Source organism: Populus alba, chromosome 17, assembly GCF_005239225.2.
Source record: "Populus alba chromosome 17, ASM523922v2, whole genome shotgun sequence".
In the NCBI taxonomy this organism is placed as follows: domain Eukaryota; kingdom Viridiplantae; phylum Streptophyta; class Magnoliopsida; order Malpighiales; family Salicaceae; genus Populus; species Populus alba.
In genome coordinates this window covers 15,949,722-16,021,810 of record NC_133300.1, presented here as the reverse complement: position 1 = coordinate 16,021,810, position 72,089 = coordinate 15,949,722, and the positions used below count along the sequence as shown (strand labels likewise).

Below are 72,089 nucleotides of genomic sequence, written 5' to 3'. Positions count from 1 at the left end.
TTGTTGAAATCGGGTCAGAAAATGGGTGAACCGGTCAAAAAATCACTTCTGTACGGCGGGCGGTTCGCTGGGTTGAACCGGGAATATTCTGTGGAATATTCTGGGAATATTCCTTCGGCTCGGCTGAGGCTTTAAAGCGGCTCGGCTCGGCGCGGAGTGCGGCGCGGCTTGTAGCTCGGCTGGACTCGGCGTATACGGCTCGGCTGGACTCGGCGTATACGGCTCGGCTAGGACTCGGCGTATACGGCTCGGCGCGACTCAAATATGGCGCGCGTGTGGCTCAGTCGTCTTCAACCTCGGGGCGCGTGGGATGCGCGTGGGCGATCTGGCTGAATATTCAGGCGGCGCGTGTGGGCTACCCCGAACTCCGATTTGGCTGATTTTTGCGGCAGTGAGTTCGTCTTGATGAGCTCTACACTTTGGAATGATCAAAACTTGTTTTTGACAATTTTGAAAATTCGGATATACCCCAAAACTCTTCTGTTTTCCGATGAACGGGGCTCTGATACCAATTGTTGGTGGGAGAAACCACTGGTGGTGGCTTTGAGACACTCAGAGGGGATAAAACACACTGTTTTATTACAAAATCCGAAGCTTACAATTAACACAAAACAAAAGCTTAATACACGCCCTCTCTCTCTCTTTCTCTTTCAAGTGTTTCTCTCTATTCTCTCCACACATATAACATAAGCTGGGCATTCTATTTATACACAAAATCAGAATACGAAAATTCAACCTTCAAGTGTGAAGGCGGCTGGCGGCTGTGGCAGCTGTGGGGGCGGCTGGCGGCTGCGGCTGGTGGCTGGCGGCTGGTCGGTTGGTGGCTGGTCGGTGGCAGCTGGTGGTTGCCTTCCTTGACCATCTAGAGGTTGAGTTTAATTCAACAAATTGCTCAATGCTACTGTTAGCCATGTGAAGTTCAACTAGCTCATCCACCTGTAAACCAGCTGGCAATGATTTTGAAGGGTAAGAATGCCATTCTAGAAATCGTAACTTCTTGGAAAGATCTTCAGGTCCTTCAGAAAGCTGCACGTTGTTGATTTTGAGCAATCTCAATTTGCTCATTTTAGAGAAGGCTTCCATGTTCCATCGTGCCTCTCTTATTCCAGGCATGTTCACGAAAATGGCTTCTATTTTTTCTTTTCCCTGTCAACCAAAACGGAATACAAGTAAAAAACAAATACAAAGTAAAGATAGAGCATAAATTAAAATAAACTTTATGAAATCTTTTGGATAATGTTCACTATCAGCTACTCACTGTGTTGTCCATCAATGCAAGGCTGACATCCTCGTATGTCCACAATCTACTGCGCCTTCCAGGCTCTTCAGGGGATTCACAACGAACAATTTCCTTACCCAATATTTGTAATATATTATGCATCCAGACTTGATCCTGAGAGACACTTATGAGAGATCTCTCTATAAGAACTGGTATTCCAATACCTGCATGGAATCCACGATTGTCAAGTATCCTTGTTATTCGATCAATTTTAAACCCCTTCAAGAAACATGCAATGTCTAAAAATATTTTCTTTTCTGATTCATGGAGACCATCAAAACTAATGCGAAGCACATTAATAATTTTTCCTTCAGGAATCTCATTCATTCTATTAATTGAACTTCTCCATTCATGGATACTTCTTTCATACAAAAACGAACCGATAACTTCAAGAGCCAGTGGAAGGCCATTAGCATAACCCACAACTTGCTTGGATAGTTCCACGAAATCTTCAGCAGGCTGGTCATTTTTGAAAGCTTTCTGACTAAACAACATAAGAGAATCATCATCATTCAATTTTTCAGCCTCATAAATTTTATTATTAATATTTCCAGTAACCACTTTTTTATCTCTGCTAGTTATGATAATTCTGCTCCCTAGACCAAACCATCCAGGCTCCTCAGCCAAGAATTCTAGCTGTTCTTTGTCATCTACATCATCAAGGATAAGAAGAATCTTTTTAAGTCGTAACCTCCGCTTTATCATCTCAATCCCTCTAGAAGAATCCCATATAAAAGCACGTTCCATTAAGATTTCAGAAAGAAGTTGTTCCTGCAAATGACGTGGTCCATCTTTCTCAGCAAAAACTTCTCTGACATTTGCTAAGAAGCAGCTGCCTTCAAATTGCCAACGAATCCTGTCATATAGTACCCTTGCAAGAGTCGTCTTACCTATGCCACCCATTCCACAGATCCCTATGGAGATTGCTTTGCCTACTTCTTCACCTATATAGCCATTTAATACCTCTACACGAGAATCTATTCCAACTAATTTTTTGCTAATTGTTGGCAGAGTGACGCTTAGTTTGTACGATATGTATTCAGCAATTATTTTAATTGATTCCGATTCATTCCTGCATAGGAGGGTGCAAAACATTAATCATGCAGTGTGCAGAAATCAAATCAGATAGTGATAATGGGAAAATAAACATTAGCATATTGTAGCTCAAAAATGTATGGCTGTTAGCCGGAAATTAATACACCAACCTTTGAGAAAAATAGGGCATTGATAATAGATAGCTTTAAGAACAGAGAGGAAAAGGAAATAATAAACCGAAAGAGGAACTAGGATTGTGCTGATGCTAAGAATGATCCGTACAATAGCTATCTTATTGCCTATAGAATCACACAGATACTACAGAAGCATGCATACAAGAACATAAGCTAGGAAATAAAATATCCATTAAGTTTGGTTCTATCAATTATCTTGCATAATTAACTTTAAAGAAACAACTTTAAATTTATATTAGCATCGGCCAAAGAAAATTTCCCAAGCTAAAATAGTTTAAGTGGTTGCGCAAATCCAATCCACACACCTTAAAATGCATTGAGATGACATATGTGTCTCACAACTCAAATTTTCACAACCCATTTCTTCGTCTTTCTTCTCTATTTAAGCTTTTATTTGGTCTTTCAATTTTTATACAATCTTAATATTATTTTCAATATAATGATCATTTCGTTAATATAAACTTATTTTTTATTTAAGTTGGGCAAAAAATAACAATATTTTAGGCAAAAATAACTCGTTTTAAGCAAGCACATTTGAAATAAATATGAACTTAATTCATATATTTTGTGTGTGGAAAATAACAGATGAAATGACCATAATAATGGAACTAAAGTTAACTAAATATAAAAACCGAGGGACCAATCCAACAAAAAGAAGAAGAAGAGTTTTTTGACATGTGAGACCTCCATGTGTGAAGTTGCGTAAGTGATGCCTATGCAATTGATGAAACTGTGCTAGTTTGAAAAGTTTTTTACCACCTATACTATTTTGAGAAATAATTTTTTTCATGGGGAAAAAAAAATCATGTAGCTTATATATATATATATATATATATATATATATATATATATATATATATATATATATATATATATATATCATACCTTGAAAACTGAACTATACTAATAACCCTTCAATAATTATATAATGATAAGTTGCCACTTGTTGAAAACTTCACTTCAATGTGTAGTTCTTTAACTAGATTTTTGGCTTTGCAGCGCCGTGTTATAGGTTAGATTATTATTTTTTTTAATTTTTAAAAAATATAATTTTATTGTTCTTTGAAAAGTGAATTTTAAAAAAAGCTTCTAAACTAATTTTTTTTCTTTTAAAGGCAACTATTACACCGTATAAAAAATTTTAAAAAAATACTAAATTACTCCCTAGTAATTCTATAATGACCATAAAAGACCTTGTTATCCCTAATAATTATTTTTTTTAGAGTGAAAAAATAGTAAATTCATTTTTCCGATTCATGGTAAATCAAGATATTTTTACTGTATTTTTCCCATGAGCTTTAAGTTTTTGTTAATACAATTGATATAATTGTCTTATTCTAAAATAGATTCAGAAAATAGTATTCTAATCATACTAAAAATGTCTTTGTAATATGGATATTTTTATAAAGATGCCACAATAAACTCAATTAAATAATAGAAAATCCTCTGTCCGAACAAGCTAATTTTACATTAATTTTATATTTTAAAAAACAAAAAGACACCTATCAAATTTTAATTCCAAATTAAAAAGAAAAAAAATAAAAATAAAAATTTTCACAAAAGATAAAAACAAAATTATAAATAAAATTCTCTTTTATTTATAAATAGTTGGAATTTTTTAATTCATAATGGAAAATATTTTTATTTTATTTTTGAAAAGCGAAAACCAATATATCAAAAACTTTAGTCAATGTTTTATTTCTTATGATGAATATGTTGTCATTTCTTCACAATTTTTATTTTTTTAAGCTAACTTTTTATTTGTTCATGCTAGATTTGTTTTTCAAGTTTTTTTTTTTACATTTTCATTTTTCTATCTAATATTTTTTTTATTTTCAAAATATAAAGAAAAACCTAAGAAAAGAAAGAAATTTTATGTAAAATTAGAATGCTTGATCACATAAGATCAATACTTCATAAAAGTTGAATTAAAAAAAATCATGCATATGAAAAAAATATACACATTTACTACCAAGTGTTTCGTCAACAAATCCACAATTTTTTTCATTCATTGAATATTATTTACCATCTTTTGATTAACAAAACTCAAAGAACACTAAAGCATTTGCTAATTGATTTGCTAGAAAAAAATATAATAAATTGAAAAATAATTTTTCTAGTGTGAACAAAACATTCAAAAAAGAAGTAGATAGATGATTACCTATCTCGCACGTCCCAGCCTGATAGATTAGCCACCGTAGAGAGACAATCTTTCCAGTTCCGGACCTTCTCCAAGTTTTCCTTGAAATTTTGTTCATGCTCACCGAAGGCTTTCTCATATTGCCCTTTCTGCTTGGCTACCTCTGAGGGATCCACATCATAAAAAACTGGCAGAACAGTTTGGCCCATCTCTTTCATGCACTGAACAATCTTGACAAGTTCATCCAAGCACCATGGTGAAGATGCGTAATCTCTTGAAAATATAATGACAGAAAACCTTGATTCTTCAATGGCCTTCCAGAGAGTAGGTTCGATGGTCTTTCCTCTCTCGAGCTTCTTATCATCCTTGTATACATCGATGCCTCTTTGTTCCAGACTAGAACCTAGATGACTAGTAAAGTTGTTCCTGGTGTCTTTGCCTCTAAAACTAAGGAACACATCATGCATATATAATGGAGGAGGAGAAAATGAAGATGAGGTTATTCCTTGCACGCTGGTGGAAGCCATGAAAATCAGTACCGATCCCTTCTAGCTTGGTTCAGCAATTGCTTTCCACGCTATTTTGTATAACGCCTGCTCCTGTGGTCAAACATGAAACAAAAGGTAAGATCAAGAAATTCGCCAATTACATCTACCAATTAGCAATTTCAAGCTGGAACAAATACAATTCTACTTAGAAATCAGAAAACACAAAATTTCTACGAGTATTTCACGAATCTAGACGAAACAAACCGTGTGGTAAGTGTTGGCTAAAGAGGCACAAGATCCAGCCAGGCTCAATATTTTTTCTTCTTCTGGTATCTTAGTAACCAACTTCCAAAGCCCTTTACTTTCTTTTTATTCCAATGACTTCGAATTTCTTCCGGTTTCTTTAGATCAAGAACTCGTACTGGTAAGTTTCCTGGATTTTCTTACGGATCTTTTTCTTACACTGTAAAGAAGATCAGTTTCGGTGGAGAAAAAGCAAAAAGAGAAATGAAAGGGATATCGAAATTTGAGTTGCACTGGGCGGCAGAGGCACCTTCCTGTCAAGAGCAGGGGTTGGGCCACACATCACAATTGAGTTGATTCATATATTTAAAATAAATATTTTTGGACTTCTTTTGTCTCTTTCCCTTTGTTGCCTTCCTCTCCCTTATAATTCTGCACAAGAGCAACTCCAATAAAACATGTTATTTTTAAAAGTTAAAAATTGAATTGATAAAATGGTTTTTAAAATAATATAAGTATAGTTTTATTTATTTTTTGTGCATTTCAATAATAAAAAGCTATTTAGAAGAGCTAATTATATTTTAATATATTTTATATTAAACTAGTTTTAATATAAGTATATAACTTATTTTTTATATAATATAATCATGTTATTTATTATACAATAATATGAGTAACTTATAAAATTAATGAAGTAATATGAAAGTTTAAAGATATAATTTAAAGTTTAAATTTCAAACTTTTAAATTCAAAATTTATTTATATTAATATTTTTAATTTTCAAATTTATATAATAATGTTAAAATTTTTAGGTTTTGAGGTTCGCAAGCTTCTTTTCTTCTTCTTGTTCTGTTTCTAAATTGAGAAACAAAAGCCAACCATAGATAAAGAGATGTTGGCTAAAGGGTATATATACTTTCTCCTTGTTTTTGGCTTTTATATGTAAATATTTAAAAATAGTATTTTAGTAGAAGAAAATATATTTTAGCTATTCAAATAAATCACTAGAGTTGTTAAAATTGAAAATAATAGCTAAAATAATAGTTTTTTGGTTTTCTCTTTCCAATGACCTCTTGCATTGTAGTTGCTCTACTGCTTTTGATGCTCGACAACTTTCCGAACAATTGACTTCAAATTATAAATTGGATGACAAAATTTAACAATTTAAGGCATAATAAAATATAATTCATAATAAATATCATATTGATAGCTTTGTTTTAAATATTTATATAATTTTGTTGGTCTAGTAGGATTGAAAAAGACCCTTTAATGTATAAATTATTGTTGTTGTTTAAAACAAAATATTTAGTCTAAAAGTTAGAAAATAGCATTGTTTTAAATATTTATATTATTTTTTTCACATAAATATATTAATAAACAAAAAGCTAAAACTAGTAAAACACTGTAGGTTTTGTCTTTTGTTTGTTGGAAAGTAAGGTTATTTTTTAGGGCTGTTTTGGTCTTCTTAAGAGGGATAAAAAAGAGAGGTGATGATGATTTTTGACCCAAGAAAAAGATGGAGAGAAGAAAAAAGGAGCTTCGATTCGATTCAATAGGTTGTGAAGACGCATAGAAAAGAAATTAAAGTTTTATGCATAGTGGAGGAGGCAAGTGAGGATAAAAGAGCCCCCTTAATTTTTGTTTAATATTTTTTTATATTAGGATATTAATATAATAGTTTTGGTGAGGGTAAGTGAAAAGTTATTGTTGACTTTTATATATATATATATATATATTATTTACCCAAATTTATTTTTATAAATAAAGAGTCATATTTTTTTTGGAGCCTCGGTTATCTGCCTCTTTCTCTTATATAAATTTCTCTTCAAGTCCAGATAAGCAAGTAATTTCTTTTGCATTATATTTTAGGTAAATTTCTTTCGTCTTTTTTATTTATTTTATTGTTTAATTTTACTTTTATTCTTTTATAATTAGTTATTAAAAATATTAGGTTTATGATAATTTAGGGGTTTTGATATGAATGTATTAAAATATGGTCAAAATAAATGTTTGAATTTACTAATTTAATCAATTAAATATTTCTTTTATTATTATAAATTAATTAATTAATGTTCATGCAAAACTACTATTTTTTACATTTCTTGTACTGACAGAGTAGATTATTGAAATTATTTAACTGAGATCTCTTAATTTACTATAATCATGGAAAACTTATTTTAATATAATTATATAACTAGTTTAATTATTTTTTATATAATACAATCATGCTATTAATTATACAATTAATTAATATGAGTAATTTATAAAATTAATGAAGTAATATCAAAGTTAAAAGATATAATTTGAATTTTAAATTTTAAACTTTTAAAATCAAAATTTATTTATATGAATATTTTTATTTTTTAGTTTTATATAATACTATTAAATTTTTTTAGGCTTCGAGATTTCTAGTCTTCTATTTTTTTTCTTGTTCTGTTTTTAAAGAGAAAAAATGCTAATTATAGATAAAAATATGTTGGCTAACGAGTATATAATTTTTTTTTGTTTTGGCTTTTCTACGTAGATATGTAAAAATAGAATTTTAGTAAAAGAAAATGTATTTTAGCTATTCAAATAAATATGCTCCAATGACTTCAAATTATAAACTGGTGACAAAATTTAACAATGAAAGGCATAATAAAATATAATCCATAATAAAATATCATATTAATAGCTTTGTTTTAAATATTTATATAATTTTGTTGGTCTAGTAGGATCGAAAAGACCCTTTAATGTATAAATTGTTGTTGTTTAAAACAATATATTTAGTGTAAAAGTTGGAAAATAGCTTTGTTTTAAATATTTATATTATTTTTTCACATAAAATATATTAATTAACAAAAAAGCTAAAACCTGCAGTGAAATCACTATACCTAGTAACAACTGTAGGTTTCCTCTTTAGTTTGTAGGAAAGTTATTTGTTTTTTAAGGCTGTTTTGGTCTTTTTAACATGGATAAAAAAGAGATGAGATGGGAGGATAGACTGGGAAGAGAAGTGTAGAATTGTGGTTCCTAAAAAGAGACAGGGAGAAAAAGAAAAGAAAAGAAAAAAGAAAGATGGGGTGATGATGATATGATGGTTCCAGCAGTGCTTGCACTATAAGTTTTTCTTGTTTGGTTTTTGTTGACCGTCTCCAGTTTCATGTTTTTCACGGTTTGATTTATTTGTTCAGTTTAGCTATTGCGTGTTGTTCCTAGTTTCTTATTGGTCAAGCTTGTGCACTTTGATTTACAGTTGGTTGGAAAAAAATAAATTGTTCATCTCTATATATGGTATGAACACACTATGTGTATATTGATTGTGTTTCTCTTGCTATTGTAGTTAATGAAAGCAAATACAGCCCCTTGATAATTTGCTTTGCTGAGTCGGCTCTTTTTTTTTTTTTAGCTATGAACATGGACATGTTTTTGATGAAATCTGATATTTAAATAAATATTTTTTTAATATATATATATATATATATATATATAATATTATAGAAAAAGATATTATAAAATTATATATGCAGTAGAAAATAAAGATTGTGAATCTCTATTTTAAATGTTTTATGTATATTTATAGCCTATGAATCTTGTTCTTTTATGAAAGACTTTGATGGCATTTAATAAATGATAAATATTTCTTACATCTATATTAATATTTGATGAAAATATGGTGAGTTTTTGGAGGACTTTTATACACCTAAAAAATATAAAAAAATTAGAGTTTAGAACATTAAATGTAACTAATGCTCATAAAAACTGAGCTATTCTCATAAGTTAGATCCAAGGAAAGATGGTCGTTTTCTTGGGTGTGCTCAAGAAAGGAAAGTCATTCCACGCTGCCAGACCCATAATGTCCGGGACTTGACACAGATTTGGCTAGCGCTAGATTTGACATGTTTATATTCCTAAAAATTTTAACTTATAGATCTTTCTTGAATTTTTATAAAAATATACAAATAAAATCTTAATTCATCACTTTCAAACTCCTTTCGGATGTTCATTGTTCTCCTTGGATCCACACATTCTGTGATTGATGTATGAATATAGCATCCTCTCTTTTTTTTTTTTTCTTTTTTTTTTCTCTGTCGTGCATAGTGACATGGAAATAGTTGCACACAAGATGCCTTTTAGATGTTCAAAATTTGACTACAGCATTCAGTTTTTTTTTTTTTTATCTTTTTATATTTTTACCTCTCCATCTCAATTTACACATCATTTTTAATTTTTTTTAACCATCAACATTATTCATGAATTATTTGCTTTAATGAGATCTAAGTACTACTCTCCATGTAACAAACATATAAAGATTTGATATTTGAGCGTGCTCAAGAGAGGAAGGTTTTTCCACATTGTCGGATCTAGCATGTTTGGGCCAACTGGTCTGACTAGCACCAAACCTAACATGTTTTCATTGTAATGTGTTTATATTCTAAAAATTTTATATTTATAATTTTTTCTAAAATCTAATTTTTTTAAAAAAATATATACAAATAAAATCTTAATTCATCAATTTCAAACTCCACCTTTGGATGTTCATTGTTCTCCTTTGATCCACACATTCTTTGATTGATGTATGAATATAGCATCCTCTCTTTTTTCTGTCGTGCATAGTGACATGGAAATAGTTGCACACAAGATGCCTTTTAGATGTTTAAAATTTGACTACAGCATTTTTTTTTTGTCTTTTTATATATTTACCATCTCAATTTACACATCATTTTTAATTTTTTTACCATCAACATTAATATTCATGGTTTACTTGCATACTTTGTTTTGAGTTTTGATTATCATTGATGAATTATTTGCTTTAATGAGATCTAACTGCTCTCCATGTAACAAAAAAAGGAAAAGAAATCCATGACCTATATTGCTTTTCCCCCCCTTTTTAAATAAAGGAAAAAAACTTGAAAATTAATTGTTGCCTTTTCTTCTTTTTAGATATTCAAACATATAAGATATTTGAGGGTTTTGTTCTTTTAGATATTCTTTTTTATTCACACAAAAGAATAAAAAGCCATATTGTCGCACAGAAACATGGTCTCATATCATACCACAGGTCCAGCTAACTGAATCCGCCAACGCCAAACTGCAAGTTTTCAACAGGTTGCACGGTCTCGGAGAAAAAATTCACCAAACCAGGAACAATAATTTTTTGAAAAAAAGATCTAGAAAAAACCAAAAACAATTCAAAATAAACTGGTCGAGTTTGGTCAAAATCAGGAAACCAAATACCTTGATAAAGTCTGCAAAAGAGCAAAGGGATGATTTGATATTATCAGTAAGGATAATCAAAGGAAAAAAAGATTAAAGCATGCAGAACAAAATAGCCAAGAAAAAACTATCTAACTAAAGGAGGTTTACTTTCCAAAAATAAAATAAAAATAAAAATAAAAATGAGATGAATCAATTATAAGCATCTAATCTAATTTCAATTCACATAAAAGATCATAAGAGATCATCTCAGTGGGACATCATAAAAAAGCAAAAGAAAAATTTAGTCAAAAGTGCATGAATGATTTGATCTTCACTTTACATCAATATTATATTCTAACATATATTTTTGTATATAATTTTTGAAGATGGAGTTTCGGTGGAGAAAAAGTGAAAAGAGAAATGAAAGGGATATCGAACGCGCACTGGGCGGCAGAGGCACCTTCCTGTCAAGAGCAGGGGTTGGGCCACACATCACAATTAAAAAGTATTTTTTAATGAATTTTCAAACTATTAACTATAAAACTTAAAAAAATTTCTTCAACTTTAAAAAAGTTGACAGTGCTCACACTTTTCTTTTTCTTTTTTCCATTGAAAAGTAACTTTTAATCCGATATCCACAACAAGAAGTAGAAAAGGAAACGTTATTTATTGGAAGAACATGTGGTGCTATGTTTTCTCGACAATGCTTCGATAGTCAGAAAATCAAGGGCCACCACCCATGTGCATCCTAACACCTTTTTTCTTCATTTCCAGTAAAAACAAATCCTCAAGAGATATCAAACGCGCATTGGGCAGCAGAGGCACCTTCCTGTCAAGAGCAGGGGTTGGCCCCACACATCACAATTGAAAAGTATTTTTTAATGCATTTTCAAACTATTAACTATAAGACTCTTATATTAAATATTATAAATTCCAATTGATTTTTTTTTAAAATAAACTTAGCCACCACCCTGGAACTAATTAACGAAACACACACAAAAAAAAATCATGTTGAATTGTGTTTAGAATCTCAAACTTTAATATTTTTTTCCTTAAACCTTTTAAAAAACTAAATATATAACCCGGATCATGAATTCAACGAGATTCAATAATTGTTTTTTTTTTAAATTTATATTCAACTTAAAAAATTAAAAATACACAACACCATAAAAAAAAAATCAATCTTTATAAAAAACCCTCAAGTTAACCGGATTATGCACTTAAATTTATACTCAACTTTTAAAACCTTCTAAAAAAAACTCAATTTCTTTAAAAACTTATGCCCTTGTAAGCTTAGTAATTTGGATCTTTAGAGTCTATTCGATATTTAGTGCATGCTTAGCTAGTATATCATGGTGCAAAGTTATTTTTAAAATATATTAAAATATTTTTTAATTTAATGCTTTTATAAGGCAAACACACATTAATCGGTCTTAAATTGAAATCAATTTTTTGAAACAAAAATATATCTAGGCTTCGATCTATCTATCAATTTGGTCTTTTATTTCTTTATTAATTTTAATCTTAATAAATAATAATAATAATAATAATAATAATAATAATGTTGTTTGTTATTAATTTATAATTTCTAACATACTAGCTAGTGCTTGTATAACAAAACTGAATCCAACCTCTTGGATAATGTAGCCACCATAGCTTGAACATTAAGTGCAACCTCATAAACATGGTTCTCCGTCTGTCCATTGACACAGTCTTTATTGTTAAAATAATTCAATTAACATAAAAATAAATACAACTATAAAAAAGAAAAAAGTTAAAATTTTCATAGTCTTCCCGTACTAGCTTTAACCTAAATATAAAGAACTACAAGATCGATAAATATAATATTTAATATTTAAGATTTAGATAGTTACTCACCCAAATCAATCTAAACGAATGAATATATTAAAAAAATTCAAATAGTAAATAAAAAAATTCAAAACAACATAAAAAATAGATTCTTTTTAATTATCCAAAAACAAGAGAATTTGGGTTAGTGAGTTGTGAGGGGTTAGTGAGTTTGAGGGATCGTATACTATTGATTTTGGTTTGATGAGTTCCCTTGTCTTTGAAAGTTTTTTAGTCCAATCATTATACTATTATTTTGTCCACACCTTTGATCTCTCCGTGGCTAACAATGTTATGTGCTCAATAACTTTAAAATATTCTTTGGAATATACTTTTATACTTAAAAAAATAATAAAAAATAAAGAATTGATTAAGAGTTAAGAAAGGCTTTAAACAACAAATAAAAAAGATAAAACCAAAAAAATAAAATTCCAACCGACAAGTCCAACCAATTTTTTCTTTCCTTCATTTATAATTACATGTTTATTAATTAAAAACTATGCAACAAAAATTTAATTATGAGATTGAGTAAAATAAAAATAAAAAACACAGTATACATAATTATACGGGTGTTCAAAAAAACCAATCAACTAATTAAACCGAAAAAATCAAGAAAAAATTAACCGCAAAAACCAAACCGATAGAAAAAACCGAATAAACCGATTAAAAAATAAAAAAACCACCAAGTCCGGTTCAGTTCCAGTTTAAAAAAGCTTAAACCGATTGAACCGTACCAAATCAAACCGGTTAAAAAAAGTATAAAAAAAATCATTTCTAACCCTAAATCACTTTTTCCCTTTCCAGCTGCTAACCCCTCCAACCTCCCCCTTTTTCCTTTCCCAGAACCCTAAATTACTTTTTCCCTTTCCAGCCGCCATCCCTCCCCCCTCAAGCCTTCCCTTCCTTTCCCTTTCTCCTTTCCCAGCCTTTCCCTTCCAGTTTCACAATCTAGATGCGAGGGAACCATTATTCAAGAAATCCTGCCTTTGATAATTATACAGTATAACTTATACTAGTTCCATCCTTATACTTATACTAGTTCCATCCTTGTGCTAAGTGGAGTCAAGCTTTGAGATTCTTTACATACCCCAAAACAAAAGGCTTTACTAAAGCCAATACAACATTCACAGTTGGTGAAAGAGCAAAAAACCCAAGAAAATTTATGGTTAATCAGCTCTTTAGGGGACCTCCCTTCCCTTTTCCCCCTTCCCCGCCTTCCCCTTCCCCTTCCCCTTCCCACCCCCTACGTGGAAGACTTTGATTGTTGGTTGTATTTTTTTTGTTGCTTTTCTTGAATTTTTAAGTGGTTGCTGTGATTAATAGCTTAAATAGATATTTGATGTCAAATTTTTCTTCGATTTAGCTCAGTAATGAATATTAATCAGGTTTTTCTGGTTTTTATGCTAAAAAATTGACCCAAACCGAACAAAACCAGTTTGGTTTGAACCGGTTCTCGGTTCGGTTCGGGTTATATTAATAAGGAATACTATTTTCCGGTTCGGTTGAATTTTTTGGTTAAAACTGGACCATGAACACCCCTACATAATTTATATATACATAAAAGTCCTCGGCATTGCAACTACTACATCAGCGGCATCACCCTCTTTGGGACCTTGATTTTCATCGGATTAGCTCACAACGCATCAAGTTGGCTGGAAAGGACTGCCAAGGTACTGTGATTCTAAATAATTATTTTGCTATGCATCAAATAATTGTGGCTGCAGCTGATAATCCACCTGGTTTGACATCAAATGATAATTCACATCGTTTTTTGATGAATTGTGCTGCAAGTGGTAGCCGACTTGGTTAACCGAATAGGATGTGGACCAAGGAGATCAATTTCCAGGAAATCCATTTCATTTGATTTGGGTGCCTGCAGGCCAAGGATATATGCTGTGGACCAAGGAGATCATTTTCCAAGAAATCCATTTCATTTAATTGGGGTTCCTGTTCATAGTCAGGGATTGAAAGCGAATGCAACGATGAATGCAACCATGTGCCTGATGTGATTGTAATTTTGTTTTTATTATTAACGTGAGTATTGGAGCAGTTTGCGTGTAATATAATTTCAATTCACAAAAGAAAAAAAAAGGGTCATCTCAGTGGAACAACATAAAGAAGCAAAAGAAAGTTTTTTCAAAAGTGAATGAATGATCAATGTTAATTTTTCTTTTCAAAAGCTTCAATGTAGAAAAATCTATAGAATAATAAATAACAATGGGAATATAATAAAAAATACTACTCTATATATAACTTGATCTGGTTCCATCGGTTTTAGAATTTTAAAACTAAAATTAAACCGGACCAAAGTTTTTTTATTTTCTAATTAGTTTTTTATTTTCATACAAAAGAACAAAAAAAGGTCTGCTCAGTGGGACAGCATAAAAAAGCAAAAGAAAAATTCGGTCAAAAATGCATAAATGAATTGACACAAACATGGGTAAATTCAGGGGTTTTGCGTTGTGTCGGTGGTGGAAACAGTTTTTGGTGCTTGTAAATCTGCTCAAGACTTGTATAGAGCATCACTTTTGAGTTGTGTACGGTGATCTATGTGATATCCATCCATTAATATATGGTCTTTAATTTTACACATGAATATGTGGTGCAGCAGTTATTTGTTTGATCATTTTCTGAGACTAATTCATGCCTCATCAACTGTTACAGGTGCTAGATGTGTGGCTACTTTTCTGCATGAGATGAAGCAACGTGGCAGGGACTGTCGCTTCGGGGTGGTGTCAATGTGCATAGGTATTCTTCTTCTCCCTCACTCTCTGGCTAACTGCTGTCACTAATTAAATGATGGCTGTGATGAGCTATGCAGCGGCGGTCGGAAAGTCGAAAGCAACAATCTCTTATCACGTTTAGTATTTAAATTAAATATAGTCGTATTTGATGGGCACATCGCAGAAGCTGCCAATAAATGCAGTTTGATGAGCATATGATGTGCAGCGTTATATTTAACTCCAACTCTTATCACGTTTAGTATTTAAATTAAATATAAATATATAAGTTCTTATAATTGATGCTGCTATCCACTGAGAGATTACTATGAAAAGAAAAGAAATTAAACCTCGTCGTATTAAAGAAATATTGTGGCACAGCATCTGTTACCCATAAATTATTATACAAGCTCGACTCACCATTAACTCATATTCATCCATGTAGGTCATGGTGAGCTGGACTCATCTAAAATAGTAATATTAACATAAAATCTTACCAAGTTAAAATTTGCAATGGTATTTAAAAAAGAAAATCTACAATTTTTTTTTTTATCTTTCAACATTTCCCTTCATAAAAATTGAGTTTTTATAATTTATTGATGTATTTTTTATAATATTATTTTAGTTTTATAACCTGTATTGCAATTTTAGCCGGTACTGTTGCGAGTTTCGTAGGTTGACCTAGAGTTTTTTTATTTATATATTTTTTTTAATTTCATCTTTTAATATTGGATTGATTATGAATTAAGCTTCATGATTTAATTCAATTTATTTTCTATTTTTTTCAAAAAATTATAGTTTATAATAAACACTTTATATCCTCACTAATACATGTAAAAAAAGTCCTACAAAAATATCTAATTATTTACAAAATTATTATATTATTATTAAACTAATGACTATAAATCTCTTATTTTAAATATTATAAATTTTCCATTGAATAAAAAAAAACCCTAGCCACCACCCTCTTAACCAAACCGAAAAAACAAGAGAAATCCATAAATCAAGTTTAGAATTCAAACTTCAATATTCCTATCACAAACAACCAACTTTAATGTTCCGATCACAAACACTAATTCCTCTGCCATCGCAAATATTCCATCTCAAACCTTTGACCAGGGAGTGTTTATGATGTTAGATTTAATTATCTCTTAAATCTAGATAGCACCAGACTCAACATGTATCGGCCTGACATACTACCAAACTCAATCATGATTGGGTCTGACTAGCGCTAGACCTAACAAGATTTGAGTCTGGCGGTAGCCAGACCTAATCATTTCTTGGGTCTAGCTAGTGCTAGATCCACCGTGCCTACTTCTGGCTAACACCAGACTCAATATGTTTGGGCTAGGCGCATTGCCATTTATAAACGAAGCAAGTTCAATTTTGGTGTAAATATTGATTTTGATTATATATATTAATGTTTATGTATTTATGTGTTTATATAGTTGTTAATATAAATAATAAAGATTGTTGGCGCATCTAGAAGCAATAGTGGTGTTAAGAGTTGCTACAACTACATGGGAACCAGAATCCAACCACAAACTCATTAAACTCCAGATTAAAGTAGCATATGTAAGGAACATGTATGAAGAATTTGTATCTTCCAAATTTGTATACAAGGATCTAAAATTAATTTTAGTGGGGACTATGCTAATGTGCCTCCTGCAACTTGCATTATGATTGCGTGAAAAAGCCAAGACCCACTATAAACTTTTTCATAACTGCAAAGGGCATTGAGGTTATCCGCATAACACTTTTTCTTTCTCTAAATTTTATCTCTAACTGCCAATCATTCTTTTCCGTGAAGTATACCTTTCTCTTTAACATCAAAAACATTATAATAAAGAATTCTCTAAATGTTATCCGCATAACACTTTTTCTTTCTCTAAATGTTCATGTCATAAAGAAGAATAAAATATGACAGGGTTACTCACAGTTTTCTCTAGGCCTTTGAGGACTAATGGGTCACATTGAATAACACCATATTTTTTTGCGCCCTTCCTGTTTAAGAAAAGGCCATTGTGCATCAGTTAGAAGCAATTACAAGGAAGAAAAGATAAATTGAGGTCATCGAGTCAATTAAAGAATGACTCCATACTTATTTTCATATGACACGGTTCTGAATGTATGTACAAATGCAGGTCGAGGTTCAGATGGACTATCAGCTAACTGATCACAGGGAGGCTGTATATAAGCTGTTTGTAACAGCAATTCAATTAGACGGCTTCCAACCTTCAAAGTGCAAGGACAGAAATCAAATTTGTACAGGATACATTTGTTCAAGAAAATTAGCTTTTATCAATGATTACAAGCACACAAACCTTAGCCCTCGCATCTGCATTTCATGGTTTTGAATCATCCTTCCCCTTCACAATCTTCCTCACAGCTGGCAGCTTTTATTTTTTAATTAAATCAGTAACCTTTTTTCTTAGGTTTTCTTGTTCCTTCATGACAGCAGGGGATTCACCTTCTACACCATTCTTGCTGTCATTAGCCTTTTCCTTTTTCTTTCTTGTTTTCTCCAAGATATTGTGTATTCTAATCTGTTTCATCACAGAAACTGTTACAGATTCAGTCCTCAGTTCAAAGAAAGAGAACAAAACTGAAGAGTTAGGAGGTCCAAAACATGGATTAAGAATGGTACACCTAAATATCTCTGCATTCTAAAGTCCGTTTTTCAAAAAAAAAAAAGAGGAAGCAACTCCCATAGTCAGAACAGACAGTAGAGCAAAGTGTCACGCGTGCCTTTAAAGTCTAAACTAAGTAGAAAACTTAAACAAAGGCACAAACAATGTTGTTACTTATTTTTAGAGTCATACGTGCCAATGGAGATGGTGTATATCCCCTTTAAATTGAAGGCAGGAGTTTAGTTCAAGGTTGCTGGGAGATTGGCAAAAACAAAGGAGAAGTAAATGTTTTTCGGACCATGTTTTAGCTGGCATTTGCTCTCTTTATCTTTCCCCTTTGCTGTCGAAATTGTCAGGATTCTTAGGCTAATTAGGAGTCTTTAAAATGATAAATTCGTTCCTTTGCTATCTGATTTCCAAGGTTGGATAAATCCCTCAGAAGCTCCACTAAAAAACTGGCTCTGCCGTTGTCGCAATTTTTTGTTCCAACTTAGGCTTTGATTCTAATCTAGTTCCATGCAATATCCAACCATCCCGACTATATTTTGTTACTCATGACATGTTGAAAAATTGACCTGCACTTTTATTGCTCTTAAGCACATTGAATCTCCTTAGATTTCTATCTTAGTTGTCTCTAAATTTATAAATTCTGAATTTATTTCAAATCAAGCATAGACTTCAAGAGATCTGCACAATTTCTCTTTGACACTCTATAGACATACCTAAAGGTATGATCCATATTGGCCAAGGGTTCTTTCCCTAAACATTGAACCCAAGTTCGTACATCATAGTAGACGTATCCTAGGAAACTGATGAGAACACCAATACCATAGCAATTATAGGCAAACCAAACACCAAGCAGCTTACCTTAGGTAGGGCGTACTAGGGGTGCTAAAACCTTCTCTTTACGCAACCAGTCCCTTGCCTTAGAATCTCTAAAAGACCAATTAGATTTTCTAGTGACCATAATACTAGGTGGCGACTCCGTTTTCACAAAACAAAGACCCCAACATCAATGCCTATAACTAGGAAGGGTCACCTCGACGTCGAGCTCTCAAGAGGGTATGACAAACAAGAACATACATAATTGAAATGATAAAGTTAATTGCTATCCCCAACAGGGAAATGCAAAAGTATAAATCCATAGTGAAACAATGTCCAAACATTAGATGAGCTCTGACAAAGGAAAGTTGAAATGTCACTCTTATGAGTCCACCATGCCCATGCTTTGAAGAAATTGTAGCTCAAAAAAGAAAGGTGTAATAGAATATTCACCTTAATAAGGCCCGTGATATGAAAAGTTTGATACATAATGACAAAATTGTAAAAACTTAGTATCTAAAGGATCTTACACTACATTGTTTTTCCTACCTGCATTTAGTGTCCTCCCTGGAACTATGAACAACAAAAGAACTTGGACTGAAAGTAAAAACTAATAATATATAAAAAAGAAATCCAGAAAAACCACTTTCAACATTCGACAAAACTTTACGGAACGTAACTTCAAAATCTAATTTTCCAGGCACTACTAGCTCCATAGCTGATTTTTACCTCATAATTGTACATAGTAACTTTCATCTTTCTTCCTAAGTTCAATCATCTCAGATGAAGGTTGTGTACATTAATATACTTTTATACTTAAAAAAATAATAAAAAATAAAGAATTGATTAAGAGTTTAAGAAAGGCTTTAAACAACAATAAAAAAGATAAAACCAAAAAAATAAAATTCCAACCGACAAGTCCAACCAATTTTTTCTTTCCTTCATTTATAATTACATGTTTATTAATTAAAAAACTATGCAACAAAAATTTAATTATGAGATTGAGTAAAATAAAAATAAAAAACACAGTATACATAATTATACGGGTGTTCAAAAAAACCAATCAACTAATTAAATGGAAAAAATCGAGAAAAAATTAAACCCGGCAAAAACCGAACCGATAGAAAAAACCGAATAAACCGATTAAAAAATAAAAAAAAAACCACCAAGTCCGGTTCAGTTCCAGTTTAAAAAAGCTTAAACCGATTGAATCATACCAAATCAAACCGATTAAAAAAAGTTTTAAAAAAATCATTTCTAACCCTAAATCACTTTTTCCCTTTTCAGCTGCCAACCCCTCCAACCTCCCCCTTTTTCCTTTCCCAGAACCCTAAATTACTTTTTCCCTTTACAGCCGCCATCCCTTCCTTTCCCTTTCTCCTTTCCCAGCCTTTCCCTTTCCAGTTTCCACAATCTAGATGCCAGGGAACCATTATTTAAGAAATCCTGCCTTTGATAATTATATAGTATAACTTATACTAGTTCCATCCTTATACTTATAGGCGAGGAGTATTAATTGAAACATAAATTTAAAAAATATTTTTTTAAAAAATATATAGAAAGGAAGAATTAATTATTACCTTTTCGATACAGATGAAATCTCAACTTTATTGAGAATATCCATCCATCTTTGTACCTTCTCCTCGTTTTTCCTAAAATTTTCTTCATTCCTATCAAAGACAATTGTGTAACTCTCTGTTTGATCATCTATCTTTGATTCTTCGACATCATAAGAAACTGGAAACATAGTATCCAATCTCATCTCATCAATGAATCCAAAAATCTTGACAAGTTCGTTAAAACACCAAGGTAAAGAAGCACAATCTCTTGCAAATATAATAATTGATAGCCCTGATTCTTCAATGGCCTCAAAGAGTCTTGATCTAATTGCCATTACTTTCTCTGGTTCCTTCCCGACTGAGATAATGACTCTCCGAGCTAGATTTGACTTTAAATAGGTGATAGCATTACTCGTGTCTGCGGCTCTGATGCCAAGGAAAACACTAGCCATCTAATGATGGTAAGATGAAGAAAAAGCTAAAGAAGCTTTATATGAAGAAGTTGTTTCAAAACTTGTAACAATAAAATGGGCAGATGGTTGGGATGTACTATACAAAGAAGATAACAAACAAACACCACAATTCTTCACCTTTACTCGTCGCTCGTCGGAATGAAATGACAACTCAATGTTGCTAAAGGATTCATGCTTCCATTCTTTAAGCTCTTTAAGGTAATCAAAAGATAGATAGAATAGCCAAACATGATCTGACAGAACTTGGATAGAATTACAACTAATACTTATCGGCGAACGATAATTCTCTCTTCCATTGGCTTTGAAATGACAAGAAAGAGAAGGACTTTCACCATTTGCACTGAATGCAACACAAGCAACAAACCCCATGCTCCAACTAGGCACTTGCGCACTAATTGAAGATCCCTTACATTGATGGTTAAACCAGCCTGGAATTTCATTTCCTGAAACAGCGATACCAAATCCAGGTCTTGGATTAGACAAACCCTGTACCATGAAGAACCAAAATGTTAGATAGATAGAGGGAGAGGGAGAGAGATACAAAGAGGTTGAGGTATGATTAAGAGAAGAACTTGAGGTATCTTTTAAGCATGGTCAACCCCATGTTGTCTTGGCCATTATGCTCGTACAATTCCCCGCAGTTAAGACATATGAACTCTGATCTTTTGGAACTGCTTAGCTTTATCGGATCTGGAATTTCTTTTAGGCGTATAACCATTTAAATTTAATGTTTGAACTTTTGATGGAACCTCAGGCAATGATTCAAGCATCCTACAATCCTCCAAGACAAGCATTTCAAGTCTAGAAAGCTGATTTATGCTTTCAGGTAGGCTAATAAAGTTATTCTGGCTCATATCTAAAGACTTCAATGAAGATAAGCAGCCAATATCTTCAGGAAGTGCCCCTTCTTTTAGATTGCAAGCGCATAAATCCAATACTTCTAAAGAACACAGACCCAACAAAGAAGGCAACCTGTGATCCGTGGGATTCACAACTATTCTTTTGCATCCATCAAAAGATAATACTTTAAGATTCTTTAAAAGAAAAATGGATGCTGGCGGTTATCTTATTGAAGTTCCACTTCCATCAAATTCCTCCAAACTTTCAACTTTCCCCAAATTCTCTGGTATATATTTAAGTTTAGAGCAACCAGACAGATCAAGTTCTTTAAGGGATTTCAAACAACCTATGCTACTTGGAATGCTTTCAAGGTTCTTGCAGCTGTTCATGCTTAATAGACCTAAGCCAATCAAATGATGCATCGATGAAGATAGTTTTGTAATACCAGTCCCATCCAATCGAAGCACCATCAAACAATTCATGTTTCCTACTATATCTGGAAACTTCTCAAGTTTTGAGCAGCCATCAAGAATACAAACTTTAAGTGATCTCATTTCTAGATTGTTCGGGAGAATCCTAATGCTTTTGCAGTCCATAAGACTCACATATTAAAGCTTCTTGTGATGTGCAAGTGATGGATGGCCCTCAGACAAACTTGTACAACCTTCAAGAATAAGACTTTCGAGATTCGGAATTCCAGTAAAATCTGGAGTCTTGATCAGGTTTAGTGAGTTGCTGAGATTGATGATTTTCAAATTAACTGCACTCTGCAATCAGTCAGGGGAGAAGAAATATGGACACTACTATCATACATATATAGGAAAACGATAAAAAAAAAAATACAAAGGCTCTTAAATTAGTTGATCTCACCTTATACCCATACCATAATTGCTCAAAACTAATGTTAGCCATGTGAAGTTCAACTAGCTGATCCACCTACAAACCAACTGGCAATGATTTTGAAGGGTAAGAATGCCATTCAAGAAATCGTAGCTTATTGGAAAGATCTTGAGGTCCTTCAGAAAGCTGCACGTTGTTGATTTTGAGCAATCTTAGTCTGCTCATTTTAGAGAAGGCTTCCATGTTCCATTGTGATTCTTTTATTTCAGGCATGTCTAGGAAAATGGCTTCTATTTTTTCTTTTCCCTGTCAACCAAAAGGGGAATACAAGTAAAAAACAAATACAAAGTAGAGATGAAGCGTAAATTAAAATAAACTTCATGAAATCTTATCAGCTCCTCACTGTGTTGTCCATCAGTGCAAGGCAGACATCCTCGTATGTCCACAATCTACTGCGCCTTCCAGGCTCTTCAGGGGATTCACAACGAACAATTTCCTTACCCATTATCTGTAATAAATTATGCATCCAGATTTGATCCTGAGAGACACTTATGAGTGATTTCTCAATAAGAACTTGTGTTCCAATATGTGCATGGAATCCACAGCTGTCAAGTATCCTTATTATTCGATCTCTTTTAAATCCCTTAAGGAAACAAGCAATGTCTAAAAATATTTTCTTCTCTAATTCATAGAGGCCATCAAAACTAATGCGAAGCACATCAATAATTTCACGATCAGGAATATCATTTAGTCTATTAATTGCACTTCCCCATTCAAGGATACTTCTTCCATGCATAAACGAACCTATAACTTCAAGAGCCAGTGGAAGGCCATTAGCATAGCCCACAACTTGCTTGGATAGTTCCACGAAATCTTCAGCAGGTTGGTCATTTTTGAAAGCTTTTTGGCTAAACAACGTAAGAGCATCATCATCATTCAATTTCTCAGCCTCATAAATTCTAGCAACACCATTTCTAGTCAACACTTGTTTATCTCTGCTTGTTATGATAATTCTGCTCCCTGGACCAAACCATTTACTCTCCGCAGCCAGGGATTCTAGTTGTTTATGGTCATCTACATCATCAAAAACAACAAGAATCTTTCTACATTGTAACCTCCACTTTATCATTTCAATTCCTCTAGAAGAATCACATATATTAGCACGTTCCATTAAGATTTCAGAAAGAAGTTGTTCCTGCAAACGACGTGGTCCATCTTTCTTAGAAAAAACTTCTCTGACATTTGCTAAGAAGCAGCTGCCTTTAAATTGCCAACGAAAGCTATCATATACTACCCTTGCAACAGTCGTCTTACCTATGCCACCCATCCCACAAATCCCTATGAAGATTGCTTTGCTAACTTCTTCACCTATAAAACCATTTAATATCTCTAGACGAGAATCTATTCCCACTAATGTTTTGCTGACTGGCATAATGACGCTTAGTTTGTAGGATATGTATTCAACAATTATATTAATTGATTCCGATTTTTTCTTGCATAGGAGGGTGCAAAACATTAATCATGCTGTGTGCAAATCAAATCAGATAGTGATAATGGGAAAATAAAGATGTAGCTCGAAAATGTATGGCTGTTAGCCAGAAATTAATACATCAATCTTTGAGAAAGATAGGGCTTTGACAATAGATAGCTTCAATAACAAAGAGAAAAGGAAAGAATAAACTAAAGAAGGAATTAAGATTGTATTAATGCTAAGAATGGTCCGTACAATATCTATGTTATTGCCTATAGAATCACACAGTTACTAAAGAAGCATGCATATAAGAACAAAAACTCTTCATTAAGTTTGGCTTTGACATACCAAAAGGAAAATGGAGTTCTATCATATTTTTTAGCAACCACTAAGTTATTTTTATAATTATTTTTTAACAAAAATTTCAATTATCTTGCATAGTAAACTTTTAAAAAACAACTTTAAATTTATTAATTTTCGAGTTTTTTCCTATATGCTACCTAAAAAACATTTCTTAGACTAACATAGTTTAAGTGGATGCCCAAATCCAATCCACGCACCTTGAGATGCATAAATATCACACATGTTAATATTATTCTTTTTTTTTTTTTGCAAATTAATGGATGAAATAATCATAATAATAAAACTAAAGTTAACTAAATATACAAATTGAGAAACCAGATGAATAAATGGGCCAATAAATAAAGAAAAGGTAGATTTTTTTGACATGTAAGACTTGCATGTCTCAAGTTGCATAAGTGAGAACTTTACGGGTCTGTTTGCGATCATGATAGGAATTATGATTCAAAGTGTTTTTTGTTTAGAAATACATCAAAATAATATTTTTTTTATTATTTTTAAAAAATTATTTTTGATATCAGCATATCAAAACGATATGAAAATATATATAAAAAATAATTTTAAAAAAATTCAAAATTTAAAAAAAACACGGCAAACCACATTCCCAAACGGACTCTACAACTCGTGAAACAATGCTAGTTTGGAAAGTTTTTTTTACCCGCCTATACTAGTTTGAAATTGTTTTTACATTAATTTTATGTTTTTTAACAAAAAGGCACCTATCAAAATTTAATTCCAAATTAAAAAGAAAAACATAAAAATAAAAATATTCACAATATATATATATATATATATATATATATTTCTCTTTTATTTATAAATAGTTGGAATTTTTTAATTAATTCATGATGGAAAATATTTTTATTTTATTTTGAAAAGTTAAAACCAATATATTCAAAAAATTTAGTCAATTTTTTATTTCTTATGATGAATATGTTGTCATTTCTTCACAAATTTTAGTCATTTCTTAGCCCATCAACTCCTTAAGTTAAAACCAGTATTTCACGAATCTAGAAGAAACAAACCGTGTGGTAAGTGTTGGCTAAAGAGGCACAAGATCTAGCCAAGCCCAATGACGTCGAATTTTTTTCCGGTTCCTTGAGGTCAAGAACTCGTACTGGTAAGTTTACACTTTACACTGTAAAGAAGATGGAGTTTCGGTGGAGAAAAAGCAAAAAGAGAAATGAAAGGGATATCGAATGCGCATTGGGTAGCAGAGGCACCTTCCAGTCAAGAGCCACACACATCACAATTGAAAAGTATTTTTTAATGAATTTTTAAACTAATAACTATAAAACTCTTATATTAAATTTAAAAATTCCCATTGATTTTTTTTTTTAAAAATAAACTTAGCCACCACCATATGAACTGGAACTAATTAACGAAAAACAAAAAAAAAAATCATATTAAATTGAGTTTAGAATCTCCAACTTCAATATTTTTATCACAAACAGCCCAACTTTAATTCCTCCCCGATCCAAACACCAATTCTTCTCCTATTACCAATATCTCATCTCAAACCTTTTACTAAGGGCTAGGGTGCTTAAAAATATAATAGTTGTTATTTTTTAAAAGTAATTTTTTAATGTATTAAAATAATTTTATTATTATTATTTTTAAATAATTTTGATATAAATATATCAAAATCATTTAAAAATATAAAAAAATTAAATTTCCAAACGGGTCTGAAACCGCTTTCCCAAATCATCATACACATCACATATCATAAATAAAGCGAAGCATTATTTATGTTTGATAAACTTTGAAATAAATAAAAAAAATAATAAAGAATGATTATTACATATTTATTTTAATTGTGCTCATCGTTCTTTCATAAAATAGAAATTATTGATTATCATATCAATTCTTCTTATTTTGTTTATGGTTCAACGTAAAATCAAAACATATATCATAAGAAAAAATTGATAATTTTAGTGGCTCTGCTAAAAACAACATAAAACAATCCAAACATAATCAAAACAAACAAATAAAATATATCTAATTAATTAGAAAAAATCATTATAACAAGAATTCAAAAAACAATTGATAGAATTAGCAAATCTGAGAAAAAAAGGACAAAAAATAGTAGAATTATAAAAAAATTCTCATCAAATTATTAACAAACATCTCAAAACAAAAAAAAAATAGATTTTAAATTTAAGTTATCTTATTTTGTTTGATAAAAGATAAATTAATTGGTGGCTCTGCTTCAATCTTTTTTGTAGAAAAATTTTTGCTCATAATTTGTGTTTTTATTTTTATTTTTGATCGGCTGCAAGATTTATATTAGGGTAAATGAGTAGTTCTGTTTTTTATTTTACAAAATAATATTTTTATATATATTTTCTTTCCATGGAGGTCAAGAATAAATTCAAAGAAAATGAAAAGTAAAATCACACTTAATTTAAGGCCCACCTCTTTTAAATAAAAGATATAACCCTTTCTCCTACTTGATTACCCAGTAAAAAAAATATATGAATTGCAGGGGCCCGCCCCCCGTGAAACAGAAGGGATTATTCTTGAGGTGCCTACACTACTTTTATAGAAAGACCTTATTGAAATAATCAAATTCTTTAAAACTTATATCCTTATGCACCTTTCAATTTTCCATAGATTTATAAGTTTCCGGTTAAAAACTGGTAAGGAATTTGATACACAAGATCATGCAATTTAGTATTGCCGCCGCCATAGCTTTCAATAACACTTCTCTTCCTACTAGTGATGTCATTTTTTGCTTTCAAGATTGGAGTTTTTTTGCATTTCTATCAATACAAAAACCTTAATTCTTGATCGCCCTCACCTTGTCAGAAACCTTAACCAATGAACTAGCCCCTCTGTCATCGTTGCAACAACTCCGCTCCTTCACACCAACCCAAATAGCCATATCAAACCACCACAACATCCACAACTCATACCAGCAGCCCCAACAACCACTCTACAATGACCTCTTTCCCTCTCGTCAACAACTCAATAATTATAGGTTTGTTGTTGGTAGGCTTTTTCTTTTTATTGCTCCCCCAAAAATTGCATATTGGTTTTTTTTTTGTTTTTTGTATTTTTATTTTGGTCCTTCTTCTTTTGATTTTTTATTTTCATCATTAAACCTTCAATACAAGTTTTATTTCTTTTTTAATTTAGTCTTTCAATTCTAATTTATAATATATTATACTTTTTAATTTGGTCTTTATTTTTTTTATTTCTAGTTTTTTTTAGTTGACCCTTTTAGGAAGAGTTTTTTTTTCAATTTCACCCTTCAATCCAAGTTTATTTTATTTTATTGTTTTTATTGGTCCTCAATTTATATTTTTGTTTCCTTTTGCCCTTTTGTATAAGTGTTATTTCTTTTCAATTTAGTCCTTCGATTTTGAATTTTCACATATTCCTTTTTTTATTTGGTCTATATTCTTTGGATTTTTTTTCCCTTTAACTCTTTTATAAAAGTTTTATTGGCTTTTAATCTCACCATTCAATCCAAGTTTATGATATGTTATTTTTTTAAATTTTATTCTTATTATTTTTTTTTATTTTTGTTTTTTATTCAAATTATTTTTCTTTTCAGTTAAACCCTTCAATTGAAAAAAATTTAGTTACACTTTAATTTATTTTTTATTTTAATTTTTATTCTTATTTTTTTTATTACTATTTTTTAATTTTAAATATATTAGTGCTTGTATAACAAAACTGAATTCAACCTCTAGGATAATGTAGCCACCATAGCTTGAACACCAAATGCAAACTCATAAAAATGGTTCTCCGTCCAATAATGAAAATTCTTAACGCCGCTATCCATTAATGAATCCCAGCCACTCATCTCCCGACACTTTCTACCCATAATTAAGATAGCATAGACGAAGACTCCAAGAGAAAATCCAATATTTCTTCTACCGAATGTTCCTCACAATTGCAGTACCATCAATTACCTGCCTCAACTTTAATTTCCGAGGCCGAACGTGTCCACAAAAACTCACAAGGAGGAAGAGAACCAACCATCAGCAGCATCACCCTCTTCGCGACCTTTATCACAAGGAGGAATAAATTTTGATTTTTGTCTTTCTGCACAACCTTTTTATTACTGCATGATTACATAAAAAATATACATTCATGGCATAATTATAAAACCATTAATTATTTTTTTAAATAATTTTTTTTATGACTCTCATAACTTTTTTTTCTTCAAAAAATAAACATTCTGATAAATAAATAAATAAATAAATTTTTAAAAATCACAATAATAGGATAAAGAAGATTTAATTGAGAATATGTTTTTTTTTTTATGGTTATTTCAAATCTTTGGGGTCTATTGGATATTTAGTATGCTTTTAATATTGTGGACCTGTGGTACAGAGTTCTTTTTTATAGTGATTTTTTTTTAAATGCATAAAAATTATCTTTTTAGATTTTTTTATAAAACATGTCAAAAAACACTCAAAAAAATATTAATTTGATATTTTTATAAAACAAACATATTTTTAAAATGTATTCAAACATAAGGTGGAAACACAGTATCAAACAAAAACATATTTTTGGTTGACAATTAATTAAAAAAAAAGGACACTAGGAAATTATTTTATGTTGATAGAACTTAAATTGTTAATTTTTTTTTGGCTACATGAAATCATATATTTTGAACCATATTTAACACTTAGTTTCTAGATTTATTCTTTGATTTGCATTTTCACATTTTTTTGTTGTATATAATTCTGATTGCTTTGATTAAAAACATGCGTCAACTTAAAAAAAAGTTGACAGTGCTCACACTTTTTTTTTCCATTGAAAAGTAACTTTTAATCCGATATCTACAACAAGAAGTAGAAAAGGAACACGTTATTTATTGGAAGAACATGTGGTGCTATGTTTTCTCGAGAATGCTTCGATAGTCAGAAAATCAAGTAACTTTTAATAGCTTTGTTTTAAATATTTATATAATTTTGTTGGTCTAGTAGGATCGAAAAGACTCTTTAATGTATAAATTATTGTTGTTTAAAACAAAATATTTAGTGTAAAAGTTGGAAAATAGCTTTGTTTTAAATATTTATATTATTTTTCCACATAAAATATATTAATTAACAAAAAGGTAAAACATGAGTGAAATCACTATACCAAGTAACAATTCTAGGTTTCGTCTTTAGTTTGTAGGAAAGTTATTAATTTGTTTTTTAAGGCTGTTTTGGTTTTTTTAACAGGAATAAAAAAGAGATGAGATGGAAGGATAGACTAGGAAGAGAAGTGTAGAATTGTGGTTCCTAAAAGAAGACAAAGAAAAAAAAGAAAGAAAAAAAAAAGATGGAGTGATGATGATATGATGGTTCCAGCAGTGCTTGCACTATAAGTTTCTATTGTTTGGTTTTCGTTTCTCCAAAGCCCTGGATTTTCTTACGGATCTTTTTCTTACACTGTAAAGAAGATGGAGTTTCGGTGGAGAAAAAGCAAAAAGAGAAACGAAAGGGAGCAGAGGCACCTTCCTGTCAAGAGCAGGGGTTGGCCCCACACATCACAATTGAGGTTTGCAGGCTTCTTTCTTCTTCTTGTTCTGTTTTTAAAGAGAAAAACAAATGCCAACTGTATATATACTTTCTCCTTGCATTTGGTTTTTTTCTACATAGAGATGTAAAAATAGTATTTTAGTAGAAAGCTATTCAAATAGCTATGCTCCAATGACTTTAAAATTATAATTTGGATGACAAAATTTAACAATGAAAGGCATAATAAAATATAATCTATAATAAATATCATATTAATAGCTCAGTTTTAAATATTTTATATAATTTTGTTGGTCTAGTAGGATCGAAAAGACCCTTCAATGTATAAATTATAATTGTTTAAAACAATACATTTAGTCTAAAAGTTAGAAAATAGCTTTGTTTTAAATATTTATATTATTTTTTTTCACATAAAATATATTAATTAACAAAAAGCTAAAATATATAGCGAAATCACTGTAACTGCTAAAACACTGGAGGTTTTGTTTTTGGTTTGTTGGAAAGTAAGGTTGTTTTTTAGGGCTGTTTTGGTCTTTTTAACAGGGATAAAGGAGAGGTGATGATGATTTTTGACTCAAGAAAAAGAAGGAGATGAGGAAAGACGAGCTTGGATTCAATATTGCGTGTTGTTCCCAGTTTCTGATTGGTCAGGGTTGCGCACTTTGATTTACAGTTGGTTAGAAAAAAAAAAAAAAAAGGTTCATCTCCATGGCATGCAGGGCGTTGTTTGTATTTTGTAATGCTTCCTATTTTTTTTTAATTTTATTTTATCAATTTCCAACTGATTTGGATGAACACGCTATGTATATATGGATTGTGTTTCTCTTGCTATTTTAGTTAATGAAAGCAAATACAGACCCTTGATAATTTGCTTTGCTGAATCAGCTCTTTTTTTCTTTTTCATTTTTAGCTATGAACATGAACATGTTTTTGATGAAATCTAATATTTAAATAGGTATTTTATAATATATATATATATATATATATATATATATATATATTATAAAAAAAGATATTCTGAAATTATATATATAATAGAAAATAAAGATTGTGAAACTCTATTTTGAATGTTTTATGTGTATTTACAGCCTATGAGTTTTGTTCTTCTATGAAAAGACTTTGATGGAATTTAATAAATAATAAATATCTCTTACATTTATATTAATATTTGATGAAAATATGATGAGTTTTTGGAGGACTTTTATATACCTAAAAGGTGTAGATAAAATTAAAATTTAGAATATTAAATGTAACTAATGGTCATAAAGACTGTGTCATTCCCATAAGTTAGATCTAAGGAAAGATCATCATTTTCTTGGGCAGGGGCGGGGGTAGGATTATTTATTAGGGGTGGCAAAAAATAATATAACAAGATATAATATTTATTTTAATTTATTATATATAAGTTGTAAAAAAACCCAACATGATTTAGTTTTATTCAAATAACTTATTACAAACATATAATGTAAAAGGTTTGGAGCAATACCAAATTAAGTCAAAGCAATGAAGTTAATTTTATCTTCATGATGTATCCATCACTTTAATGTTGTTAATCTTTATACTTATCAAATATAAATATACAAAGTATATAAGAAACATTAGCTAAAGCGAAGCATTATTTTATGTTTGATAAACTTTGAAATAAAGTACAAAATAATAAAGAATGATTCTTACATATTATTTTAATTGTATTCATTGTTCTTTCATAGAATATAAATCATTGATTATAATATAAATTTTTAATCTTTCAGCAATTTTTTTTACTATATAGACAATTAAATAATTTGCAAGAAAATCATCCTTCATCCGATTACGAAGTCTTGTTTTAACAATTTTCATCGCTGAGAAAGCTCATTCAGTAGTTGCTATCGAAAGAGTTAAAATAAACTGAATCAACCTATCAACTACTGGATAAATATTTTTGCTTTTTTTTTCAAAAAAAAAAATCAATTCTTCTTATTTTGTTCATGGTTCAACATAAAATCAAAACATATATTTTGAGAAAAAATTAATAATTTTGGTGGCTCTTCTAAAAACAAAAAAATAATCCAAGCATAATCAAAACAAACCAATAAAATATATCTAATTAATCAAAAGAAAATCATTATCAAGAATTCAAAAAATAATTGTTAAAACTAGTGGATCTTAAAAAAAAAAAAAAAACAAAAATAATAAAATTATATATATATAACCTCATTAAATTCTCAATAAACATCTCAATAAAAATAAAAATATATTTTAAATTTAAGTTATCAATACCCAATTATCTTGTTTTGTTTAATAAAAAATGAACTAATTGATACTTTACTTCAATCTTTCCACAAAAAAATTTTTATTTGTGATTTTGTATTGATCGGATGCACTATATAAATTTATATTAGGGCTGGAGGGAGAGAAAATGCAACAAAAACACATTGATAGCTTTATGTTTTTTGCTCTTTCCACGTAGGCATATAGGTAGCATAAAATCAAGGCAAAGTGAAAGGAATTCAAAAGTAAAACAAAGGATAGCAAATTTATTTACTGTACGCAGGACCCATCTCATTAAATAAAATTACAGCTCCTCACATTTAATAAACAAATAAAAACAATATATATCTTGCAGGGCCCGGGCCCCTGCTTGCCACCCCCTCATTCCGCCCCTGTTCTTGGGCATGCTCAAAAATGAAAAGTCATTCAACACTGCCAGGTCTAAAATGTCCGGGACTTGACACAGATTTGGCTAGCACCAGACTTGACATGTTTTCATTGGAGTATGTTTATATTCCTAAAAATTTCAACTTATATATCTTTCTTGAATTTTTATAAAAATATACAAATAAAATCTTACTTCATCACTTTCAAACTCTTTTTGGATGTTCATTGTTCTCCTTGGATCCACACCTTCTGTGATTGATGTATGAATATAGCATCCTCTTTTGTTTCTCTATCGTGAATAGTAACATGGAAATAGTCGAACACAAGATGCCTTTTAGATGTTCAAAATTTGACTATAGCATTCGTTTTTTTTGGTCTTTTTATATATTTAGCTCTCCATCTCAATTTACACATCATTTTTAATTTTTTACCATCAACAATATTCATGGTGTGCTTGCATGCTTTGTTTTGAATTTTGATCATGAGTGATGAATTATTTGCTTTAATGAGATCTAACTGCTCTCCATGTAACTAAAAAAAGAAAAAGAAATCCATGACCTCTATTGCTTTTTTTCCCCTTTTTTAACTAGAGGGAAAAAGTTTGAAATTTTTTGCTTTTTCTTCTTTTTAGATATTCAAACATATAAAGATTTGATATTTGAGGTTTTGTTCTTTTTAGATATTCTTTTTATTCACACAAAAGAGTAAAAAGCCATATTGTCGCACAGAAACATGGTCTCATCATACCACTGGTCCGCCACCACCAAACTACAAGTTTTCAACAGGTTGCACGGTCTCGGAGAAAAAAAGCTGTGGACCAGGAACAATAATTTTCCAAAAAATAGATCCAGAAAAAACCAAAAACCAATTCAAAACAAACTGGTCGAGTTTTGTCAAAATCAGGAAACCAAATACCTTGATAAAGTCTGCAAAAAAGCAAAGGGATAATTTGATATTATCAGTAAAGATAATCAAAGAAAAAAAAGATCAAAGCATGAAAAATTATTGTTCATGGTCCACAGCTTTTTCTTTCAGTTTTTCATGATTTAGTCTTCACTTTACATCAATATTATATTCTAACATTTATTTTTGTATATAATTCTTGATATCACATGCATCAATTCTTCTATTAACAATAAAAAAATATTTCTTCAACCTAAACAAAAGTTAACAGTGCTCGCATATTTTTGCAAGAACATGTCGTGCTATGGTTTCTTCGATGGTCAGAAAATCAAGGGCCACCATCCATGGGCATCCAAACACCTTTTGCACTGTAAAGAAGATGGAGTTTCGGTGGAGAAAAAGTGAAAAGAGAAATGAAAGCGCACTGGGCGGCAGAGGCACCTTCCTGTCAAGAGCAGGGGTTGGGCCACACACATCACAATTTTAAAATTTTAAAATTGAAACTGAACCGGAGAATTTTAAAACTGTAACTGAATTGGATTGAATTTTTATTTTTTTTATTTAGTTTATTTTCGTCATTTGGTTTTTCTAGTTGATTTTTGTTTTAGTTTAATTAATTTTTCAGTTTTCTTGAATATCCCTAATGCTTATTATACTGAAATATGATACCTGAAACATTTCCGCTTTCTTTATAAAGGTTATAAAGCGCATAACAATCCTGCACATTTGTGCATCCTTGAGTTCTTTTTTATTCAAATTATATTCTTTTGATCAGTATTACTAGTTAAGCACAATCACATTAAATAATAAATAATCATCATTTTCATGTAGTATTAAGTATACCTTATTTGCAGAAACAATTCTAATGGGAATTGGCCGAGAATTTTCTTTGAGAGTCTATTCTCCTCTATTTTGTTCTACATTCTTTTCTTTTCAATGTTTTTTTTCTTACTTGTCTATTAATACTATTAATACTGTAATGTGGGATTAATACTGTGAATATAAAATATATACACTAAAAGCTTCAAGCATATAACAGACATAATTGCAAGGGTGAAGAGTGGTGAATTAGAATCATAACCTTTAACGCTTATTGTCAAGATGTAACTTTTATCTTTTTTTCTTATATTACTTTATTAATATAAATAATATTACCCAAATCCATTTTTCTTCAACAATATTCTCCTCCGTCATCTATTGTCTCCCTCGTCTTCTTTCCTATTCTACATCAATAGAAAAACTGACTAGTTCAAACACAAATATGAAAAATTGCAGCCTAAGTGGAGAATTGAGTCATTCGCCCATCTGTTAGATACTGTTAGAAAATAACTAGGGGAGGAGGCAAGAAGAAAAGCACGGTGATAATAGAACTCTTTCATACCATATACCGTATTATAATTATAATTATATCTAAAAAAAAAAACCTAAAAGAGCTCATGAAAACACTATATAACTACTCTACTTTTATTATTTTACTGTGAATTCAAATAGTATTTTTTTGTTTTTATCGCAGGCTTTCTCACATGTTTTTTTTAACTCTCATCTCTTTTGTTTTTCTGAACTTATGTTGCTTGAAAAGAGTTGTTGGATGCCCACCACGTTTATTTTTTAAACTTTGTGTACTCTCTCTCTCTTGACCTTTTTTTTTTGGTTTTTTTTTTTTAAAAATAGAAATTGATATATTAAAAGATTAACCAGAAGATAGATAAAAATAAAATATACAAAAAGAATAAAAAAAACAGAAAAAGAAAAAAAATTACAAAAACATAAAGCAGACGAAAAAAATAATAATAAAGAAAACAAACCAACAGAAACATAACAGAATGAACAAATACATCAAGTCTTAGCCCTTTCACATAAGGGAATGTGAGTTAGGGAAACACTCGGTGTTTTTCTTAAAATACACGTTTTTTTTAACTCTCATCAAGCCTTTGAGGACTAATGGGTCACATTGAATAACACCATATTTTTTTGCGCCCTTCCTGTTTAAGAAAATGCCATTGTGCATCAGTTAGGAGAATTGAGCTCATCGAGTCCTAATGGGAAATTTACAACCAAAAGCATGTTAATTTATGGTTAGATTTTTCAATAATCACTGCTCACTGAACAAATCTCAATTTTTCATTCAAAGAATGAGCGAATATTTTTAGACCTGACTTAACAACATAATATATCTATTGTTCCACTTTTTACGAGCTAATTTCTTGACACATGAGATGTAATAAACACACAAACAACAATTCAAAATCACATAATACACTCTTTTAGGTTCTTGTTCTCATTGTTATACATTTGTTTTTCATGTGTGGTTGTTAACTTAGTTATCAGAGAGTTGAGTTCTCTGTCCCATGAAAAACTTGTTTTGTAGGAATTCATGAACCACAAGCCTAACCCAACTTAAAAATTTTCAAAATTCATTACACCAGTCATGTAAAAATGGAACTCTCGTAATTAAGGCCGCTATTTTATTATGTAAAAATTCACAAGGAGGAAGAGAACCAACCATCAGCGGAGAACCAACCGGGTTTTCCCATAAAATCTTCATGGGTTGATACTTCGCCAATTGCTCGAAAACTCAGTCGTGGACCTGTGTTATTAAGCGAATGGAACTTGAGTTTCTCAAAAAAGATGGGTTCTTTAGAGGCTCCTAAAAAGCTGTAAGTTCTTGGAAATGAAGGGAAATTGAGGGCTTTGATTGGGATTTCAAAGTGGCTTGTTTTGCGACGTTTCTCCACATAACTGTGGATGGTTTAGAGATAGAATTGTGGGTTTCTTATCAAAAGTAATCAAAGGATCAAAATTTTTGGTAGAAAATATATGGGAGTTGGTCCTCTAATTAAAGGAAATGAAAAAAGAAGAAGAAATGGAATTGAAATGATTGAGAGATGAATTGAAATGCGCGGGTAATGCAACTTGAGAAAAGAAATGAGTTCATAGAGAGGGTATGTATGGTACTGGTATTAGCGTACCGGCCGCCCTAAACCCTGCATAAACCTTCTTTGGGGTTTTTGGCTAAATCGTCTTGTTTTGTTTCTCTCTTTTCACTACTTGTGTTGCCATGGATCTAGGACTAGAAGGGGCATTTGTATGATCTCAAAAGTTTCCAAGAGCTTGGGGGTTATAAATTGCAAGTCGTGGGTGGATTCTTATGATAAAGTTGGGCCAATTTTTCAATAACAAAGAAAAATAATTTTGGCATATAATTTTATTAATCTTTATTGTTTGTAATTTGCAGAGCATAATTAGGAATGTAGAATTAAATTTTATTATTTTTTCTCAAACCAGTTACAAACGAAGCAAGTCCAATTTTGGAGTAAGTGATTATATATATTAATATTTATGTGTTTATATAGTTGTGAATATAAAGCTATTAATAATAAAAATTGTTGGTGCATCTAAGAGAAAAGTATAGAAGTTTATCAATTTGTCAGGCTTATAAAAAAATTGTTACTAAATTAATTTTTATTAAATTATTGAATTGAATTAATTCTTTGACAGTTAGAAGAAATTAGTTTTAAAACGTAGTTATTGTATATAAATTTTAATCAAAAATTAAATTGATGAGTTAAGATTTTATTGAAAAATAGTTTTTTGCATGAATATTAATTATAACATAAAATATTAAAATACTTAAAATTAATTATAGATAAATAAAAAATAATTTCAAAGAATTATGAATGAAATTGATGTAAAAAAAATTCATATTGATAAGAAATTATTGGTTTTATCTTTTAGAAATATATATTATTTTTAATTTAAATCTAACACATACACCAAAACCAGAGTTAAAAAAATAGATTGTTAAAAAAACCTTCTCAATCCAATAGCTTAACCTGATAGATAAGGTCATCTTTAAGTAAAAGCACTTTAAACTTAAAACTTGTACATATTTATATTATCTTGTGTTTTAATGCTTATCAAATAAATAGAAATAATAAAATTTAAACTTATGATCGTATACCATATCAAAAAACCAATTCAATCCAATAAAATCTTAAAATATAATTTATATTATTTTCTAATATAGCCGACCAATCCAAAATAATGGTAGAAATTTTCTAAGGATAGGTTTTCCGCAATGTAAAAGTTTCAGAGCTTGTTTAATATGGAAACAATCCTTCCATCCGCAAACATGGGATTATCCTAAATTTAAGAAGAAAATCCATACAAAGTAAAATGTGAATCTAATTCCCCAAACCAAAACCATGAGCAAAAACTACTGAAGATCTTCAAGCTAAAGAAACTATAAGAGGAGTAGCTGTAGCAGCCGTATCAGTTGTTCCTGCTTCAGCACCATCTGCTCCAGCTTCTGCTGATGCAGCTTCACCTGCTCCAGCTCCTTCTGTAGTCGCTGCAGCTGCAGCTCCTGCCGCTGCACGAACATCTGCAGCCGCCGCAGGAGCGCCAGCAGCCACGGCCGGAGCACCTGCCCCCGCTGCACGAGCACCTGCCCCCGCCGCCGGCGCACCTGCAGCCGACACTGCTCCCACTTCCACTGCTCCTGCTCCTGCTTGAGCAGCTCCTCCTCCTGCTTGAGCAGCTCCTCCTCCTGCTCGAGCACCTCCTTCTCCTGCTCCTCTTGCTGCTCGAGCAGCTGCTCCTCCTGCTTGAGTAACTGCTGCGGTAGCTCAGGTATAGTGAAACTGTACATGGAATCGATGTTACATGTTTTGTTGGGTGTTAAAAAAAACAATTAATAAAATATTTATAGATATATTTTTTCAACATGTTTTTGTATTTAAAAATTCTAAGTGAAAAAAAAAATTATACATAAATATAATCAAATAAATTAAGAATTATGTGTGTTAATAAATTAAAAAAAAACAGCTATAAACTATAACTAAAAATAAAAGTGAAAAAATTGATAAACAAGTGTAAATTAAAATATTTAATTTCAAAAGACGAGATATTTACGTGATTGTATTTATTAAATTTATTAATTAAAACAAGTTTTTTATTCAATCACACGATAATAAAAATAGACATACACATCAAATTGATTGAATAAAATAAAATAAAATATGTAAGGCTGCACTTATTAGAAATATTATTTGAAAATAAAAAAATTTATTTTCAAGAATAAAGTTTATTTGTACAAAATGTAAAAAAAATTATAAATGAATCAGAAAAACTTTCTCAAAAATTAAATGCATAACTAAAAAATGAATCATCATTTCAAACAGGATCTCTAAACAACATAAAAAAAGGAGAAGGGATGTTAATCTAAATATAAAATAAATAAAAACATATAAAATGGAAAAAAAAAGGAAAAAAAAAAAAGCAAAGGTCATTCGTTGTTGGGACTACTAAGCGAGTCCAATTGCCGCATTTTGTTAAGGCCCTTGCTCAATACATTTTTTTTTTAGTTGCAAAATGTTTGCGAAAAAAAAAAGATGACGGTCTTTTACAGACCATACATTTTTTACTCTTACAAAAAAGTTGTGCATGCATGTTTTTTCAATGCAAATTTATACATAAAGAAATTTAAATTGAAAATTTAAAAGCTCAAAGCTTATACATACATGTAATCAAATAAATTGATAACTATATGAATTAATAATAAAAAATATATATTAACAATAACTAAAAATAAAATTTTAACAAATTCAAATGTGTTAATAAACGGAACATTTAACTAGTTATATTTTTGAATTTATTTATTAAAATTAATTTTTTTATTCAATCAAATGATATTAAAAAAAACACAAACGTATTAAATTGATTAAATAAAATAAAAATCAAAAACATATTATGCAAGGTTGCTATATATATTATGATATCTGAAAATAATTTTTTTTATACAAAAAGATAAAAAAAAATTATAGATGAATTATAATAAGTTTTTTTAAAATTAAATATGAACAACACCATAAAAAATAATATCTATCCAAAAATAAATAAATAAATAATAATTACAGATGAGGAATATTAATTGAAACATAAATTTACAAAATATTTTTAAAAAAATATATAAAAAGGAAGAATTAATTATTACCTTTTCGATACAGATGAAATCTCAACTTTATTGAGAATATCTATCCATCTTTGTACCTTCTCCTCGTTTTCCCTGAAATTTTTTTCATTCTTATCAAAGACAATTGTGTAACTCTCTGTTTGATCATCCATCTTTGATTCTTCGACATGGTATCTGATTTCATCTCATCCATGAATCCAAAAATCTTGACAAGTTTGTTAAAGCACCAAGGTAAAGAAGAACAATCTCTTGCAAATATAATAATTGACAACCCTGATTCTTCAACGACCTCAAAGAGTCTTGATCTAATTGCCATTACTTTCTCTGGTTCCTTCCTGAATGGGATAATAACTCTCCGAGCTAGATCTGACTTTAAATAGGTGTCTGCGGCTCTGATGCCAGGGAAAACACTAGCCATCCAATGATGGTAAGATGAAGAAAAAGCTAAAGAAGCTTTATATGAAGAAGCTGTTTCAAAACTTGTAACAATAAAATGGGCAGATGGTTGGGATGTACTATACAAAGAAGATAACAAACAAACACCACAATTCTTCACCTTTACTCGTCGCTCGTCGGAATGAAATGACAACTCAATGTTGCTAAAGGATTCATGCTTCCATTCTTTAAGCTCTTTAAGGTAATCAAAAGATAGATAGAATAGCCAAACATGATCTGACAGAACTTGGATAGAATTACAACTAATACTTATCGGTGAACGATAATTCTCTCTTCCATTGGCTTTGAAATGACAAGAAAGAGAAGGACTTTCACCATTTGCATTGAATGCAACATACGCAACAAACCCCATGCTCCAACTAGGCACTTGCACACTAATTGAAGATCCCTTACTTTGATGGTTAAACCAGCCTGGAATTTTATTTCCTGGAACAACGATACCAAATCCAGGTCTTGGATTAGACAAACCCTGTACCATGAATAACCAAAATGTTAGATAGATAGAGGGAGAGGGAGAGAGATACAAAGAGGTTGAGGTATGATTAAGAGAAGACCTTGAGGTATCTTTCAAGCATGGTCAACCCCATGTTGTCTTGGCCATTATGCTCGTACAATTCCCAGCAGTTAAGACATATGAACTCTGATCTTTTGGAACTGCTTAGCTTTATCGGATCTGGAATTTCTTTTAGGCGTATACAACCATTCAAATTTAATGTTTGAACTTTTGATGGAACCTCAGGCAATGATTCAAGCATCCTACAATCCTCCAAGACAAGCATTTCAAGTCTAGAAAGATGATTTATGCTTTCAGGCAGGCTAATAAAGTTATTCTGGCTCAGATCTAAAGACTTCAATGAAGATAAGAAGCCAATATCTTCAGGAAGTGCCCCTTCTCTTAGATTGCAAGCGCATAAATCCAATACTTCTAAAGAACACAGACCCAACAAAGAAGGCAACCTGTGATCCGTGGGATTCACAGCTATTCTTTTGCATCCATCAAAAGATAATACTTTAAGATTCTTTAAAAGAAAAATGGATGCTGACGGTTGTTTTATTGAAGTTCCACTTCCATCAAACTCCTCCAAACTTTCAACTTTCCCCAAATTCTCTGGTATATATTTAAGTTTAGAGCAACCAGATATATCAAGTTTTTTAAGGGATTTCAAACAACCTATGCTACTTGGAATGCTTTCAAGGTTCTTGCAGTTGTTCATGCTTAATAGACCTAAGCCAATCAAATGATGTATCGATGAAGATAGTTTTGTAATACCAGTCCCATCCAATCGAAGCACCATCAAACAGTTCATGTTTCCTACTATATCTGGAAACTTCTCAAGTTTTGAGCAGCCATCAAGAATGCAAACTTTAAGTGATCCCATTTCTAGATTGTTCGAGAGAATCCTAATGCTTTTGCAGTCCATAAGACTCACATATTGAAGCTTCTTGTGATGTGCAAGCGATGGATGGACCTCAGACAAACTTGTACAACCTTCAAGAATAAGACTTTCGAGATTCGGAATTCCAGTAAAATCTGGAGTCTTGATCAGGTTTAGTGAGTTGCTGAGATTGATGGTTTTCAAATTAACTGCACTCTGCAATCAGTCAGGGCAGAAGAAATATGGACACTACTATCATACATATATAGGAAAACGATAAAAAAAATATACAAAGGCTCTTAAATTAGTTGATCTCACCTTATACCCATACCATAATTGCTCAAAACTAATTTTAGCCATGTGAAGTTCAACTAGCTGATCCACCTGTAAACCAACTGGCAATGATTTTGAAGGGTAAGAATGCCATTCAAGAAATCGTAGCTTATTGGAAAGATCTTCAGGTCCTTCAGAAAGTTGCACGTTGTTGATTTTGAGCAATCTTAGTCTGCTCATTTTAGAGAAGGCTTCCATGTTCCATTGTGATTCTTTTATTTCAGGCATGTCTAGGAAAATGGCTTCTATTTTTTCTTTTCCCTATCAACCAAAAGGGGAATACAAGTAACAAACAAATACAAAGTAGAGATGGAGTGTAAATTAAAATAAACTTTATGAAATCTTATCAAGTACTCACTGTGTTGTCCATCAATGCAAGGCAGACATCCTCGTATGTCCACAATCTACTGCGCCTTCCAGGCTCTTCAGGGGATTCACAACGAACAATTTCCTTACCCATTATCTGTAATAAATTATGCATCCAGATTTGATCCCGAGAGACACTTATGAGTGATTTCTCAATAAGAACTTGTAATCCAATATGTGCATGGAATCCACAGCTGTCAAGTATCCTTATTATTCGATCTCTTTTAAATCCCTTAAGGAAACAAGCAATGTCTAAAAATATTTTCTTCTCTAATTCATGGAGGCCATCAAAACTAATGCGAAGCACATCAATAATTTCACGGTCAGGAATATCATTTAGTCTATTAATCGCACTTCCCCATTCAAGGATACTTCTTCCATGCATAAACGAACCTATAACTTCAAGAGCCAGTGGAAGGCCATTAGCATAGCCCACAACTTGCTTGGATAGTTCCACGAAATCTTCAGCAGGTTGGTCATTTTTGAAAGCTTTCTGGCTAAACAACGTAAGAGCATCATCATCATTCAATTTCTTAGCCTCATAAATTCTAGCAACACCATTTCTAGTCAACACTTGTTTATCTCTGCTTGTTATGATAATTCTGCTCCCTGAACCAAACCATTTACTCTCCGCAGCCAGGGATTCTAGTTGTTTATGGTCATCTACATCATCAAGAACAACAAGAATCTTTTTACATTGTAACCTCCGCTTTATCATTTCAATTCCTCTAGAAGAATCACATATATTAGCATGTTCCATTAAGATTTCAGAAAGAAGTTGTTCCTGCAAACGACGTGGTCCATCTTTCTCAGAAAAAACTTCTCTGACATTTGCTAAGAAGCAGCTGCCTTTAAATTGCCAACGAAAGCTATCATATACTACCCTTGCAACAGTCGTCTTACCTATGCCACCCATTCCACAAATCCCTATGAAGATTGCTTCGCTAACTTCTTCACTTATAAAACCATTTAATATCTCTAGACGAGAATCTATTCCCACTAATGTTTTGCTAACTGGCATAGTGACTCTTAGTTTGTAGGATATGTATTCAACAATTATATTAATTGATTCCGATTCTTTCCTGCATAGGAGGGTGCAAAACATTAATCATGCTGTGTGCAAATCAAATCAGATAGTGATAATGGAAAAATAAAGATGTAGCTCAAAAATGTATGGCTGTTAGCCGGAAATTAATACATCAATCTTTGAGAAAGATAGGGCTTTGACAATAGATAGCTTCAATAACAAAGAGACAAGGAAAGAATAAACTAAAGAAGGAACTAAGATTGTATTAATGCTAAAAATGGTCCGTACAATATCTATGTTATTGCCTATAGAATCACACAGTTACTAAAGAAGCATGCATATAAGAACAAAAACTGTTCATTAAGTTTGGCTTTGGCAAACTAAAAGGAAAATGGAGTTCTATCATCTTTTTTATCAACCACTAAGTTATTTTTATAATTATTTTTAACAAAAATTTCAATTATCTTGCATAGTAAACTTTTAAAAAACAACTTTAAATTTATTGATTTTCAAGTTTTTTTCCATATGCTACCCAAAAAACATTTCCTAGACTAACATAGTTTAAGTGGATGCCCAAATCCAATCCACGCACCTTGAGATGCACAAATATCACATATGTTAATATTATTCTTTTTTTTTGCAAATTAATGGATGAAATAATCGTAATAATAGAACTAAAGTTAACTAAATATACAAATTGAGAAACTAGATGAATAAATTTGCCAATAAAAAAACAAAGGTAGATTTTTTTGACATGTAAGACCTGCATGTCTCAAGTTGCATAAGTGAGATCTTTACGGGTCTATTTGCGATCATTATAGGAATTATGATTCAAAGTGTTTTTTGTTTAGAAATATATTAAAATAATATTTTTTTTTATTATTTAAAAAAAATTATTTTTGATATCAGCATATCAAAACGATCTGAAAATATAAAAAACAAAGCAATTTAAAAAAAATTCAAAATTTAAAAAAACACGGCAAACCACGTTCCTAAACGGACTCTATAACTCGTGAAACAATGCTAGTTAGGAAAGTTTTTTTACCCACCTATACTAGTTAGAAATTGTTTTTACATTAATTTTATATTTTTTTAACAAAAAGGCACCAATCAAAATTTAATTCCAAATTAAAAAGAAAAACATAAAAAATAAAAATATTCACAATATATATATATATATATATTTCTCTTTTATTTATAAATAGTTGGAATTTTTTAATTAATTCATGATGGAAAATATTTTTATTTTATTTTGAAAAGTTAAAACCAATATATTCAAAAAATTTAGTCAATTTTTTATTTCTTATGATGAATATGTTGTCATTTCTTCACAAATTTTATTTTTTTAAGCTAACTTTTTATTTGTTCATGCTAGATTTGTTTTTCAACATTTTTATACATTTTCTTTTTTTTAATATTTATTTTATTTTCAAAATATAAAGAAAAACCTAAGAATAGAAAGAAGTTTTATATAAAGATTAGAAATGCTTGATCACATCAATTCAAAAATATCATAAAAAAATAAAAATAAAAAAACATGCATATGAAAAAAATACACATTTACTATCATGCTTGTTCATCAATGAAACAATACAGGGCAGATTTGAGAATAAGAATAAGTAGATAGACGATTTACCTATTCCGGACGTCCCAGCCAGATAGATTGGCCACCGTAGAGAGACAATCTCTCCAGTTCCGGACCTTCTCCAAGTTTTCCTTGAAATTTTGTTCATGCTCACCGAAGGCTTCCTCATATTTCCGTTTCCGCTCGGTTACCTCTGAGGGATCCACATCATAAAACTCTGAGGGATCCACATCATAAAAAACTGGCAGAACAGTTTGCCCCATCTCTTTCATGCACTGAACAATCTTGACAAGTTCATCCAAGCACCATGGTGAAGATGCGTAATTTCTTGAAAATATAATGACAGAAAACCTTGATTCTTCGATGGCCTTCCAGAGAGCAGGTTCGATGGGCTTTCCTCTCTTGAGCTCCGTATCATCCATGTACACATCGATGCCTCTCTGTTTCAGATTAGAATATAGATGACTAGTAAAGGTGTTCCGGGTGTCTTTGCCTCTAAAACTAAGGAACACGTCATACATATATAGTGGAGGGGGAGAAGATGAAGATGAGGTTATTCCTTGCACGCTGCTGGAAGCCATGAAAATCCCTATAGCGATAAACTAGTACCGATCCCTTCTGGCCTCAACTAGCTCGCTTGGTTCAGCAATTGCTTTCCACGCGTGTAAGGCCTGCTCCTGTGGTCAAACATGAAACAGAAGGTAAGATCAAGAAATTTGGCAATTAAATCTACCAATTAGTAATTTCAAGCTGGAACATGTACAACTCTACTTAGAAATCAGAAAACACCAAATTTCAACGAGTATTTCACGAATCTAGACGAAACAAACCGTGTGGTAAGTGTTGGCTAAAGAGGCACAAGATCTAGCCCAGCCCAATGACGTCGAATTTTTTTTCCGGTTCCTTGAGGTCAAGAACTCGTACTGGTAAGTTTACACTGTAAAGAAGATGGAGTTTCGGTGGAGAAAAAGTAAAAAGAGAAATGAAAGGGATATCGAACGCGCATTGGGCAGCAGAGGCACCTTCCTGTCAAGAGCAGGGGTTGGGCCACACATCACAATTGAGTTGATTCATATGTTTAAAATAAACATTTTTGGACTTCTTTTGTCTCTTTCCCTTTGTTGCCTTCCTCTCCCTTATATAATTCTGCACAAGAGCAACTCCAATAAAACATGCTAGTTTTAAAAGTTGAAAATTAAATTGATAAAATGGATGTAAATAGAGTTTTTTTTAATGTGTAATTTCAACGGTAAAAAGGTATTTAGAAGAGCTAATTATATTTTAATATATTTTATATTAATATAATTATATAACTAGTTTTAATTATTTTTTATATAATACAATCATGTTATTAATTATACAATTAATATGAGTAATTTATCAAATTAATGAAGTAATATCAAAGTTAAAAGATATAATTTGAAGTTTAAATTTTAAACTTTTAAAATCAAAATTTATTTATATAAATATTTTTAATTTTCAGTTTTATATAATACTATCAAATTTTTTGGGCTTTGAGATGTGCAGGCTTTTTTTTTTCTCTTGTTCTGTTTTTAAAGAGACAAACAAATGCTAATTATAGATAAAAATATGTTGGCTAACGAGTATATATACTTTCCTTTTGGTTTTGGCTTTTCTACGGAGATATGTAAAAATAGAATTTTAGTAAAAGAAAATGTATTTTAACTATTCAAATAACTATGCTCCAATGACTTCAAATTATAAACTGGATGACAAAATTTAACAATGAAAGGGCATAATAAAATATAATCCATAATAAATATCATATTAATAGCTTTGTTTCAAATATTTATATAATTTTGTTGGTCTAGTAGTTTCGAAAAGACCCTTTAATGTATAAATTATTGTTGTTTAAAACAATATATTTAGTCTAAAAGTTAGAAAATAGCTTTGTTTTTAAATATTTATATTATTTTTTTCACATAAAATATATTAATTAACAAAAAACTAAAACATGCAGTGAAATTACTGTAATTAGTACAACACTGTAAATTTTGTCTTTGGTTTGTTGGGGAGTAAGGTTGTTTTTGAAGGCTGTTTTAGTCTTTTTAACAGAGATAAAAAAGAGAGGTGATGATGATTTTGACCCAAGAAAAAAAAGGAGAGAAGGAAAAACGAGCTTGGATTTAATAGCTATTGCATCTGTTCCTAGTTTTTTATTGGTCAGGACTTGCGCACTTTGATTTACAATTGGTTAGAAAAAAGAAAAAAAAAAGTTCATCTCTATGACATGCAGGGCGTTGTTTGTAATACTTCCTGTTTTTTTATTATTTTATTTTATCAGGATCATCAATTTCCAATTGATTTGGATGAACACACTATGTATATATGGATTGTGTTGCTCTTGCTATTTTAGTTAATGAAAGCAAATATAGAAAAAAGTCCAAAACGTTTCTGGGGGCTGTGTGGGCTGTGTTGACACTTGACAGAGAGGGAAGGCCTGTAAATGGTGTTTACGGTGGTTGCAGGCTGGGGTAGTAAGGTCTGGCGAAGGGGCTGCGACTGATAGAGAGAGATGAGGAGGTGGTGGCCGGATGCTCTAAGTCGGCTGAGACAGGGGAAAAGAGGCTTGTGTACGGGTGTCTGTGGAGAATAGCAGGCGAGTGAGGAAGAAGAAAGTGAGGGCGAAAAGCTGGGGGCGTCCGTTTTGGTTTTCTTTAAAGGGAAGGGGGGGTCTGATTTGTTTTTTTTAAAAAAAAAAAAAAAGAGGAGGGGCTGCGGCCAAGGAAGAGAAACATGTTTAGGTTTTTTTTATCTTTAAGGTTTTTTGTGTTTTTCTCTTTTTCTAAAAAATTGCCCCCTTGTGAATTTTTTTATTTTTTTTTTACGTATAATTGGATGTTCACTTATATAGAAAATCTCTACACATACTATTTAAAAAATATATTATAATAATTATTGCAGAGAATATTTTCTATAATCAACACCAACAAATCCTATATATATGGTATTTTACATTACAGTGATTATTTTTTATAACAAGCAAGAATCAAATCATATATTTATGGTATTTTATATTGCAGTAATTATATATGATTCAGTAATTATCTCCTTGACATATTGTTTCCTTAACCCTGATGTTTTATGTTATCGCCACATGTAAACTCTTATTTTTTTTTTTTTTTTTTTTTAAATCAAAATATGGGTCAAAAAATTAGATAGCAGCACTATCATTAACCTTTTCCTTTTTCTTCCTTGTTTTCTCCAAGGTATTGCGTATTCTAATTTGTTTTATCACAGAAACTGTTATAGATTCAGTCCTCAGTTCAAAGAAAGAGAACAAGACTGAAGAGTTAGGAGTTCCAAAAAATGGATTAAGAATGGTACACCTAAAATAGTTCTTCATTGTATAGTTCTTTTTTTTTTTTTTTTGTCTTTTTATATATTTAGCTCTCCATCTCAATTTACACGTCATTTTTTTTTTTAACCATCAACATTATTCATGAATTATTTGCTTTAATGAGATCTAAGTACTACTCTCCATGTAACAAAAAAAGAAAAAGAAATTCATGACCTTTATTGCTCCCCACCTTCCCCCTTTAAATAGAGGAAAGAAGTTTGAAAATTTGGTTGTTTTTTATTCTTTTTAGATATTCAAACATATAAAGATTTGATATTCGAACGTGCTCAAGAAAGGAAGGTTATTCCACATTGTCGGACCTAGCGTGTTTGGGTCAACATGTCGGGTCTGACTAGCGACAAACCTAACATGCTTTCATTGTAACGTATTTATATTCTAGAAAATTTATATTTATAATTTTTTCTAAAAACTAATTTTTAAAAAAAAGAAATATACAAATAAAATCTTGATTATCAATTTCAAACTCCGTCTTTGGATGTTCATTGTTCTCCTTGGATCCACACATTCTTTGATTGATGTATGAATGTAGCATCCTCTTTTTTTTTCTGTCGTGCATAGTGACATGGAAATAGTCGCACACAAGATGCCTTTTAGATGTTCAAAATTTGACTACAGCATTCTTTTTTTTATATATATCTTTTTATATATTTACCTCTCCATCTCAATTTACACATCATTTTTAATTTTTTACCATCAACATTATCATGAATTATTTGCTTTAATGAGATCTAAGTACTACTCTCCATGTAACAAAAAAAGAAAACAATATTATTCTTTTTAGATATTCAAACATATAAGGATTTGATATTTGAGCGTGCTTAAGAGAGGAAGGTTTTTGCACATTGTCGGACTTAGTATGTTTGGGCCAAAGTGCCGGGTCTGACTAACACCAAACCTAACATTTTTTATTGTAATGTGTTTATATTCCTGAAAATTTATATTTATAATTTTTTTCTAAAAACTAATTTTTTAAAAAAAATATATATATAGATAAAATCTTAATTCATCAATTTCAAACTCCGCCTTTGGATGTTCATTGTTCTCCTTGGATCCACACATTCTTTGATTGATGTATGAATATAGCATCCTCTCTTTTTTCTGTCGTGCATAGTGACATGGAAATAGTCGCACACAAGATGCCTTTTAGATGTTCAAAATTTGACTACAACATCATTTTTAAATTTTTACCATAAACATTAATATTCATGGTGTAATTGCATGCTTTGTTTTGAGTTTGGATTATGATTGATGAATTATTTGCTTTAATGAGATCTAACTGCTCTCCATGTAACAAAAAAAGGAAAAGAAATCCATGACCTATATTGCTTCCCCCCCTTTAAATAGGGGAAAAAAGCTTGAAAATTAATTGTTGCCTTTTCTTCTTTTTAGATATTCAAACATATAAGATATTTGAGGGTTTTGTTCTTTTTAGATATTCTTTTTATTCACACAAAAGAAACATGGTCTCATCATTCCACTGGTCCAGCTGACTGAATCCACCAACGCCAAACTGCAAGTTTTCAACATGTTGCATGGGTCTCGGAGAAAAAATTCACCAAACCAAAAATCAAAAACCAATTCAAAACAAACTGATCCAGTTTGGTCAAAATCAGGAAACCAAATACCTTGATAAAGTCTGCAAAAGAGCAAAGGGATGATTTGATATTATCAGTAAGGATAATCAAAATAAAAAAAGATTAAAGCATGCAAAACAAAATAGCCAAGAAAAAACTATCTAACTAAAGGAGGTTTACTTTCCAAAAATAAAATAAAATAAAAATAAAAATGAGATGAACCAATTATAAGCATCTAATCTAATTTCAATTCACATAAAAGAGCATAAGAGATCATCTCAGTGGGACATCATAAAAAAACAAAAGAAAAATTTAATCAAAAGTGCATGAATGATTTCATCTTCACTTTACATCAATATTATATTCTAACATATATTTTTGTATATAATTTTTGAAGATGGAGTTTCGGTGGAGAAAAAGTGAAAAGAAAAATGAAAGGGATATCGAACGCGCACTGGGCGGCAGAGGCACCTTCCTGTCAAGAGCAGGGGTTGGGCCACACATCACAATTAAAAAGTATTTTTTAATGAATTTTCAAACTATTAACTATAAAACTTAAAAAAATTTCTTCAACTTTAAAAAAGTTGACAGTGCTCACACTTTTCTTTTTCTTTTTTCCATTGAAAAGTAACTTTTAATCCGATATCCACAACAAGAAGTAGAAAAGGAAACGTTATTTATTGGAAGAACATGTGGTGCTATGTTTTCTCGACAATGCTTCGGTAGTCAGAAAATCAAGGGCCACCATCCATGTGCATCCTAACACCTTTTTTCTTCATTTCCAGTAAAAACAAATCCTCAAGAGATATCAAACGCGCATTGGGCAGCAGAGGCACCTTCCTGTCAAGAGCAGGGGTTGGGCCACACATCACAATTGAAAAGTATTTTTTAATGCATTTTCAAACTATTAACTATAAGACTCTTATATTAAATCTTATAAATTCCAATTGATTTTTTTTTTTAAATAAACTTAGCCACCACCCTGGAACTAATTAACGAAACACACAAAAAAAAAAATCATGTTGAATTGTGTTTAGAATCTCAAATTTTAATATTTATTTCCTTAAATCTTTATAAAAACTAAATATATGACCCGGATCATGAATTCAACGAGATTCAATAATTGTTTTCTTTTAAATTTATATTCAACTTAAAAAATTAAAAATACGCAACACCATAAAGAAAATCAATCTTTATAAAAAACCCTGAAGTTAACCGGATTATGCACTTAAATTTATACTAAACTTTTTAAAACCTTCTAAAAGAACTCAATTTCTTTAAAAACTTATGCCCTTGTAAGCTTAGTAATTTGGATCTTTAGAGTCTATTTGATATTTAGTGCATGCTTAGCTAGTATATCATGGTGCAAAGTTATTTTTAAAAGTGATGTTTTTAAAATATATTAAAATATTTTTTAATTTAATGCTTTTATAAGGCAAACACACATTAATCGGTCTTAAATTGAAATCAATTTTTTGAAACAAAAATATATCTAGGCTTCGATCTATCTATCAATTTGGTCTTTTATTTCTTTATTAATTTTAATCTTAATAAATAATAATAATAATAATAATAATAATAATGTTGTTGTTATTAATTTATAATTTCTAACATACTAGCTAGTGCTTGTATAACAAAACTGAATCCAACCTCTTGGATAATGTAGCCACCATAGCTTGAACATTAAGTGCAACCTCATAAACATGGTTCTCCGTCTGTCCATTGACACAGTTTTTATTGTTAAAATAATTCAATTAACATAAAAATAAATACAACTATAAAAAAGAAAAAAGTTAAAATTTTCATAGTCTTCCCGTACTAGCTTTAACCTAAATACAAAGAACTACAAGATCGATAAATATAATATTTAAGATTTAAGATTTAGATAGTTACTCACCCAAATCAATCTAAACGAATGAATATATTAAAAAAAATTCAAATAGTAAATAAAAAATTCAAAACAACATAAAAAATAGATTCTTTTTAATTATCCAAAAACAAGAGAATTTGGGTTAGTGAGTTGTGAGGGGTTAGTGAGTTTGAGGGATCGTATACTATTGATTTTGGTTTGATGAGTTCCCTTGTCTTTGAAAGTTTTTTAGTCCAATCATTATACTATTATTTTGTCCACACCTTTGATCTCTCCGTGGCTAACAATGTTATGTGCTCAATAACTTTAAAATATTCTTTGGAATATACTTTTATACTTAAAAAAATAATAAAAAATAAAGAATTGATTAAGAGTTAAGAAAGGCTTTAAACAACAAATAAAAAAAGATAAAACCAAAAAAATAAAATTCCAACCGACAAGTCCAACCAATTTTTTCTTTCCTTCATTTATAATTACATGTTTATTAATTAAAAACTATGCAACAAAAATTTAATTATGAGATTGAGTAAAATAAAAATAAAAAACACAGTATACATAATTATACGGGTGTTCAAAAAAACCAATCAACTAATTAAACCGAAAAAATCAAGAAAAAATTAACCGCAAAAACCAAACCGATAGAAAAAAACCGAATAAACCGATTAAAAAATAAAAAAACCACCAAGTCCGGTTCAGTTCCAGTTTAAAAAAGCTTAAACCGATTGAACCGTACCAAATCAAACCGGTTAAAAAAAGTATAAAAAAAATCATTTCTAACCCTAAATCACTTTTTCCCTTTCCAGCTGCCAACCCCTTCAACCTCCCCCTTTTTCCTTTCCCAGAACCCTAAATTACTTTTTCCCTTTCCAGCCGCCATCCCTCCCCCCTCAAGCCTTCCCTTCCTTTCCCTTTCTCCTTTCCCAGCCTTTCCCTTCCAGTTTCACAATCTAGATGCGAGGGAACCATTATTCAAGAAATCCTGCCTTTGATAATTATACAGTATAACTTATACTAGTTCCATCCTTATACTTATACTAGTTCCATCCTTGTGCTAAGTGGAGTCAAGCTTTGAGATTCTTTACATACCCCAAAACAAAAGGCTTTACTAAAGCCAATACAACATTCACAGTTGGTGAAAGAGCAAAAAACCCAAGAAAATTTATGGTTAATCAGCTCTTTAGGGGACCTCCCTTCCCTTTTCCCCCTTCCCCGCCTTCCCCTTCCCCTTCCCCTTCCCACCCCCTACGTGGAAGACTTTGATTGTCGGTTGTATTTTTTTTGTTGCTTTTCTTGAATTTTTAAGTGGTTGTTGTGATTAATAGCTTAAATAGATATTTGATGTCAAATTTTTCTTCGATTTAGCTCAGTAATGAAGATTAATCAGGTTTTTCTGGTTTTTATGCTAAAAAATTGACTCAAACCGAACAAAACCAGTTTGGTTTGAACCGGTTCTCGGTTCGGTTCGGGTTATATTAATAAGGAATACTATTTTCCGGTTCGGTTGAATTTTTTGGTTAAAACTGGACCGAACTAGACCATGAACACCCCTACATAATTTATATATACATAAAAGTCCTCGGCATTGCAACTACTACATCAGCGGCATCACCCTCTTTGGGACCTTGATTTTCATCGGATTAGCTCACAACGCATCAAGTTGGCTGGAAAGGACTGCCAAGGTACTGTGATTCTAAATAATTATTTTGCTATGCATCAAATAATTGTGGCTGCAGCTGATAATCCACCTGGTTTGACATCAAATGATAATTCACATCGTTTTTTGATGAATTGTGCTGCAAGTGGTAGCCGACTTGGTTAACCGAATAGGATGTGGACCAAGGAGATCAATTAAAATTCACTTGCACAGTGCAAATGCTAATCAACCGAAATAATGCAAGAAGAAAAGGTTACTGACCTGGTCTGCTGAGCGCCTTTCTCCTTCGCCATGCTTCGTTCTTGTTATTCTGCGAATGGTTAGTTCCCGTGCTCCTCGGTGTTTTCTCCTTTGTTCTTTTCTCCGGTTTCAGAAACGCCGAAGGTAGTAGCAACGGTCTCGGTGACTTTCCTCTGCCCGTGTTCTTTTTGTTGTGTGTCTCCTGGGTTTCCCAGTCCAGTGCGCTTCCCTCTGTTCGTTCTCCCTGTTTCGTTACCTGCCTCTCCATTTTTGTCTCCGGTTCTCGGCCCCTGTTCCCTCTGGTTTCGGTCGCTGTTTCGTCCTCCTGTGGTTTTTCTTTTTTTGAGATCGTGTTTGGAAAGAAAGCTTTTGGTCTGTGCTTTTCAATTGGGGTTCTGTTTCTTCCCCGTCCTTTTCGTCTGGGTTTTTCCTCCCCTCAGCCCCTCGGTTCTGTCATCCCTGCTCCAGTTTTTCTGCCCCTGTTCGTGGCTCTTTTTCCTTGTCTTCCCCCCTTTTCGGTTCTGTGATTCAACCCTCTCCCTGTGCGCATCCCTTCTCTGGTTTCTTATAGTCGGCGAATGGCATGCGTTTCCATTGGTAATGAAGACTCAAAACCATTTATTGCAGGAGCAGTGATGGCAGGGGCGTCCGTTTCTCTGGTTTGGTGAGCGGAAGAAGACGAACAATTCCCCTGAAACGACGCCGTTTTCATGTTTAATGATTATTTGCGTTTTGGCCCTTGAAGTTTTAAAAGTTTTGTAATTAAACCCCTGGTTTAAACTGTAATCGGCCCCCTGCATTTGCGCGCCATTTTCGATGTAATCCTTGGATTTTAATTTGTTGCAAACGTGCCCCAATTAAACTCCAAACTTTAATATTTCTTCAATTAAGTCCCTGATTTCATTAATTTAATTAAATCCAAAGTCCAATTAAGTCTAAAACTTATCAATTCTTCAATTAAGCCCCTGATTGGATTAATTAAATTAATTCCAAGCTTAATTAAGTCTCAAAACTTATCAATTCTCCAATTAAATCCTTGATTGGATGAATTAAATTAATTTCAAGCTTAATTAAGTCTAAAAATTTATCAATTCTCCAATTAAACCCTGAATTGGATTAATTAAATTAATTCCAAAGCTTAATTAAATTAATTCCAAAGTTTAATTAAACCTCAAAACTTCCAATCATATTGCCCTTAACCCAAATTTTAATTCATTCTTCATTTATTTCATTTTACTTGTTTTTTCCATCATTATTATTATTATTATTATTATTATTATTTCATCATTTTTTTTTATCCCTTTTAGAAAATAAAATAATAATAATAATTAAAATAAAATGGTCAAAAATTGGGTTGACCTAATAGTAACTAAGCAATCCCTTAGTGACAGGAGACCACCATGATCAACAAAACACTTTTTACGTAAAAGTAACAAATTAAAGATGCCGCCTTTCCTAATAGGTTGTCGGGTAGATTGTTTGTTTGTTTTTATATTTTAAAAATATTTTTTAAAAAAAGTTTAAGTTTATTTTTTTAATTTAAAATTAAATTTGTTTATATTTTTATATTATTTTTAATGTACTGATATCAAAAATATTTTTTTAAAAATAAAAAAATATTATTTCAATATATTTTAAATAAAAAATATTATAAAAATAAATGTTACAACAACAACATTACTACAATAATAAATAAACGGGCTCTTACAATAAAAAAACTGTGAGAATTGTTTAGAATGATTAGAATGCATTCATACAACTCGATCGCATGTAAGATCAATTTTCATGTATTTTGAATGTAAAATGCATGTCATTGGTATTAAAAAATAATATAAATAATATTTTAAAACCTCACTTAATAATTTAAGCCACCGAGTTAAATTTGTTTTTTGTCATTATATTAGAGCCTTGATAACTAAACGGTTACGAATTCAAATCTTATCGTCTTCATTTATTTAATAAAAATTAAACACAACGTAATGTGACATTATGTAAATTCAAGTCCAAAATGCTTACATTTGAGAGAGGGTATTAGACAATAATATAAATCATATATCTTGAGACTTCACCTAACAGATTAAGCTATTGAATTGAATTGATTATTTGATAGTTAGGAGAAATTAGTTTTAAAACGTAGTTATTGTATTTAAATTTTAATCAAAAATTAAATTAATGAGTTAAGATTTTGTTGAAATTTTTTTTTTGCATGAATATTAATTATAACATGAAATATTAAAATACTTAAAATTAATTATACATAAATAAAAAATTAATTTCAAATAATTATGAAATTGATGGGAAAAAAAATTCATATTGATAAGAAATTATTGGTTTTATCATTTAGAAATATATATAGTTTTTAACTAAAATAAGCATACTAGCAATTCCAAAATAATGGTTGAAATTTTCCAGAGCACGGGCTTTCCGCCATATAAAAGTTTTTAATATGGAAACAATCCTTCCATCCGCAAACATGGGATTATCCTAAATTTAAAAAGAAAATACATACATAGTATAATGTGAATCTAATTACCCCAAACCAAAACCACGAGCAAAAACTGACGAAGATCTTCAAGCTAAAGCAAGTTAAATTCCTAACCAAAACCCAGGTAGTTGCTGCTGGAGTACCTGCTGCCGCACCTGCTCATCGAGCTGCTACTGCCGCTACTGCTGGAGTGACGGTTAGTTTGTACGATATGTGATTATTTTAATTGATTCCGATTCATTCCTGCATAGGAGGGTGCAAAACATTAATCATGCAATGTGCAAAAATCAAATCAGATAGTGATAATGGGAAAATAAAAAGTTAAAAAAAAAATACAAAGTAGAGATGGAGAGTAAATTAAAATAAACTTTATGAAATCTTATGGATAATGTTCTCTATCAGCTACTCACTGTGTTGTCCATTAGTGGAAGGCAGGTATCCTCGTATGTCCACAATCTACTGCGCCTTCCAGGCTCTTCAGGGGATTCACAACGAACAATTTCCTTACCCAATATTTGTAATATATTATGCATCCAGACTTGATCCCGAGAGACACTTATGAGAGATCTCTCTATAAGAACTGGTATTCCAATACCTGCATGGAATCCACGGCTGTCAAGTATCCTTGTTATTCGATCAATTTTAAACCCCTTCAGGAAACATGCAATGTCTAAAAATATTTTCTTCTCTAATTCATGGAGGCCATCAAAACTAATGCGAAGCACATCAATAATTTCACGATCAGGAATATCATTTAGTCTATTAATTGCACTTCCCCATTCAAGGATACTTCTTCCATGCAAAAACGAACCTATAACTTCAAGAGCCAGTGGAAGGCCATTAGCATAACCCACGACTTGCTTGGATAGATCCAAGAAATCTTCAGCAGGTTGGTCATTTTTGAAAGCTTTCTGGCTAAACAACGTAAGAGCATCATCATCATTCAATTTCTCAGCCTCATAAATTCTAGCAACACCATTTCTAGTCAACACTTGTTTATCTGTGCTTGTTATGATAATTCTGCTCCCTGGACCAAACCATACAGGCTCCTCAGCCAAGACTTTTAGCTGTTTTTTGTCATCTACATCATCAAGGATAAGAAGAATCTTTTTAAGTCGTAACCTCCGCTTTATCATCTCAATCCCTTTATAAGAATCCCATACAGAAGCACGTTCCATTAAGATTTCAGAAAGAAGTTGTTCCTGTAAACGGTGTAGTCCATCTTTCTTAGCAAAAACTTCTCTAACATTTGCTAAGAAGCAGCTGCCTTCAAATTGCCAACGAATCCTATCATATGGTACCCTTGCAATAGTTGTCTTACCTATGCCATCCATTCCGCAAATCCCTATGAAGATTGCTTGGCCTACTTCTTCACCTATATAGCCATTTAATACCTCTACACGAGAATCTATTCCAACTAATTTTTTGCTAATTGTTGGCAAAGTGACGCTTAGTTTATACGATATGTATTCAACAATTATTTTAGTTGATTCCGATTCATTCCTGCATAGAAGGGTGCACACATTAATCATTCAGTGTGCAGAAATCAAATGAGATAGTGATAATGGAAAAATAAACATTAGCATATTGTAGCTCGAAAATGTATGGCTGTTAGCCGGAAATTGATACACCAACCTTTGAGAAAAATAGGCCCATAGCTTCAAGAACAGAGAGGAAAAGGAAAGAATAAACTGAAAAAGGAACTAGGATTGTATTGATGCTAAGAATGATCCGTACAATAGCTATCTTATTGCCTATAGAATCACACAGATACTACAGAAGCATGCATACAAGAACAAAAGCTAGGAAATAAAATATCCACTAAGTTTGGTTTTCACATACCAAAAAGCAAATGGAGTTCTATCATATTTGTTTTACGACCACTAAGTTATTTTTATAATTATATTTAACAAAAATTTCAATTATCTTGCATAATTAACTTTTAAAAAATAGCTTTAAATTTATTAATTTTTAAGTTTTTTCCCATATTAGCATAGTCCTAAAACAATTTCTCAGAATAACATAGTTTGGTTGCGCAAATTCAATCCATGCAGATGGACTGATATGGCATATACGTCTCACAACTCAAATTTTCACAACCCATTTCTTCGTCTTCCTTCTTTATTTAATCTTTTATTTGGTCTTTCAATATTTATAAAATCTTAAAATTAGTTTCAATATAATGATCATTTCATTAATATATATATATATATATATATATATATATTATCTGTCATAGCTTGAAAACTGAACTATACATGGTAACCTATTAAAAATACTAAATAACCCTTCAATAATTATATAATGATAAGTTGCCACTTGTTGAAAACTTCACTTCAATGTGTAGTTCTTTAAATAGATTTTTGGCTTTGCTGTGCTGTGTTATAGGTTAGATTATTATTATTATTTTTTTTTAAATATAATTTTATTGTGCTGTGAAAAGTGAATTTTTAAAAAAAAGCTTCTAAGCTATTTTTTTTTTGTTTGCTTTTAAAGGCAACTATGTAATTACACCGTATCAAAATTTTTTAAAAAATACCAAATTACTCCCTAGTAATTTTATAACGACCATAACAGACCTTGTTATCCCTAATAATTATATTTTTTTAGAGTTAAAAAATAGTAAATTCATTTTTCCGATCCATGGTAAATCAAGATATTTTTACTGTATTTTTCCCATGGGCTTTAAGTTTTTGTTAATACAATTGATATAATTGTCTTATTCTAAAACAGATTCAGAAAATAGTATTCTAATCATACTAAAAAATGTCTTTGTAATATTGATATTTTTTATAAAGATGCCACAATAAACTCAATTAAATAATAGAAAATCCTCTTTCCGAACAAACTAATTTTACATTAATTTTATTTTTAAAAAAACAAACACCTATCAAATTTTAATTCCAAATTAAAAAAGAAAAAAATAAAAATAAAAAATTTCACAAAAAGATAAAAAAAAAATTATAAATAAAGTTCTCTTTTATTTATAAATAGTTGGAATTTTTTAATTCATAATGGAAAATCTTTTTATTTTATTTTGAAAGCTAAAACCAATATATCAAAAGCTTTAGTCAATGTTTTATTTCTTTATGATGAATATGTTGTCATTTCTTCACAATTTTTATTTTTTTAAGCTAACTTTTTATTTGTTCATGCTAGATTTGTTTTTTCAATTTTTTTTTTTGACATTTTCATTTTTCTATCTAATATTTTTTTATTTTCAAAATATAAAGAAAAACCTAAGAAAAGAAAGAAATTTTATGTAAAATTAGAATGCATATGAAACAAATATACATTTACTACCAAGTGTTTCGTCAACAAATCCACAATTTTTTCATTCATTGAATATTATTTACCATCTTTTGATTAACAAAACTCAAAAGAACACTAAAGCATTTGCTAATTGATTTGCTAGAAAAAAATATAATAAATTGAAAAATAATTTTTCTAGTGTGAACAAAACATTCAAAAAAGAAGTAGATAGATGATTTACCTATCTCGCACGTCCCAGCCTGATAGATTAGCCACCGTAGAGAGACAATCTTTCCAGTTCCGGACCTTCTCCAAGTTTTCCTTGAAATTTTGTTCATGCTCACCGAAGGCTTTCTCATATTGCCCTTTCTGCTCGGCTACCTCTGAGGGATCCACATCATAAAAAACTGGCAGAACAGTGTGCCCCATCTCTTTCATGCACTGAACAATCTTGACAAGTTCATCCAAGCACCATGGTGAAGATGCGTAATCTCTTGAAAATATAATGACAGAAAACCTTGATTCTTCGATGGCCTTCCAGAGAGCAGGTTCGATGGTCTTTCCTCTCTCGAGCTCCCTATCATCCATGTATACGTCGATGCCTCTCTGTTTCAGATTAGAATATAGATGACTAGTAAAGTTGTTCCGGGTGTCTTTGCCTCTAAAACTAAGGAACACATCATACATATATAGTGGAGGAGAAGAAGATGAAGATGAGGTTATCCCTTGCTCGCTGCTGGAAGCCATGAAAATCCCTATAGCGATAAATTAGTACCGATCCTTCTAGCCTCAACTAGCTAACGTGGTTCAGCAATTGCTTTCCACGCTATTTTTTGTAAGGCCTGCTCCTGTGATCAAACACGAAACAGAAGGTAAGATCAAGAAATTAGGCAATTAAATCTACCAAATAGCAATTTCAAGCTGGAACATGTACAATTCTACTTATAAATCAGAAAACACCAAGTTTGTACAAACCGTGTTGTAAGTGTTGGCTAAAGAGGCACAAGATCCAGCCAGGCTCAATATTTTTTCTTCTTCTGGTATCTTAGTTACCAACTTCCAAAGCCCTTTACTTTCTTTTTATTCCAATGACTTCGAGTTCCTTTAGGTCAAGAACTCGTAGTGGTAAGTTTCCAATGATTTTCTTACGGATCTTACACTGTAAATAAGATGGACTTTCGGTGGAGAAAAAGACAAGAGAGAAATGAAAGGGATATCGAACGCGCATTGGGCAGCAGAGGCACCTTCCCGTCAAGAGCAGGGGTGGGGCCACGCACATCACAATTGAGTTGATTCGTGTTTTGTAATGAATTTTCAAGTCAAGCATCTATGTTTAAAATAAATATTTTTGGACTTCTTTTGTCTCTTTCCCTTTGGTGCCTTCCTCTCCCTTGTAATTCTGCATAAGAGCAACTTCAATAAGACATCCTATTTTAAAAAGTTAAATATTAAATTGATAAAATGGATGTAAATATAGTTTTTTTATGTGAAATTTTAATGGTAAAAAGCTATTTAGAAGAGTTAATTATATTTTATATTAAACTTATTTTTAATATAATTATATAACTAGTTTAATTATTTTTTATATAATACAATCATGTTATTATTATACAATTAATTAATATTGGTAATTTATAAAATTAATGAAGTAATATCAAAGTTAAAAAATATAATTTAAAGTTTAAATTTTAAATTTTTAAAATCTAAATTTATTTATATGAATATTTTCATTTTTCAGTTTTATATAATACTATCAAATTTTTTAGGCTTTGAGATTTGCAGGCTTTTTTTTCTCTTGTTCTGTTTTTAAAGAGACAAACAAATGCTAATTATAGATAAAAATATGTTGGCTAACGAGTATTTATACTTTTGGTTTTGGCTTTTCTACGGAGATATGTAAAAATAGAATTTTAGTAAAGAAAATGTATTTAGCTATTCAAATAACTATGCTCCAATGACTTCAAATTATAAACTGGATGACAAAATTTAACAATGAAAGGGCATAATAAAATATAATCCATAATAAATATCATATTAATAGCTTTGTTTTAGATATTTATATAATTTTGTTGGTCTAGTAGGATCAAAAAGACCCTTTAAAGTATAAATTGTCGTTGTTTGAAGCAATATATTTAGTGTAAACGTTAGAAAATAGTTTCGTTTTAAATATTTATATTATTTTTCACATAAAATATATTAATTAACAAAAAGCTGATAAAAAATAAAAAAGATGAGATGGGAGGATAGACTGGGAAGAGAAGTGTAGAATTGTGGTTCCTAAAAAGGGACAGAGAGAAAAAAGAAAGATGGGGTGATGATGATATGATGGTTCCAGCATTGCTTGCATTTTAAGTTTTTCTTGTTTGGTTTATGTTGACCGTCTCCAGTTTTTTGTTTTTCATGGTTTGATTTATTTGTTCAGTTCACATACGTATAGCTATTGCGTGTTGTTCCCAGTTTCGTATTGGTCAGGCTTGTGCACTTTGATTTACAGTTGGTTGGAAAAAAATAAATTGTTCTTCTCTATATGCAGGGCGTTGTTTGTAATGCTTCCTGTTTTTTGGGTCATCAATTTCCAAATGATTTGGATGACTATGTATATATATATGGATTGTGTTTCTCTTGCTATTTTAGTTAATGAAAGCAAATATAGACCCCTTATAACTTGCTTAGCTGAATCCCCCTTTTTTTTTTTGTTTTTTTTTTTTTTGCTGCGAACATGCTTTACGAGAAAATCTAAAAATATTCAAGTAGCTTAAAAATAGATTTTCGGGTTGGATAATTTGTTAATTAACTAGTCTTATCAATCTTATTTATTATCCCTAATGTGATCGATAACTTATAATTGATGTTAGATAGGTCACGATAGCTAGCTTGTGATTAGTACTTACAAAAAATTCTTTTTAATGAAAGTAGAGAATCTTCGATGTTTAAATAAATATATTTTTAAAAAATATATATATAAAATATTTTAAAAAGAGATATTCTAAAAATATATATGTAATAGAGAATGAAGATTGTAAACCTCTGTTCTAAAAGTACTATTGTGTATTTATAGCTCATGAGTTTTTTTTTTATGAAGCGACCATGATAACATTTAATGAGGGATAAATATCCTAATTATATATTTAGCTCTCCATCTCAATTTACACATCATTTTTATTTTTTTACCATCAACATTATTCATAGTGTACTTGCATGCTTTGTTTTGAGTTTGGATTATGATTGATGAATTGTTTGTTTTAATGAGATTCCATGTAACAAAAAAGGAAAAGAAATCCATGACCTATATTGTTTTTTTTTTTTTTTAAATAGCAACCAGAAACAATAATTTCTTGAGAAAATAATCTAAAATGAACTAAAAACCAATTCGAATCGGACCGAATATATTGGCAGCTGCAAAAAAATATACGGACAATTTAATATTAACAGTAAGGATAATCAAAGAAAAAAAAGATTAAAGCCTGCAAAACAAAATAGAAAAAAAACCTATCTAATTAAAGGAAGTTTACTTTTCAAAAAAAGAAGAAGAGATGAAACAATTATAAACATCTAATCTAATTTCAATTCACACAAAAGAGCAAAAAAAGCATAGTTTTAAGACCCGGCCCGGTGGTCGACCCGGTCCAAGGCCCGGGTTCCGGGTTTTGACCGGGTCACCGGGTCTCGGCCGGGTCGCCGGGTCGGCTGGGTCAAAAAAAAATTTTAATTTTTTTTTAAAAAGAATCAAAACGACGTCGTTTTAGCAAAAAAAAAAACAAAAAAAAATAAAAGTCAACGGGTTTGGGGCTAGATGTTGACCGGGTCTTGCCGGGTCAACCGGGTCCCGGGTCGACCCACCGGGTCGACCGGGTCTGGCCGGGCCAATTCCCAAACGGGTTTTGGCCTTCACCCGGACCGGTCCCATGCCCGGGTCGGCCGGGTCCCGGGTCGACCCGCCGGGCCGGGCCGAGTTTTAAAACTATGAAAAAAAGTAATCTCAGTGGGACAACATAAAAAGCAAAAGAAAAATTTGGTCTAAAAAGTGCATGAATGACTAATGTTAACTTTTCTTTTCAAAAGCTTCAACGTAGAAAAATCTATAGAATAGGAAATAATAATGGGAATATAATAATAATGACCACTCTGACTCTGATTCAGTCTCTTTCTATTAGTTTTAAAAATTAAAACTGAATTGAATTGAAAATTTTTTATTTTTTAATTAATTAATTTAATTTTTTTTATTTAATGTTCTCAGTTGATTTTTATTTAATTGATTTTTTAGTTTTCTTGAGTATCACTAATGCTTATTATACTGAAAATCAGGAAACCAAATACCTTGATAAAGTCTGCAAAAAAGCAAAGGGATAATTTGATATTATCAGCAAGGATAATCAAAGAAAAAAAAATTAAAGCATGCAAAACAAAATAGCCAAGAAAAAACTATCTAACTAAATTAAGGAAGTTTACTTTCCAAAAATAAAATAAAAATAAAAATGAGATGAACCAATTATAAGCACCTAATCTAATTTCAATTCACATAAAAGAGCATATATAAGAGATCATCTCAGTGGGACAGCATAAAAAAGCAAAAGAAAAATTTAGTCAAGAGCGCATGAGTGATGAAAGTTATTTTTTTGGTTACAAGAGATCAAATATTTTAAATTATATTTATCTTTCAGTTTTTCTTGATTTAGTCTTCACTTTACATCAATATTATATTCTAACATTTATTTTTCTATTAATAATAAAAAAAATATTTCTTCAACCTAAACAAAAGTTAACAGTGCTATTTTTGGTTACAAGATGAAGATGAGTTCATTCATTGCGCGCTGGTGGAAGCCATGAAAATCCCTATAGCGATAAACTAGCACCGATCCCTTCTGGCCTCAACTAGCTAGCTTGGTTCAGCAATTGCTTTCCACGCGTGTCAGGCCTGCTCCTGTGGTCAAACATGAAACAGAAGGTAAGATCAAGAAATTTGGCAATTAAATCTACCAATTAGTAATTTCAAGCTGGAACATGTACAACTCTACTTAGAAATCAGAAAACACCAAATTTCTACGAGTATTTCACGAATCTAGACGAAACAAACCGTGTGGTAAGTGTTGGCTAAAGAGGCACAAGATCTAGCCAAGCCCAATGACGTCGAATTTTTTTTCCGGTTCCTTGAGGTCAAGAACTCGTACTGGTAAGTTTACACTGTAAAGAAGATGGAGTTTCGGTGGAGAAAAAGCAAAAAGAGAAATGAAAGGGATATCGAACGCGCATTGGGCAGCAGAGGCACCTTCCTGTCAAGAGCAGGGGTTGGGCCACACATCACAATTGAGTTGATTCATATGTTTAAAATAAACATTTTTGGACTTCTTTTGTCTCTTTCCCTTTGTTGCCTTCCTCTCCCTTATATAATTCTGCACAAGAGCAACTCCAATAAAACATGCTAGTTTTAAAAGTTGAAAATTAAATTGATAAAATGGATTTAAATAGAGTTTTTTTTAATGTGTAATTTTAATGGTAAAAAAGTATTTAGAAAAAGCTAATTATATTTTAATATATTTTATATTAATATAATTATATAACTAGTTTAATTATTTTTTATATAATACAATTATGTTATTAATTATATAATTAATATGCGTAATTTATCAAATTAAAGAAGTAATATCAAAGTTAAAATATATAATTTGAAGTTTTAAATTTTAAACTTTTAAAATCAAAATTTATTTATATAAATATTTTTAACTTTCAGTTTTATATAATACTATCAAATTTTTTGGGCTTTGAGATGTGCAGGCTTTTTTTTCTCTTGTTCTGTTTTTAAAGAGACAAACAAATGCTAATTATAGATAAAAATATGTTGGCTAACGAGTATATATACTTTCCTTTTGGTTTTGGCTTTTCTACGGAGATATGTAAAAATAGAATTTTAGTAAAAGAAAATGTATTTTAACTATTCAAATAACTATGCTCCAATGACTTCAAATTATAAACTGGATGACAAAATTTAACAATGAAAGGGCATAATAAAATATATTCCATAATAAATATCATATTAATAGTTTTGTTTTAAATATTTATATAATTTTGTTTGTCTAGTAGTTTCGAAAAGACCCTTTAATGTATAAATTATTGTTGTTTAAAACAATATATTTAGTCTAAAAGTTAGAAAATAGCTTTGTTTTAAATATTTATATTATTTTTTTCACATAAAATATATTAATTAACAAAAAGCTAAAACATGCATGGAAATTACTGTAACTAGTACAACATTGTAAATTTTGTTTTTGGTTTGTTGGGGAGTAAGGTTGTTTTTGAAGGCTGTTTTGGTCTTTTTAATAAGGATAAAAAAGAGAGGTGATGATGATTTTTGACCCTAGAAAAAGGAGAGGAGGAAAGACGAGCTTGGATTCAATAGCTATTGCGTCTGTTCCCAGTTTCTTATTAGTCAGGACTTGCGCACTTTGATTTACAGTTGGTTAGGAAAAAGAAAAAAAAAAGTTCATCTCTATGGAATGCAGGGCGTTGTTTGTAATACTTCCTGTTTTTTTATTATTTTATTTTATCAGGATCATTAATTTCCAATTGATTTGGATGAACACGCTATGTATATATGGATTGTGTTTCTCTTGCTATTTTAGTTAATGAAAGCAAATATAGAAAAAAGTCCAAAAAAAGTCCAAAACGTTTCTGGGGGCTGTGTGGGCTGTGTTGACAGAGAGGGAAGGCTTGTAAATGGTGTTTACGGTGGTTGCAGGCTGGGGTAGTAAGGTCTGGCGAAGGGGCTGCGACTGATAGAGAGAGATGAGGAGGTGGTGGCCGGATGCTCTAAGTCGGCTGAGACAGGGGAAAAGAGGCTTGTGTCCGGGTGTCTGTGGAGAATAGCAGGCGAGTGAGGAAGAAGAAAGTGAAGGGCGAAAAGCTGGGGGCGTCCGTTTTGGTTTTCTTCAAAGGGAAGGGGGGGTCTGATTTGTTTTTTTTTTTAAAAAAAAAAGAGGAGGGGCTGCGGCCAAGGAAGAGAAACATGTTTAAGTTTTTTATCTTTAAGGTTTTTTGTGTTTTTTTCTTTTTCTAAAATATTACCCCCTTGTAAATTTATTTTTTTTAACCTATGGTTGGATGTTCACTTATATAGAAAATCTCTACACGTACGATTTAAGAAAATATTGTAATAATTATTGCAGAGATTATTTTCTATAATCAACACCAACAAATCCTATATATATGGTATTTTACATTACAGTGATTATTTTTCATAACAAGCAAGAATCAAATCATATATCTATGGTATTTTATATTGCAGCAATTATATATGATTCAGTAATTATCTTCTTGACATATTGTTTCCTTAACCCTGATGTTCTATGTTATCGTCACATGTAAACTCTTATTTTTTATTATTATTTTTTTTAAATCAAAAATATGGGTAAAAAATTAGGTAGTAACACTATCATTAGCCTTTTCCTTTTTCTTCCTTGTTTTCTCCAAGGTATTGCGTATTCTAATCTGTTTCATCACAGAAAACTGTTACAGATTCAGTTCTCAGTTCAAAGAAAGACAACAAGACTGAAGAGTTAGGAGTTCCTAAAACTGGATTAAGAATGGTACACCTAAATAGTTCTTCATTGTATAGTTTTTTTTTTTTTTTGTCTTTTTATATATTTAGCTCTCCATATCAATTTACACATCGTTTTTTTTTAACCATCAACATTATTCATGAATTATTTGCTTTAATGAGATCTAAGTACTACTCTCCATGTAACAAAAAAAGAAAAAAAAATATTATTCTTTTTAGATATTCAAACATATAAAGGATTTGATATTTGAGCGTGCTTAAGAGAGGAAGGTTTTTGCACATTGTCGGACTTAGTATGTTTGGGCCAATGTGTCGGGTCTGACTAACGCCAAACCTAACATGTTTTTTGTCATAACCCAATTTTTGACCATTTTTATTTTAATTATTATTATTATTTTATTTACTAAAAAAGATAAAAAATGATGATAAAAAAAATAATAATGATGAAAAAAACAAGTAAAATGAAATAAATAAAGAATGAATTAAAATTTGGGTTAAGGGCATCATGGTTGGGGTTTAATCAAACTTTTGTAATTAATCCAATCAAGGGGCTTAATTGAAGAATTGATAAGTTTTAGACTTAATTGGACTTTGGATTTAATTGAATTAATGGAATCAGGGACTTAATCGAAGAAATATCAAAGTTTGGGGTTTAATTGGGGTCCAAATTGCAAACATTAAAATCCAAGGACTAGCTTGAAAATGACACGGAAATGCAAGGATCTAATTACATTTTAACCAGGGACTTGATTGCAAAATTACAAGAATTACAGGGACCAAATTGAAGGAAGCCTTTAGAACTGGAAAACGGAGTCGTTTTGCAGCGACTGTTCACTGTCTTCTTCCTCCGTTTCATCAGTTTCCAGCCAACGCTTGAGTTTCATCATTAAAGGCAACCAGTTACAGGGCATTTATGTGGCGACCGTTACAGCGCCGATCGATCTCTGGCTTTTATAAAAGCTGGGCAAAGGCAACCTCGCGGGGGGGAGGGGGAGAACCGAGGGGAACTGGGGGAGAAGAAACGAAAACATGGGAGGAGACTAAGGGGAAGAGACAGAACTGAGGGGGAAAAAAGAGGAACCAGTGGGGAATTTTTGGAGAGGGAAGAGGAAGAAAAACTAAGGAGAAAGGGAACCAGTGGGAAGAATTGGACCGAAAACCAGAGGAGAGAACCGGAACAGAACCCATAGAAAAAACTCAGCAAACAGGGGAACAACACTGTGGCATACGAAGAAAACAGAAGAAGGACGAAGGAGAAGGAGGCCAGGACACAGACGAAGGAGGATGGAAGAAAACTAAAAAACACAGAGGAGGAGCAGAGGAAAAGAAACCCAGAAAACACAAAACAAATACACAGACGAGGATTGGCTCTGCCACTGCCTTCGTCCCTGCAAACAACGAAAACCCAGAATCAAAACAAATTCCCAGCAGGAAAGAACCAACATTTCATCATCGTCTTCGTCCCTTCCATCGCCAATAACCGGGGCGACGAGTAGAGTTAAAAGCAGAGGAAGAAGTCCAAACAGAAAGACCGGGGAAGCAAAGGGAAAACGCAAGCAGGAGACACAGAGACCAACATCAACATCCCCATCGTCTTCATCGCCTCCAGTAACGTCTGCAGATCAGGTAAGTTTTGTTTTCGTTCCTTTTACTGTGCCGCTTGGATTTAATTCACTTTGGCACGCACGCGTGGTGCGTGCCTTTGCCCAGCCGGGTCACTGGCTTGGGCCAATGACCAGGCTGGGCCGGCTGGGTCCAGCCCAGCCCAGCCCTATGGGCTGAGCTGGGCCCGGCCCCAAAAAAAAATAAAAAAATATATAAAAAACAGAAAAATAAAAAATGTATATGCATGAATAAAAAATAATGTAAATTTATTGGTTTATTCACTGACGCCAGAGTCAGGAAATAAAAATACCGGTTTAAATTTATATTATTTTTATTCGTTGTATTTTATTTTATTTGGTTAGAAAAATAGAAAATTTTGCATTCGTAAAAAATAAATTTTATTATTATTTATTTATTCACTGGCGCCAGAGTCGGGAATAAAATAAAATATTGATATAATTTATTTTATAGCTACGTAATATTTACCAACGCCAGAGTTGGAAATATTCGTAGTTGAATATTCACTGGCGCCAGAGTCAGGAATATTATAAACAAAATTTCATAGCATAAACTAATAAACATTTAGCAATTTAAGACAAAACTAGCAATGCAGCCTGCCTTAGGCAGGACGTTTAAGGGGTGATAATATCTTCCCTTTTACGTAACCAATCCCGAACCATAGAATCTCTGTTGACCAGTTAGGGTTCCTAGTGACCATAATACTAGGTGGCGACTCCTTAAACAAGACCTTTTTTTTTTTCCTAAAAGAACCGGATGCCAGAAATATGTTCTTTTTCCATAATTCCAGAGAATTATTTTTAGGGTCGCCGCGATGTCGGGTGCGACAGAATGGCGACTCCGCTGGGGACTTAGGATTAAGCTTTGTCTTTTGTCTTATTATTGCTATTTTTTTTTTTTTTTTGTGTTTATTTGTTTATTTTTCCTGCATTTACTACTTTAGCATGCATCCTTGTTTATGTTGTCATGCATCACTTTGAGAGCACACACTTTACAACCTAGGATAAGTGGGAAAGTAACGGTACCCCAATGGCTTTAGCCTGGGTAAGACTCGTGAAACCATCCAACTCTCGCTTGATTGTTTACTTGGAAGTGGTTGATATGCCAAACTGATATTACTCAGGGCCTCTATCTTCACACTACTTGTAAGCCTCATATCGACCTTTCATGGACGATCACTGAGCATGCGAGAGACCCTTTGAAACTAGATAATGACCAACCCTTTGATGCACTCAATAATTAGGATCTTTCTATTAGGTTGTCACCCTGTGAAGGGCAAGTTCGCATTTCATATGCATATTTTTATTGCTTCAGCATTTTTGCATAATTGCATGATTTACATTTAGCAGGTTGAAATATAGGTTCCCCATTGAAACCCATCTATAACACTCGTTCGAGAAAAAGACAAATGGAAAACGAAGAAAAAGCCCAGTTGGAAGCCCAACATCAAAAAGAGGTGGACAATCTTAAGGAAGAAGTCGCAAGGCTTACTAGTCTACTCGAGCAGGCCTTGAGAGATAAATCCGGAAAAGCAACACTTATAGCTCAGCCTGAAGATATGCATGTAACTCATTTCGATCCACAGAATCTGGGGGCAAATAGGGTGTCATCTGAATTTCAACAAGCTATGCATTTGCAGCCAACATACCCCTCGAGAATTTCATTTACCATTGAGAAGGAATCTCAAAAGGGCAAGAGGGTAAAAGAAGATGGTATGAACAAATTAGTTGCCCTAGAGCAAAGGTTGAGAGCATTGGAGGGAATTCGACTATATGATCCTATAAAGGCTGTTGAGATGTGTTTGGTGCCCAACGTTGTCATTCCCAAAAAGTTTAGAGTGCCAGAATTTGTCAAATATACGGGAACTCAATGCCCTATAACTCATCTCAAAGCATACTGCAACAAAATGGCTGAGGTGGTTGATAATGAGAAACTGCTGATTCATTTCTTCCAAGACAGCTTGAGTGACGCTGCCCTTACTTGGTATATGCGGTTGGACAATACCAAGGTAAAAAAATGGAAGGATTTAGTTGATGCCTTCATGAGGCAATATAAGTTCAATATAGACGTGGGCCCTGATCGGCTAAGCTTGCAAGCTATGGAGAAGGATAACAAGGAGTCCATAAGGGAATACGCTAGAAGATGGAGTGAGGTAGCCGCACAAGTTAACCCTCCCATGTTGGAAAAAGAGATGATCAATTTATTTTCCAACACCTTTAAAGCTCCGTACTTTGAATACTTGGTTGGAAGCTCTGCACAACATTTCACTGACCTAGTTGTTATAGCTGAGAGGATTGAACAAGCCATTGGGTTAGGTAAGATTGCTAACCCGACTAAGAAGAACAATTTCACTGAAGATGGTTGCCAAGACACTTATCATTCCTATAGTTAATTGCTTCACACCAACTCTCAGAAATCAACTATCTTGAAGCTAAAGCTATGGTGATATTAGGTCAAGAATGATCTACAAATGACTTCAATTGATTGTTGAAAAGATGCCATTGTCAAGGAGAATGAATGATTGATTCTAGAAATTCCAATCAATGATCACTAAATGTTTAGCCCCTTTATGTGTTATCATACCAGTGTTCATAGCCCAATATGTTTGCATAAGTTCTTTGTTGTTAAACTTCTTTTCCGATGTTTCAATGAAATAATGAGTTTGTCATTCAATCATGTTTACGACCAAGCATTATTCATTTTCTTGAGAGAGTTTTCTTATAAGAACTCACGAATACACTTTGGAAACCTCGCGTGATCTCATAAACGCAATTCATCTCTTTTACCAAAATCAGTTTCCTATTGGAGTTTTGAAAAAAATTGATCTAGCATTTTGATTTCAAAGATAATTTGATGTTTATTCAAAAACAATATTTTTGACATTCTACTTGTAGAATGACAAGTGAATCAAGCAACTCCTTCATAGAGGTGACCAAACTAAAAAAATTGTGAAAAAAAGAAAAGAAAAGAAAAAGAAATGAATAAACACCCTTATCCCATAACTCTTGAATCATATGTTTTTTTAAATGTATGAATAATGATATGTAGTGAACTCGTTGCTTATGAATGCATCTTTGCAAAGACCAGACCATCATACTGGATGAGGTCAAAGTTTATTGATCTTAACTGCTTGCGCTTGAAATGAGGAAAGGCCATCTTTGTTATTCCTTTCACGTTCTGAAATAAGTATATCCCTTGCGATCCCTTTTTGAGCCTGAATAATTTTTCTTTCATAAACTATATCCCGACTAGGATCACACCCCACATTGGGGGCAAGTGAAATTTCAATGATCAAGAAAGATGTTAAAGCCGTGAGAAAGCCAAAAGGCGAAAGAGCCCAAGAAACTCAAATGCTAGGGGGCATGCCCAAATCACAAGAAAAAGTGATAACCAAGATAAAGTGAGTATGCTCTAGCAAAGCAATGAAAAAGAAAAGAAAAAAAGGGCAAATCAAAGAAGAGCGGCAAAAGAAAATATGAATGACATCAAGAGTAAAACTGTTGATAGTGATCCTTGGTCTTTGAAACCCTGAAACACTCTTTGAGCCTTATGAATCCTTTTCTTTCATAGCCAAAAACCACAGCCTACGTTACGTGCCTGTAGAAGTCCTTTCTAATCAAGCAAGCAAGCAACCTAGAACAATAAACAATGCTCTTAAAATGCAAAGAATACTTTTTCATAAGATTCATGACATCAAGAATACATTATTCATTATTATTCATGCTGATAAAAAATGAATGATTCAAAAAGAGACAAATTTTTCTCATACAAAATCTTGAGCTTTTTTCTCGAGCCCTTTCACTTTGAAACAAAAGGTCATCTCATGACGTATTTTCACCGAAGATCTCATTGCCAAACATAAGAGCAAATAATCTCTTTTTCAAAAAAGAAGAAAATAACTAAGGAGTTGCAAGATTTCAAAAGCAAATTGTTTTGGACTCATATCAAAATAATTTTTGTTTTCAAAATGCAAGATCAAGATTTCAACATTCATTCTAGACCCATATCCCTTCACTAAACTGAAAAGGAGAGAAATGAGACAATGGCCTCTTAAAACCATTATTTGTCTAAGTCGCTGACAGAGCACACTTCGGGGCAATGACCAATACAAGGGGGCAACATTGTGTTTAGAAGGAAAAATTCTAGAAAAAAAAGAGGAACATTTCCTACAACAAGACAAGGGGGCATTTTGGTTTATGA

At 31.5% G+C, this 72,089-nt stretch overlaps 3 protein-coding genes and 1 pseudogene across 3 annotated transcripts in view; all 4 read right to left on the bottom strand.

Moving 5' to 3' along the window:
- LOC118036119 (TMV resistance protein N-like) overlaps positions 1–5,188 on the bottom strand; it is a 10,754-nt gene extending 5,566 nt beyond the window's left edge. Inside the window, exons 1-3 of the mRNA XM_073405557.1 lie at positions 4,670–5,188; positions 1,259–2,351; positions 742–1,146 (exon numbers count right to left, since the gene is read on the bottom strand). Coding sequence (XP_073261658.1) covers positions 742–1,146; positions 1,259–2,351; positions 4,670–5,175 — 2,004 coding nt within the window. The 5' untranslated portion in view covers positions 5,176–5,188. The remainder of the gene's footprint in view (positions 1–741; positions 1,147–1,258; positions 2,352–4,669) is intronic.
- Positions 5,189–19,912: 14,724 nt separating this feature from the next.
- LOC118036128 (TMV resistance protein N-like) lies at positions 19,913–24,253 on the bottom strand (annotated as a pseudogene).
- Positions 24,254–37,177: 12,924 nt separating this feature from the next.
- On the bottom strand, positions 37,178–45,050 carry LOC118036124 (TMV resistance protein N-like). The gene is given in 7 exon segments (XM_073405835.1): positions 37,178–37,783; positions 39,136–39,283; positions 39,286–40,039; positions 40,125–41,162; positions 41,265–41,540; positions 41,638–42,727; positions 44,309–45,050. Coding segments are annotated over 7 exon segments (4,236 nt in total). The 5' UTR covers positions 44,839–45,050; the 3' UTR covers positions 37,178–37,383.
- Positions 45,051–55,355: 10,305 nt separating this feature from the next.
- LOC118036131 (TMV resistance protein N-like) lies at positions 55,356–59,851 on the bottom strand. The gene is made up of 4 exons (XM_035041833.2): positions 59,690–59,851; positions 58,956–59,562; positions 55,873–56,965; positions 55,356–55,705 (listed from the first exon to the last, which is right to left on the bottom strand). The coding sequence occupies exons 2-4, from the start codon at positions 59,459–59,461 to the stop codon at positions 55,700–55,702; spliced, it is 1,605 nt and encodes a 534-aa protein (XP_034897724.1). The 5' UTR covers positions 59,462–59,562; positions 59,690–59,851; the 3' UTR covers positions 55,356–55,699.
- Between the last annotated feature and the right edge of the window lie 12,238 nt (positions 59,852–72,089).

Coding starts and splice junctions, on each gene's coding strand:
- LOC118036131 (XM_035041833.2), bottom strand. CDS start 59,461: ATGGCTTCCAGCAGCGAGCAAGGGATAACCTCATCTTCATCTTCTTCT. Junction 56,966..58,955: donor GGCTGGGACGTGCGAGATAG/GTAAATCATCTA, acceptor CCTTCTATGCAG/GAATGAATCGGAATCAACTA.